At 45.0% G+C, this 72,089-nt stretch overlaps 2 protein-coding genes across 5 annotated transcripts; both read left to right on the forward strand.

Annotated features, from left to right (window-relative positions):
* Nucleotides 1–15,952: 15,952 nt before the first annotated feature.
* LOC149343773 (uncharacterized) lies at nucleotides 15,953–18,666 on the forward strand. 4 transcript variants are annotated; one of them, XM_089546045.1, is made up of 5 exons: nucleotides 15,953–16,060; nucleotides 16,553–16,651; nucleotides 17,079–17,091; nucleotides 17,180–17,220; nucleotides 18,268–18,666. In XM_089546045.1, the coding sequence occupies exons 1-5, from the start codon at nucleotides 15,994–15,996 to the stop codon at nucleotides 18,504–18,506; spliced, it is 459 nt and encodes a 152-aa protein (XP_089402171.1). In that variant the 5' UTR covers nucleotides 15,953–15,993; the 3' UTR covers nucleotides 18,507–18,666. The 4 variants fall into 4 exon arrangements, with proteins under 4 accessions (XP_089402171.1, XP_089402173.1, XP_089402172.1 ...); XM_089546048.1 differs by having other exon boundaries at nucleotides 16,050–16,064; XM_089546047.1 differs by lacking the exon at nucleotides 17,079–17,091.
* Nucleotides 18,667–27,298: 8,632 nt separating this feature from the next.
* On the forward strand, nucleotides 27,299–30,354 carry LOC149343774 (uncharacterized). The gene is made up of 2 exons (XM_089542475.1): nucleotides 27,299–27,458; nucleotides 29,980–30,354. Exons 1-2 carry the CDS (start codon nucleotides 27,374–27,376, stop codon nucleotides 30,228–30,230), a joined length of 336 nt encoding a protein of 111 aa, XP_089398601.1. The 5' UTR covers nucleotides 27,299–27,373; the 3' UTR covers nucleotides 30,231–30,354.
* The last annotated feature ends 41,735 nt before the right edge of the window (nucleotides 30,355–72,089 follow it).

The following is a 72,089-nucleotide window of genomic DNA, read 5'->3' on the forward strand; positions in this document are numbered from 1 at the left end:
GCCTTTTGCCTCGTCGACCTTGGCAGTGCCCTATACCCACGTGTGATAATGGGTCGTGTATTATACACCCATTTCTGTCAAAATAAAATGAACAAACAAACAAACAATAGGGAGTGAAGTAGTTACCCCAGGAAATCCTCATGAGGGATTGGTAGGCGTAGACGTTTGTCACTCGGTGTATTCATTATGCCAACAGACAAAGCAAAATAAAATTTAAATTCTTTGAAGAAATTATGAATCTGCACACTCTTGAGCGTAGAACTAAGGTCTGAGGCCTTCTTTATCAACTTTTCATTTTATTTTCATTTTATCGTCTGTCATCAGCACGTGATTTGGGTGACGTATGCTGTGGGAGATGACGTCAAGCTTCTCGTAAATGAAACCGGGCTGTTATGCCACTTATTTGCGTAAACTGGTTCCACGACCATGACACATCAGCGGACAGCGCCGACGCTGAGGAATGCCGCGTATGACAATGCACTTGAGATCCGAGAAGAGTTTTTACAATGTTACTTCTGTCTTGAGAAGGAAACTCTGCTCTGCCTGCGCGCTGAATTGTTTGGGCATGGTCTCCGTCAGGCGGCCGACTTTTACGGGGTGGCGATACGGTGGGACTACAGCGCTGCTGTGCAGTGGACTTACCTGTAACTGGCCGTTCGATCCCTTACTCCCACTGCTTTCGTCAGGACTGACGTCACGTTTAAATCAAACGGAATGAAATTGCACACAATATCACCTCTGGCTACGAGAGCTGCCCAGTGTGACTTTTCTGCAGACAGCACCATCGAACCAGGATTTTGTTAACATACCTTGACGGTTTTACGACGCACCTATAAGGGGAGCCTGGGCAGAGCGAAATTCGCCTTGTCGGTACTTTTTATCTAAATTCTTTGACTATAAGTTACATTCTATGGAAAGAAAAAATCGTTTGTCAATGTTTTCTAATATCCTCCTCAAATCGTTCTTGTGTTTTATGTGGGAGATGAATGGTTTAATTTTCTTTATTCCGTTATTCAAATAAAGCAGCACAGAAGCTTAAGAAACAAATGAGTTTGCAATACTTATTTCCAAACAAGCTTACTCCAGAAATCGATTGTGACTCATGGCCTTTCTTGAGCGTGATGTTTTGGGCCTGAAGCTGGGCAATTAAGCTCAGCTTCAGTTGCTAGCGTCCGTTGCAGATGCAGGTACTTTGTCTTGAAAAAGTGCCATCTATTGTTGCTAACACCCAGAAGACTGAGTAGCTAAAGATAACTTGTTATGTTAAATAAGCATAAGAGGGCTGGACGCCAGTTTCATGCGTTTTCCGCAACAGCGATCGGCTAAACAAAGGCTATTCTGTCTTTGTACTTGGTTGTGGAAACCTATACATGCCAGTCCAGTGAACAACTTTCGCTACTCGCCCGTAGTTCACGATAACAAATAAAGAAACCATGGTAAGCAGCTGACGTATTGGAACAATACCTCCGAAAACTATGCCGCTCCGGATGGAAATATCTGCACACGTAAGCTAGATGGAAAAACCAGCGGGAGATTTTTTGCACGCTTTTTCTTTTCCTTCAATTTGCTCATTTATTATTGGTAGCCCCTGCCTGGGACGTCACGACACATTGTCGGCATGAAACGCCCCTTATTGGCTGCGTTATCCAAATCGCGGCTGGCCAAAGGCAGAAAAAAAATGAAAGAAATAAAAAATATCGCAGGAAAGATTACCATATGTGCGTTCTGTTTCATGAACGTGAACAATATTTACACTAAACGGTTACATCGGCAGGCGGCAATGAACGCCTATTTTTATGAAATCACCACAAAACTCAGCTAAGTAGAATGAAGTGACGTGCTAGAATTTGGAATCAGCTAATTTTTCCTCAGTTCAGTAACAAGTAACAACAAAAGCCGAGCAGTTACTGCTTCGGCATGCTGTACTTTGGTATGGAGAAGAGATTATCCCATTTCTCCTACTATTCGAGCATAGATGCAGTACATCAGGGCCACTGTCGCTGCTCCACTTTGCAGATATAGTTACCCCCGAAGAATTTGATCTCGCTAATTCTTTGTATTCTGTGTAGAATAACCAGCCATGCGATAATGAATCTCTACTTCTCACATAAAGGAAGTGGCTTTTTAAGAAAATGAGCCGTCAATATACTCTTAAAATTACCTCGGTAGCATCGGTTGAGAGTAAATCTGAGCAACTGAAATAGAGCGTTCGGTCCTGCAGGGTTATCATAATGATGACGATGACTCCGCATGAGCTGGACTCGGAAAACGGCCCGAAGTGGCCTTTCACTGACCCGTCAATGACTCGTCTACGCAACGGTTTCCTGGAAGACCCCTTTTCCACGCATTTCATCTCCTAAAAGCTGAGCACCAGGCAGGAAGAAATCTACCCATCAGAAAATTAGTGGGTATGAGGCGTAATTGCGTATCAAACCAGTCACCTTCCAAATGCGACGTGGTTGCTCTACTAGAAAGCCGCTCCATCGGACTTGTTAATGATCGCCTATGTTATTAAAGAGATAAACTTCAGCCATACACACAGTTCAGCGGGTGTAATAGAAGGACGCCTGCTTTTGAGAAAACTCACTATCATCGAAACGGCGAGTTGGTACATCTTGAGGAAAACAGCGAAGGAACAGGGACAAGAGAAAAGAAGACGACGGACCAGGCGCTGTACTAGCAGCTGAAGGTTTATTGCACGGAACACAGAACATATACTCTCTAAACAACCAGGAGCACGCATGATCTACGCCAACAACACTGATATGATGTCATAATCAGTCATGATGTTCAAGAAACGATATCTCACAGTCATGAATGAGGACGGATGGGGTGTTTTACGCATGTGTCGCGGTTTTTCTGTGTATGAAATGCTTCGCTGATTTCCCTAGTTAATCTATCTTTGTGATTGTACACGACCGTTGTGTCGTTAAAAAGTGGAATACATGGTTGGGCAGCAGGCGCGGAGGTGTTACTACCACATTATTTGTAGTGCAAGGCTAGGTTCAAGGAAGGGGCCCCTTTTAAAGAGGTGTTGTGTTCACGCAGGCGGGAATTCATGCATCTTCTCGTCTGGCCTATATAGTTCTTGCCGCACGTGAAGGGAACCTTATGTACCACACCCTTGGCACAAGGGAGGAACTTTAATTAATGATTTACTTCACACTCTTTTTTTGTTTTTGTTTTTTGTCTTTTTTGTTTTTCTTCTCTGCTTTCCCTATAAACCCTGGCGCAATTTTTCCCCAGATTATTAGGTGCTGAAAAAAGCACATCTAAGACGTCTGTTCCGTCGTCTTATTTTCTCTTGTCCCTGTTCCGGCGCTGTTTTCCTCACTATCATTGCACAGCTCCTTCCTGCTCAATCTACCGCATACGAGAAGTTCCAACAAACAGTTATCTTCGGGTGTACAAGGGGCAAGCGCTGCTGACTGTTGTAACGTAATTTAACAGTAGCCTGTACCAATGTGCATGGTGCATTTCTGAAACTTCATGATCAGTAGGTAATTAATAAAAAAAAGTTGAATACCACACAGTGGAATACCACTGTGTCTGTTTTATTCACGTATTTTATAGCAATGTGCCTTAACCGGTTAATAAGACTTAACTTATGCACATGCGTGACGTTACAATAGATGTAGAATCTTTATGGTTCTTGGGAATTCAACGTACCAATGCGACTCAGGCTATCAGGATCGCCGTATTGAAGTGTTCCGGAAATTTCTACCCCCTGGCATTCTTTAACGTGCATTTACATTGCACAGTACATGGGCCTTTAGCATTTCGCTTCCATCTAAATGTGACCTCCGCGGCCGGAATCGATCCGGCGTCTTACGGATCAGCGGCCGAGCGCCATAACGACTGAGCCACCGCGGCGGCAGTCGAATCTTTTTCTGGCCATTGTACAGAACGTATTAACATTGCACTTCCATGGATTTTGAGAAAACGATACAGGACGCACTTGAACGCGTAAGGTACTGCTTGGCTGATGTAAGAGTGAACGAAGGCTTGTATACCTCAGGTGCGGTGGCATAGCGAACGGGGAAAGAAGCATTGTTTTTTTTTTTTGGACGAAATGCGAAATTATTTCTCGTCTTGCATGCCCAGCTATCTAAACACACACACATAATAATGGACCTTTTAAAGTCGTATTAATTTCAGTGACCACGAACTGCAGTGAAATGTACAACAAAGAACACTACTACATAGAGCATTATGGAGAATGCGAAAACTGTTTTTTATGGCCGGAATGTTTTATGAAAGAAAGCAGAAACGAATCTGCTAGCATCAGTTAAGATTCTGAGGTGAGTTTGAGTGCCCTGCAAACGTAATAGGTTTCCAGATGTGTTATCTAACCCTTTGGTTTTTTATGTGGCTTACAAGTACTGCACGTTCAAGTTCGCTCACTGCACTTATAAATCTTACTGCTTAAACAAATGTTCCGTCATGCAGCTCGCTGTGTTCTGTAATTATGGGCTTACGCTACAAATTTATGCTATAAAATCTGAATAAAATAAAGGCGGTATTGAGAACCTGACTAGAAGAGCACACAATTTTCTGCTACTCATTGGTGGAGCGCGACAAGTAGCAATGAAAGAAAAAGAAACAAAGTTAATATAGCGATGAATACGCCCACAGAAGATTAAAGAAATTTCAAAGCTGTATGCTGGCCGCATGGGCAACCCTGATGATGTGCGCGAACATAATCGTTCGCGAGCGTTGATTCCAGGTTAAGGGAACGCCTCTCGGAAGTGTACAAAGTAAAGTCGCCGATTGTTAGCTATCGTCTTTTACTAGGGTCAACACTCTCGGCCCCATCGTTTTTTACGAATGATGAGCTTTCACGGCAGCTAATTCCTGTTTTGCGATAAGTGCCACAAATGCGCCCATTGAGCCAAACACGGGAGCAGGTAGAAGCTACCGCAATGCTTTCAGCAGGAGAGCCATGTGTGCTCCAGAACGTTGTCCTTCTAGTCCCGCACATAACTGCACTGTAACTTGCATCTTTTGATCCCTATCATAACAGCTCTCGTTGAAGTGCTGATAATGCAGAAATAGCTATAAAATGTAATCGAGCTGTCAATACAAAGGTATTAATGTTCCTTGAGATTTTGGTTCGTGTAGAAAACTAAAAGGATTTTTAGTTTAGTAGATAACGCTTCTGAGTTCAGGGCTAGCCATTCGCACTTCACGGTAGCGCTGGCATTAGTGAAAAATAGATACTCTTGGTTCCGGTGCAGTGTGTCGCATAAGATGGCTGTATTCAATGCAAAGGGTTGCATGGAGCACTGTGGGGTGTGTTTCTTATGGCAAGCTGGTGAGATATTAAGATCAAACCAAAAAATGGCGTCATACGTACATATTTTTGGCTTCAACTGCAATATGCGCTGAGTCAGAATGATCTTCAGCGATGCAACTAGTGTCTTTGGATGCTGCAAGAACTGAAATTTTCGAATAGGCTGCAAGGCCGTTAATTCTCGAAGAATTGTTTGGCACGTGTTAGTGGTCACTAATTAACCTTGTTTCAGGAAGAACAGAAAGAACACCTTATATTACCGCTGTAATGAATGCATCCGCGTACGACGAGATATTGCCATACAAATAGAATTACCTGATGAATAATTAATGTAAGCAATCTTTATTTTCACTATAAGCAATCTTCATTTTCACGCATGGCACATAACGTTTAAAGGGAAGGAATATGAGTTAGGTGCAGCCATTAAAGATCAATGTATTTTTGTGCCATTAGAAGTGTTTTAGAGGCCAGTAACAGGCTTTCACTGGGAAGTGAAGTTTTACTAAGATCTATCTTGAATAGGTGAGCATACTCAATATAACGACAAAAGTAATAAAAAAGACGAATAAATTGAAAGTGAGCTCGTATTCTCTATGCCTTTTATTTTCGGAACGACCGTCTTGTGCTACCTTCATAAATCAATAGGAACTCCCCGAACTTCCGACGCTTTTATTCTCCTGGAATTTAAATGAGCACGGGTTTTAGTTTTCTCGGCGGCATCCGAGATATAAGCGCACGGTGAAAGTTTTTGATCTCTGGGTTTCCTCGTGATCACGCATCAATAGCATATTTCTAGCAATGCTAATTGCGAAAGGTTCGTTTTGCTCTAGAGCAAATATTTGACTCGGAGGTCGGGTCGGTTGCCTGCCCGTAGCGCCGATGGAAATGTTGAGCGCATGGCGACAACTGATTCTCTCGATGATGATGTAAACCAACTGGCCTGATTATCTACGCTACTGTTCTAGATTTACTTGTACTTAGCTTCAACGATCTTGCAGAAACACGATGCATTACACAGGCTCTTAGTATTCGCAGCCTAGCGACCTGTTTTCCTTTTCAGTGGGCTACTAATACCGCCAAAGCAGGGACCATTGGTGGCCTTCAACCCTGGTGTTGTGAAATATAAAGACCTTTTTTCTACAGCAGAGAAGCGGAGGTCGTCATTGTAAAGAAAGCTGGCAAATCTCTATAGCAATGCGCCAAATCTGGGAAGGCAAGGCTGTGAATTCTACTAAAGAAGAACAGCAAGAAGTCACTGAAGTGCTCAATGATAAGTGCTGCTCGAGAGGAGGCGGAGAGTGATGATACCTCCTATTATATATGGCCTATCATCGCTCGCTGTGTTGTGCAGGGCGGCGCTGCCCATGGAGTTCACAGGTGGCTGGACTGAAGAGTCTAGATGGAGGCCGTGATTATGAAAAGTAAAATCTCGGTCCCGGAGTGGCTTTCTGTATTCCAACACCGAAGAGTGCAGCGTTTGTTCTGAAAGAGCAACAGTAATATTGACCTTTCGATTCTACTAAAAGATTAAGCTTCAAGCTTTTCCAAACACTTCAGCATGCATTCTCTACATATAGCATATTTATTTCCATTTCAACCATTGCAAGTACAAGAACTTCGCACAATATTATTCACTTCAAAAAGACACGATATAGGACCGGAGCTCAAAGAGAAAATTTTTCAGGTGTGAAGTGTTACGAGGCGAACTTTCACGAGACAAGCGATGTCCAATAAATGCTTCTTACTACACGAATCTTTTTGAACTTCTGCTCACGTTGCGTTAATCTGAAACTGCCGTAGAGGAAACCAGAGTTTGTTGTGTGTGGATTAGGTTGATATATATTTATTATTTTTCAATTACTGGCCTATTACAGCCGCTGGAGAGTGGACGCTGTGTATGGAGGACAGGATGGTAAGGAGGAGTGTGCAAAACGCTTTTCGCAATACGAGGAAAACGCTAACATGAGCGCGTGAATCTCTTCCAACTGTCTACGTAAGTGACGCACAACCAGCCCCATCTTAATGATCTAGGTGTTTGGAATCCAGGAAAACTTGTTCGAGTTCGTGTTTCCTTTCACCTGTGTCCTTTTACTCTTTGAAATTCATTCAATAACAAACTCTAGAATTTTCTGTCATGGATTGCTGCAAAGAGGCTTGCATCCGTAAACCGCAGGAAACCTACTAACGGATGCGCTTGGCCGCACGTATTACGGACGCACTAAAGTGAATACACGCACAAGGAGGGTTCAGCTTAAGTTAAGAACAACGCAGCGAGCTATGGAAAGGAAAATGATAGGTGTAACGTTAAGAGATCGGAAGAGGGCGGATTGGGTGAGGGAACAAACGCGGGTTAATGACATCTTAGTTGAAATCAAGAGGAAGAAATGGGCGCATGTAATGCGAAGGCAAGATAACCGCTGGTCCTTAAGGGTAACGGAGTGGATTACAAGAGAAAGCAAACGTAGCAGGGGACGGCAGAAAGTTAAGTGGGCGGAGGAGGTTAAGAAGTTTGCGGGGATACAGTGGCGACAACTGATAAAGGACAGGGTTAATTGGAGAGACATGGGAGAGGCCTCTGCCCTGCAGTGGGTGTAGTCAGGCTGATGATGATGAAGAAAGTCAATAGTTATAAATGATTTTGCTTTAGACTATAGAATACAAAAAAGTCTAGCTCTTCTGTCATGCCTAAGCTTGTAATTTCTTCGAAAAGGGCAAAAAGCAGACTTGCAAGAGCGTAATGCTAGGCTTGGCATTTTCGACTTCACCGCAGTTCACCGCTTCTGACTTTGGACTCTGATAGATCAACTTCAACATTCCCAGCAATGCCGGCTTCATGATGATGATCATTGTTGAGGTTTATAAGAATTACTCTGGTATAGTAAGGATTGTGAAGAATAAGATCATTATAAATGGATAGTTATGGTCTAATTGGTCTCAGGAACTACGCAGCTGTCTTATCGCAACCAGAAGGCGTCGCTAGAAAGAGCAGAAAAAAAGTACAACAGCTGCTTCACAAATAATACGTGTTTAGGGTAGCCACAGCCAACAAGAACGGACATTACTGAGAACCCTTGGTTTGGTACAATCCTGGAAGAGGCAGGAACTTCAATAAGAAAGCGGAGGCTTACTAGAGATGGAATCAATGGTTACCGTGTGATGAAAAGTAGTGCTCTCCTCCAAACTGTTGGGAGAGCATTCCTGCTGGGCAGGTTCCTATTAAAGGCGCAAGCCTATGTGGCAGCACTTCCCAATACACAGGACAGAACAGCCCAAAAGTTAAGCATCCTGTGGGCACCAAGACACGCCTATGTCGTCAGCAGTTACTCGGTCATGCATCGTGGTGACATCACCAGGTCATCCTCACCGCACCAAGCTTTCTTTAGTATAGATGCTTCATAAAAAAATAAACTCTCAATAAGCACGAAATATCGCTTTCAATAAAGGAGACAGCTTAACTTCGGATCGAAATGGCCATGTTCGCTAGCTGAAGCGAGAACTACCGAATTAAGACGCAGCACAGGTAACCGCTGAGGAGCGGGTGCTGGGGGGTACGTGATTTAAATGAAGCAAATTCTTACAGAGAGTTGTGAACACGTGCTGGAAGTAGATGTAAAGCGATGGAAGGAACTCTGTTGCATTTTTACCCGACAGATAAGCAGAAGTGCTTTCACAAACATCTTCGATCGGCGGTGTTTCTTTCTTGGACACCTTTTCTTTCTCCTCGGAGGATACGCGGCGCTTTTCGCCTTGTGTTCGCTCGATGCAAACACAATTTCGCGCCTCCGCGAGTTTTTCTGCCGGGACAACTTCGTCGAAGAAATCCTCCCATGTACTTTGTGGCGACAGCCAGTGGGGATGGCCCTGGACTGAGCGTTGCCCACAAGAAACAAGCAATAAACTTTTATAAAAAATATATGTTTGTCATCAATCTCTTTCTCAAATTTTCGCTGGTTGTCTGTGTGAGGTGCTCCGTTGGCGCCCGATACGAGGCTATCACCCACAGTGCGCAAATGGCCTTTGCGCAAAATGCTCTAAATACTTCGGGGCATTCATCTGTACATTAAGCGCCTCATAAAGGATAATAAGATTTAATTTTCATTCGGAGTAAAATTAATTTGGCCGCCATTGGTTATTGGTTATTTGGTTATTGTGCTCGGCTGCTGGCCCGAAAGACACGGTTAGATCGCGACCATAGCGGTCACATTATGATGGAGGTGAAATGCTTAAAACCAGTCTACAGTACGATGTCAATGCGCTTAAAAAACTCTAGGTGGTTCAAATTACCCCAGCTCTTCACTACACTGTCCCTCATAGCCTTTGTCTTTCTGGGATGTTAGGTACCATCCACAAGACCTAACCCAAGCTAATAGACTCATTCTGGCTATTTGCATGCTTCTGCGGCCGCAAAAACACATCTAGTGTACCTGATTGAAAATATTTTTCCTCGCCACTCGAATTTGACTCCTGCCGTCAACATAGAAAAAGACTTCACAGTTGTGGACCGGATGTCATTGGTAGTGTAGACTGGTTTCAGGGATCACATCTCAGGTAACATTCTTAGCGTTCTTGCTTTTTTGCGGCAGTGGCCAAAGACGGGGAAGATTGTACGTCATTTCTGTGTTTTCTCTGCTATGAAATCCCTGTTTTTTTTTTGTTGTTGAAAGTAATTTCTTTTTCGTACGAACGCGGTGATGAGTTCATACACTCCAAAATCATCATCATCATCATCATCATCATCATCAGCCTGACTGCACCCACTGCAGGGCAAAGGCCTCTCCCATGTCTCTCCAATTAACCCTGGCCTTTGTCAGTTGCCGCCACTGTATCCCTGCAAACTTATTAATCTCATCCGCCCACCTAACTTTCTGCCGTCCCCTGCTACGTTTGCTTTCTTTTGGAATCCATTCCGTTACCCTTAAGGACCAGCGGTTTTCTTGCCTTCGCATTACATGCCCTGCCCAAGCCCATTTCTTCCTCTTGATTTCAACTAAGATGTCATTAACCCGCGTTTGTTCCCTCATCCACTCCGCCCTCTTCCGATCTATTAACGTTACACCTATAATTTTCATTTCCATAGCTCGCTGCGTTGTTCTTAACTTAAGCTGAACCCTCTTAGCCTCCACGTTTCTGCCCCGTAGGTGAGTACCGGTAGGATACACCTGTTGCATAGTTTTCTCTTCAGGGATATTGGTAAGCTACCTTTCATGATCTGAGAGAACCTGCCATATGCGCTCCACACCATTCTTATTCTTCTAGTTATTTCCCTCTCATGATCCGGATCTGCGGTCACTACCTGCCCTAAGTAGAAATATTCTCTTACTACTTCCAGCACCTCGCTACCAATTGCGAACTGCTGTTCCCTTGCTAGGCTGTTGAACATTACTTTGGTTTTCTGCATGTTAATGCTTAGCCCCTCCGTTCTGCTCCGCCTGTCTAACTGATTGATCATGCTTTACAGTTCTTGTCCTGAGTGCCTTAGCAAGACAATGTCATCAGCGAATCGCAAATTACTCAGGTATTCTCCATTAACTCTTATCCCCAACTGTTCCCCTTCCAGTCCCCGGAATACCTCCTCTAAGCAAGCAGTGAGGAGCATTGGCGAGATCGTGTCTCCCTGCCTGACACCTTTCCGTATTGGAATTTTATTGGTGACTTTATAGGAGAACTATAGTAGCTGTGCAATCGTTATAAATATCTTCCAATATTTTCACATAACACTCTTCTACACCCTGATTCCGCAACGCCTGCATGACAGCTGAGGTTTCCACGGAGCCAAATTCTTTCTCGTAATCAATGAAGGCTATATATAGGGGTTGGTTATATTCTGCTCATTTCTCTATCACCTGATTGATAATGTGAATGTGATCTATTGTCCAGTATCATCTACGAAAGCCTGACTGATCATTTGGTTGACTAAAGTCCAAGGTTGTCCTGACTGCATTAGCGATTACCTGAGTAAATACCTTGTAGGCAACGGACCATAAGCTGATTGGCCTGTAATTCTTCAAGTCCTTGACGTCTCCTTTCTTATAAATGAAGATAATGTTAGCGTTCTTCCAAGCTTCTGGTACTCTCGCGGTCACAAGGCATTGCGTATACAGGGTGGCTAGTTTTTGTAGCACAATCTCTCCTCCGTCCTTCAACAAATCTGCTGTTACCTGATCCTAAATTCCTCCTAATCGTCCATTTAAATTATTGTGTTTTTGAAGCGCACCTCTATGCCTGATGTAGAGGAAACATTCTACGGGTTCACAAATGAAACAGGAAAAGGTGCCACAGAGAGCTTTAGGATTCGTTGTGGTTTGCGTTAACGTGCTGCGCATTGAATATGGATGGATGGATGGAAACAACTTTATTACAGTAAACAAAAATCTTCCAGGGTGGTCCCCTACTGATCCAGGAGTCCACGGGCTTGTGCTTCACGTAAAGCCCGATCCACCAGCCATTTCTGGACGTTGGGCTGAGCGGTCTGTAAAGCAGCCTCCCAGGAAGAATGAGTGGGATTGGGGAGGGGGTACTGCCTTTGGGGAAGGACATTCCCAAAGGTAGTGCAAAAGCGTGGATCTTGGCACGCCACAGGTGTGAGGAAAGGTGGGGTGGAAGCATAAGAGACGGTGGGGTGAAATAAAGCAGCCTGTCTGTAATTGTCTCCACGTGGCGCTGGATAAGGGCGACAGGGTACTGTGCGGTGGTGGCAGTTTCATGCGGCTGAATTTGTAATATGTGGTGATTTGGTGATATGTAGAGAGGGTCGATGGGGCTTCTTGTGCAGGGTTGGGTGCCTGATCATCCGGGGTCCGGGAGGAGAGGTCTCGGGCCAGCGCATGAACGCGCTCATTACCGGGCATCGGGGCATGCCCAGGGACCCGCGACAGAGTAATCGTTCGGTCGAGAGAGGTGGCCGTAGTAAGAATACGGTGTGTTGCCGGCGTCGCCACGCCCTTTAGATAGTGGCGGTACGCAGCCTGGGAATCTGTGCAAATTTCGGTTATGTTTTTTTTCAATGGTGGAATGGGCCACAGCAAGTGCGATGGCGGCTCCTTCCGTCTCTGCAGGCGAATTAGTTCGGATAGTGGCGGCGGCCCCCACTGTGCCGTCTTCATAGGCTGCAACTGCCGTGAAATATCCTCCTTTAGAATTTTATGCTGCGTCGACATAAAGGATATCGGAGCGGTTGCTGTATGCTTTGGTTTAATAGCTCGCTCGTGCCTGCCGCCTACAGTGGTGGAGACTAGCACTCATATTACGCGGTAGGCGCTTCTGATATATGTGATCCTGCGTGCGCAGAGAAATCACGTAAGGCGTAGGGCTTGTTTGGGTGGGAATTGGTGGATTGAGACGTAGCTGTCGCAGTAGGCACTGTCCTGTTTCCGTGCTGCTCAGGCGGACTAATTGGTTGGTGCGTTGAGCCTCTATTAATTCGATCACTGTATTGTGGGTACCAGTGGCTAGGAGACGTTTCATGCTAACCGTCCGTGGAAGACGTAGGGCGAAGGTGACAGCCGTGCGTATTAGGATGTCTGCCTGTTGTCTTTGCCGCTGAGAGAGTATGTGGTATGGAAGTTGCATGTAATGCGGCTAATGATTAGTGCATTTGTCATATTGAGGGTCTCGCGTTCAGACAGCCCATGATTGCGTGCTGCCACCCGCCTGATAAGTGCAGCGACCTGTTTGGTCTGTCTCTGCAAGAGCTGAAGGGTGGCGGTTGCATCGAGTGTGTTGTTAATGAGAAGGCCGAGAATCTTCACCTGAGGAACAATGGGTACTGGATTCCCGTACATGTGCAGTTCAATCGGGGGGTGACTGGGAAGAGGTTTCAGCTGCAGGAGTTCCGATTTATTATGAGAGCAACGGAGGCCTGTGTTTGCTAAATGAGCGGTGGTGATATGTATGGCAGATTGCAGGATATCCTGGGCTGTTCCATGGGATCCTCCCGTGGTCCAGAGGGTTATATCATCTGCGTATATGGCTGTATGGAGCCCTGGGATAGCAGCAAGGGCCTTTGCCAGTGGCGCTAGGGCAATGTTAAAGAGTAAAGGGGATTATAATGGTACGCGAAACAACGTCCAAGTTCTTTCCTTCTTATTTTTCGGAACTCTCTTCATTTCACGCAGGACGTGTAGCGACAACCTCTTCATGATAACGATGAATGAACGAGAAAGAGAGAACAAGGGAATGTCGATATTAAGCACAAACATAAGCTACCGTACAGAAAGCACGTGCACAGCAGTCGGTAGTCGAACGCTCAGAAACTCTGGGACGGAAGATGACCGAAGACATGACTTTGTCGCAATGATTTCGCTTTCTCCTGGGCTCGCCTCTTCTTCTTGAAGAAACATCACTGAAGCAGTATAGCTACACCAAACCTTCATTTCTACAGGTGCGCGGCTGTGTTCGTAGTGCCCGCATTAATGCGCTCCTTCGCAAAGCTCTGAAGGTCGCCGTCTTTACTGTGATACGGAAGGACTCCTCTACAACGTAGACCACAACAGGCCTAGTCACCAGAAAACCAATTATTTTGAAGTGGAAGGTGCGCTCCCTAGAAGTGCGGCAGGCTGAACTTTGCTCGCTAGCCGCAATTGACCAGCCGGACGAAATCACGCAGTAGGAGGCTTGCTGCGGGACCGGTTTCCAGAAATGCAGATGCCCGCTTACAAAAGCTTCCTCTTGATTAGGAATTGTGAGGAGGCAGCTTGCGCCGCTGTTCCGTGCGGTGGCACCCCTCATCTGCCCGGGAGATTGTGGGATTCCATAAAGAGAAGGCGCGACGTCTCTCACAATGGAGCTGACAAATGTAGTTCTGGAGTGGGTGCTGTTGACACTGCGTGTCGCTTGTGCAAGCACATCGAATGTGCACGTGCTTCCAGCTGTGCTGTCGGCACGCTGTCAGCCTGCACAGTGCTGTCGTGTTGTGCTCCGGGCCAGCACTAATTGGGTGATTTTAACGACCCCCACTGGGCCTTGCGCAGTGGGGGGGGGGGGGGGGGGGGGGCTTGCAGCGCCTGCAGCAAGCCCCGTTTTGACAACCTGTACGGCGCATCTAGTCGACTAGGACTCACACCACTCAACAATGGTGACGCACACTTTTGAGGAGGCGGATCGACCGGCCTATGCGTCCATTTTCCTTTCGCATCCAGTTTCATCGACGCGACTGGCCTCGATCACTGCATTTCTGGGGTTCTGACCACTTCTCCATCACAATCGAGTCCACTACTATAAGGTGCACCATGCAGGCCTACTCCGTCGCGCCTTCCGCAGAGAAGGGGATGCCGCAGACAGAGCTCTCGCCTATTTCTTTACAAGCCTAGTTGGGAGCGCTCTCCCAGCCGCACAGCGAGGGTAGGGTGCATGGGGCAAGCAGGCCAAAGCAGTGGACTAGACTGGTCTGGAGAATTGACTGGATTCGGCCGTACGCTGTCCTTCGTAGCAAATGTGTCCCTTCAAGACGTTAAATCATAGAATTTAAAACTTGCAGCTTTACAGTGATCAAGTTACCTTGAATTACAGAGTAATGTGTATTTTAGGCATTTGTTGTGAACTAAAGCCTTAGGTGTGCGCCGCCGCCGTGCTCGACTAGTGACCTGAAAGTCGTGAGTTCGATCCCGGACGCAACGGTCGCATTTCGATGGAGGCGAAATGCTACAGGCCCGTGTACTGTGCGCTTTGAGTTCACGTTAAAAACTCCACGGGGTCGAAATTACTACAAGCCCTCTACTATGGCGTCCTTCATAGCCTGAGTCGCTTTGTGACAATAAACGGCATAAACAAGAGAAAAAAAACAATCCTTAGCTGCACCTATTCGTGCAAAGCTGCCACAAAAAGATGTAACATTTGGTTTGAGGTGCGGAGTTCATCCCCATCCTGGTCCTGGAGCTCAGGCGCGTGCGTCAGCCATGGTCATCGGGCGTGAGTTCTTAGCCTGTGTCGCCCGGCTCTTCCCCAGCCTTCGAGACTTGAACTGAGAGCCGTTGTTCACCCGCCCCGTCCACCGCCCAGACCACTCGACACGACGAACTGAGCCTGACGCATGTTCCGGTCCAGCCGACTCCATCGACCCGAGACGCAGCCCACACTTGACGACACCGTTCCCTCTGCCCATGCCGTTCGGCGCGTCCTGGGGCCTCGGCCGTCGGCTCCTGGTGACATGCGGCCCGGAAGCGGCGGGCTAAAAATCGTTGAGCCTTTTCCTTCATTGCGTTGGCCAGCACCTCACCACTTTATCTTTGATGTCCCACCATCCTCTGAAGTCCATACCCACTTTCCGCGTCTGTTCGTCACCTATCGGGACGATCACTCGGTGGCCCCGGGTAGTGTGACGAAGACGTCGAAGCTGGCAGTAGCGCGAGACGGAGCTCTCGCGCTAAGCCAGCGGCCAATAAATAATCTCTTGTCCATCGTTCATCGCGCTTCATTCTAAGCTGGCCGCCACGTAACAATATCATGTTCATTTCTTAAAGGTTCGTTTTGCACTCATGTCTCCATTCTAAGTTGCCCATTCAGTAAGCCATAGCAATTCTCCACCAGGTTGAATGTATTTCTTTCGTTGAGGCAATTTGTTTCATGAATCAATGGAAAGAGGGTGCGTCTGTCTTAGGTCAACAAGCGCTGATAAATATTTCTTCTCCGAGTATCACTGCGCGAGATAGGAAAAACCCCGTCGATTGTCTGATGATACCTTCCCAACTCGCAACCAAGCTAGGATGTATAAAAGAAGCACAGAATGTCCCAACGCATTCATAGCTCGTGGACACAAGAAGCCTACGAAAAGTAAGTACGTCTCTATGTTTACTGTGAAGAATCCTGCACTTTTCACACATACTATAGGGTGCACAGAACTTACAAAAGCTGGCTGAGCAAGCTGCTTTTAGCTATTGCTATGCGTGTTTTAAGAGTTTTCTCAATCCTTTGCACTCTTGACTTCTCTCAATACTCTTGCAGTGACGTAGATCGTTGCTAAGCTTAAGGTCGTTGGAGTAATAGCTTCTAATCGACTTAAGAGAACATCCAGATTGACCAAGTATGAACGCGGACCTTCGCTTTGCGCCGTTACACTTTTCTAAAAAAAATGTCTTAGTTTCCACATCACTCAGCGCTAATTATTGAATATTTATAATCTGTTTCCGCTAGTCTGATAAAAATAATCGGGGGATTATATTGGACTTTCAATGCACGGCTTAGTTTCACAACCTTCCTGGCGCAGTCAACATGAGTGCCCCATGGAAACGCACAGAACTTGACATGCTTTTCTATTCTCTATAGAGCATACGCTACCAAGACATTCCCGAATCTGGCGAGCCAGTCGACGAAGCATGAAGTCGAGCCTGTTACTCACCCTTTCTGCTCTCATCGCCGTCGCCTGTAAGTGTAACCTCACAGCGCTGGTACTTCTTCAAGTTATGTGAAAACACCTGCTTCTGAAAAAAAAAAGAATACATCGTCATGAATCCGGGTTCAGCTGCATGAATGAAAGACCAGGTGGCATATACAGAGTAATTTTTACGTTCTTGGATGCATTCAGGGCATATAAGGAAATATCATACTAGTTTTCTTCATTCCTGATTGCAAAATTGTTTCCGTTAGGTCCCAAAGCAACTTCGAATGATGATGTACAAAGTAGTATGATCCCTGAGGAATTGATGCATACATTTCATTGCCAAGATAACGGTCCATACAAAATGTCAACCATTTTCTTGAGGATATTATTGCTCAGAAAAGAAGCTCAATAACAAGTGCCGTACATGTGTAACGAGGCATTTCTTTTATTTTCTTTCCATGTGCGAGCAAGACGGAGGCATAGTGTAAGTATATATTTAACTACTCTTGTATTGCCACATATATTTATACGAAAGACATCGCTGACTCTATTTTTGGTGCCTTTATGCACAGAGCTCCTGCAACGCCGGTTCAAGAACCTGTCCTGTCGAAAGGTGAGAGCAGATTCTGTCTCCAGCCAAGCGCCCCTAAGCACTGTACTTCGTGACACTGGCCTCTGAGCTAGGGCCATTACACTTCAGTAGTCATTTCTTAAAAACGCATGTTTATGTAGCCATATCTGCAGGTAAACAAGCTTGCGTACATAAATACAAAACAGGGCAGGAGCTCCAAATATACTTTTTGCACATGTCAATTAATCCTTGTTCATGTATATTAATAGATCGCTAAAATAAATGCGCATCCGCACTCTGACTGCTTAGATATGTGCAACACGCTTAGTACTGGAACATTTAAAAAGAAGAAAAAGTGTTTTTGTCTTTTTTGAAAGTACCATAAATTAGGGTGCACAGCCCACGGACAATTTTTTTAGAGGGATAAATTTTCATATCTAATAATTTTCTAACTAAATGTGGCACCGTACAGAATTTTCGTTTTCAAGATCACTCAATTTAGAATGAGTAGGGACAGGGAGTAGGGACATCGTCCTGAGTAGGGACAATGTACTATAAGATTTTTTTCACTCCGTATTGTACCGCGTGGTGTATATATCTGATGAGGATTGGATGCCGTAAATTGCGGCTTCAACCGCTGAGTAAATGCCCGTTGTGCTTTTTTGGAGGGTGGAGGTTAAAGTACCACGCTGTGGCTTAGAGTACTGCGCGGCTGTCCTGCAAGCGCGTGAGAACAGCACGTTTACAAAAGGGGTGGACTCGTGCTCGTTGCTTCCCCTCCATAAAGATTAGTGTTGTTCTTGTTGACCTGGCGCTGGTGAGAAACTTTTTCGCGCATGTTGAGCTCTAATTATCTGACTGCAGCAAGCAATTAAAAATGCTGTGAGTTGTTTTATTTTGCAGTTCTTATATCTCATTCTAATTAAGTTTTCACAAAATTGTGACAAAACATATTCTACAATGGGGCTTAGATTAGTAGCAAAGCTCATCTATCAGGTCATCAGAGCTTGGGCAGAAGCCTTAGAGATAATCACTGTCATCTGTAAATCCTGCACTTTCAAGTACTAAACAACCTCGTTTCTTTAATAGAGTCAGAGGCTGAGGTTCTCGATAGAGCTGGCAAGACTCTAGAGACGGTGGGGCGGATCCTACAAGGCAAGGATGCTGATTCAACAAAGGAGCAGCAGCAAGACATTCTTGAAGTTCTGCAAGCCCTGACTGCTGGAGAAAGAACTGTGGCTGACGACGACGCCGAGTACTTCTGGCCCATCATCGTCCGCGGTGCAGTCGCTCATGGAGTTAAAAAGTGGCTGGATAAAAGGGGATAGACGATGGCCGCTTTCAAGTAAAATTGAAGTCTGAACAGTCGTTTTTCGATAACAGACAAGAAGCAGGTCCGATATTTCAGTTATACAAGAGCTCTTCAAATGTCCACACGTGTTCTGGCGACACATTTGCTTGAATAAACGATCACTTTTACATCTGGTCGATTATTTGCTTCTTTATACGTAGCTTGCATGTATGTGTCCCAAATATTTCATTTCATTTAAATATCTTACAGTGAAGGCCCCAATAAGGGGTGTTACATGAGAAGTAGCAAGAGTAAGAAAACGTAGTTATAATTGAGAAATTTCAGTCACATTTTCAACAAACTCTTACGGGAAGGTGATGAGAGCAAGTTGTTATAAAGGCTGTGCGAGGAATAGAGTTTGAAAACGGCACGGTGCGAAATCGATGACGTGCAACTTGTACCCTTTGCGGCGTTGGAAAGTTGGAAACACACTAGAAGTTATAAGGGCTACTTGGGCCAGTTGATATAAATTCATTGCTACGAGACAGCGCGCAGGGACGGCAGGTAAGAAAAAAACACAGAGCAAGGCACACAGTGCTTTGCTATGTGTCTTCTTTTCTTGTTCGTCGTCTCTGCGCTCTTCTTCGTAGCAAGGAACATTGGAAGCTTATAATCGTAGCGAAAAAAGCAAGTTTCGTCTAGTGGAGGCGCTCTCATTATAGATGCGAGATTTGTAGCGAAAAAGAAAAATAAGGCCATGAGCAGACATCCATCAGACTGCGTCCTGCAACAAAGACATCCAGCGACTGCTCACAATTCTTAAGCATGCTCAAGAGCACTACAATTGCAGACAAAGATCCTCTAGCGCTTTTCTATTTTCTTTTGAGCGGAAGAATTATTGCGCAATTTTTTTTTCGTGTATAGCGTAACCAAACACCGCAATAGACTTTACTGCTCTTGTTTGGAAAAAAAAGCTGACAATTTACGTATATAATGCGACTTTTCAGAAATACCACGATATCTATGTTTTCCTAGCCGACGCAGCGAACCCAAGTATTTTTACCTTACTTCTTTAAAGTCGGTTGAACTTTCAGCATAGCATAGTAGCCAGGTCACAAGCACTTCATAAACCGAATGAGTGAATCAACTGCCTCTAGCAATAAAACATGCATATATTCTGAAGGTATTTCGCCAAATGATGCAAAGCAATTTGCTCTCCGAAAAAACAAACAAAAAATAGAAACTGAAACTGCTTCTGCGGATAAAATTGCCTGAAATGGTTGGGAGCAGAGAAAATTCTCATAGAAAAAAAATAGGAAGTAGCCAGCGCACACTTGCTGTTGTTGTTACCCCGAATCGTACTGAATCTGCGAGAAGAAAGGCCATTCTAAAAATTTCAGGCTTCGCTGGTCGGGGAACCCTGAGGTACCTGAAGAAAAATCTGAAAAACAAAGCCTGCTAGGGATGCGATTTAATAGAGAAGACAAGCCACACAGTGATGCTTCTTCAAGGAGCATTACATTATAGCAAAGAAAACTGCAGAATCGTGCATTAAGTTTCCACAGCAAAATCACGAAACTGAACAACACTTTTGAGTGTATGGAATGCTACCGAACTTTTGTTAACCTCAGTAAACAGAAAAACTACAGCCGCACAACACATTCCAGTGCAGTAGACAAGCTGCAGAACTGCGTGTGGGCGATACGCATATCAGGTATAAAAGGCAATCGGCACTCAGCTGTGCGGTGACCGAGACTATTGTAATAAACAAAGTATCCGCTGCACGTTTCATCCTCTGACCATTCCGGTATTCAGGGAAAATCTGCACATCACTTTATTTAAATTTTCCTTGAGAAACTTCAACGTTTGTTTTCATTTTGGCTGCTCATTTTATTGTTGGAAATTATTCAGGCTGCCACCTTTGTACCATAAAGGGCTCCTCTACGACAATACGAGCGCGCCGCAGTCAATACAGATAATACGTCATGTGCTCACTTATTTGCCCAAGGGTTGTCTGGTGGCGGCGTTTGCTCACACTGCAAAGTAGATTAAAGCGATAAAAGGGGGTTAACGGCCCTCGCTTGTGTTGTCTCTAACCACGTGCGTTAAAACGATTTGCTTCTTTATGTTGGGTTGCACGAGATTACAATATAAGGTGCACAAAAATCTCTCTACCGTTCTGAGTAGATGGGAGTTTTCTCGGTAAAAGTATGAATGAACCTCCTTTGCACGCAAAAAAAAAACGTCTAGCTTAACGGGAAAACTTTGCCGGACGATCAGAAATATTCCACAGTGTTTGATTGTTAAATGTAAGCGTCGGTTATTTAATCGGATGTAGAAGAGTTGCGGCCTCAGCAAGAACAGGGTGCCTGAAAAGATTAAACACCACATCTGTAAAGGTTCTCGCTTCGAAGCTAGAGACACTTCAATGAAACTTAAGATTTATTATACTGCACGTCTCCTATGCAATGAAACTTTAGCGAGAAGAACAAATCTAGCAAAATATTTTACGCGATACTTAGGGGCCCTGTCTGAAGAAGAGTCGACGCTTTCGTTGCCATCGGCGTCGGCGTTCCTTTTGTAACTGCAAAGTTCGAATTGGTCTAAAACATAGCTGTTAGAAGAGGACCCCAAATATCGCGCCATCCACACCAGCGACGCATCGGATCTCCAGTGATCAGAGCAACTGAGAGTAAAGACATTTACGATTGAAGGCATCACAGAGAAATATCTTATCTGCAGAAAAATTGTTACAAAGTTTATTTTTATGGCAAATTTTTCAATTAATTGCCATCGACGATGCAGTGCCGAGTATCTTACTCGGAATGTATTGGTATCGGAAATACTATTATTGCAGGCATCGGTATCCGAGGTGCTTTTTTGAAGTATCGTGCATATCCCTGCTGGACACGCACCGCTGTTTCATATGGTCGGTGCTTTGTCTGTGGAAGAGAGATGTGAAAAGAGCTGAACATAGCCTGTTGCGGCACCACCGTCACGATGATTACCATTGCAGCACGCTGCTAGAAATGCATACCACTTTCGCGATCTCTGAAAAACCAGTAACCACTATTCACACTCCTTTTTTTTACTGTCACCAATTATAACTACTATGTCTGCACGAAGCCGACAACTCTACTGCGAGCTCTGCCTCTATTTGGAAAGGAATCTCTACCAGATTAAGACCTAATCAAAATTTAGTGCTTGTCTTCACTGACTAACAGGTTATGTAATTCTAGCGCTTCATACACTTGTATTAGCTTCGATGTCTTAATAATGAACCAATAATAACCGATGCGTGTTCACTCTGTGTGCGCGCTTAAACCACTTTACTGCTCTAATGAAGCTCTTATTTTTTAAAGTTCTACCCGCATATGAGGCCAAGGACAGAGCCACAGGAGGTGTACACGAATAAATTAACTTTTTTTCTTTTACTTGGCAGCTGGAGGCAGCGAAAGTTACACGAGTATCCTTGCGATTGGCAGGGTGCATGGCCTCCACCGACAGGAAGTACGTCTTCTACTGAGCGATTGATAACACGTACTTTTATCTGGCTCTTAGGGGCAGTTTTGAAATGTTTCTTTTTTTCGGATTGGGAATTCCCAGATAACCGCACTTACAACGCTTTTCTTTATCTTCATGCGAGCCCATACAGTTTCATTAAACTTTCTTTGTTCTAGATGAAACTCGTTAGCCTCATTCTGGCTCTTCACGGACGGCCGGCTTACTTAACTGAGCAAGGGGAAATTAAATCTTGAACAAGCAAAACTCTACTTTCGTATGTCAGAGTTCTGTACAAATGGACGATGCGCGTAACTGCAGGACCACTTGACAACAGCAGCAATGTTTCGAACACGGTGAGAAACAGTTCTTTTATTGAGCCTTTTACCTGGAGATTAAAGTTACATTTCAAATGAATCGTTTACGTTCAGGGGCAGATTAAAAAGGAGGAAGCAGGTGATTGGGTGAACTAGGGAGGACCACGCCTCTCACGAAAAAAATTCTGGAGCAGAAAATCACACTGCGTTCTTTCTTCTCAACTAAGAAATTTCAAAAACACACCGCTTAATTCTAAAATCAACAAGCAAGCAGGGAGACCCTGGTGTGACTTGCCTAAGGGCATCGATGTGATACTCCCTCCCAACCCTTGTTCATTTTGCTCTCTGTTGTATAGAACGCAGTCCTCCTGTATTCCGTCCACTATGATGCAAATACAACTACCCACAAACAATACTCTAAAAGAGCAAGCATGTTTACAAACACCGGATTGTTGTGAGCTAAAACCTATAACAATATTACTTCCAACATTTCTTCAGGCTTTTTTTGCCTCCTGTGGATAAGGATGTGAGGGTGGTAAACGAAGAAACCCAATTAGGGATTGGGAGAGAAACGGTACTCAATAGCTCCTAAAGAAGTAGTGCTAGACTGAATGGTCAAGAAACGTACAGCAAGGCAGCTTAAAACATAAAAAGACGTAAATGTCCTGAGAGCCCACCGTCATGCACGCAGTCGAACTACTACTTAGGTATAACGTGCTCTTTGACTGACGTCACAGGCATCAGAAATCCGTGATATAGATCCCAAGAACCTATATAACTTCCAAGGCAAGACATTTGAAAGTGGAACTAGCGTCCGTACTGTCAGTCAGAGATATTTTCTATACTGTTCAATCTCTATCCTCTACTGAAACCTGCTTGCCAGTTTTACGGAGAGATGGGCCAGAAATTCAGCGAGCTCTTTGGTGCATTTATAGGACTTCCTCTTATGCCTGTTATGACAGAGATGGTTGGCTGAGCGTACTAATGTCGGAATACTGGCTCTTTAAGCATTTTTTCTATTTTATAAAGCTATTTTATAAAATATATATTTTATAAAATATATATTTTATATATTTTATATTATATTCTATTTTATAAAAAAAATATAATAGAATAACTTTCTCTTCATTGCATAATTTCGTTCATGATGAGACACAAACCTCAGTTTTGTATAAAAAAAGATACCTTTAGTCAGTACAATGTAGCTTCCTACCATGAAATATAAACATTACAAAGCCTTCGAGAGGCGCTTGCGGTGCATCTCTATTATCAGGAACCCTGACACCTTACGTTTAATTCGTTTTTTTATTGCGCGCCGTCGCTTTCGTCGCCAGTGTTGGTGTGCCCACCGACACCTGCTTACTGCCACCTACTCGGTTGGTAGGTGGCTCACTAAGCCTTTCTCAATTCACGGTAACCTTCCTCCTACTTCTTGGGTGGTTACCACCCGAGTGGCTCACGTAGCAACCACGCACCGATTACGCCTTCTTATGCTTTTTCTATATCCGCCCCCTTTCACGGTAATCTTCCTCTGGTTGGGGATTCCCTCGTTCCCGCCACGCCCTCCTCCTTCGACGGACAACACCTTTCGGCCGGTTGCCGTGGGAACCACACAGAAGTTACACCTCCCTATGCTCTTGCCTTCCTCTCCTTCCATTGTGACTCTTCTCCTCAGCCCAGCGTGAATACCCCCCGGTTGGCTCCTGTGGCAACTACCCGCAGATTCCGTCTTCTTAAAATGTCACCATTCCGTCCAGTGACTTTTCAAAGGAATAACGCCTCAGTATTCGGAAAGCCCCCGGTACATTTGAGGCTAGTGGATCTTTAGGTTCTTGTTTTAAAAAGCAATTATGAAGACATGAAGCTTCCCATTAAATTTTAGCTGTAGCAGGCCACAATTTCAGATAAGAAAATTGACCTTCTACAATATATTTTAGGTAGCTAAAGCAGTAATTGAACAATCAGTAACGACAAAACCACCTTCGAACGAAGTTTTTTTTCATAAATATAGAACTACATGCTGCGCGAACTGTATGTATGTAAAAGAGCCTTGTAAGTGTCTAATCAGCGTTTCATGCCACCCATGAGGCTTACCCGTGTGACTTGCCTCCACCCATAATATTGTTTCGCGTTGTCTGCAAGTAAGGCGGCCGTGGAATGTCCGATATCGTCACAAGTAAGGTTCGCTGCTGATGGCGGTAAAGCATTATGATTACATATGCGATATTTAGACAGACCGGCCGAAAGCAACACGTTCTATTTGTCATACGCGGCTAAGGCAAGATAAAGCCCAATTGTATTGTAATTGTACTGTAGATAAAGCCTAATTGTATTGTTTTATTGCAAGCAATAAAAGAACAAAGAACTATAATAAGGAAGTAATTACTCATTGACGTCCACCCGAGCGCAGCCATAGTTTTTTGGTCAACAAAAAACTATGTGCCCTTTTGCTCTGTATATAAAGAGTCGAGCACTGGGGCAATTCATCGATCCGTCTAAGGAACGCCGGTTAGTATCACGTTTCATTCTAAGTCTGACGTGCCAGCTTAGTGCGTATGAATTACTTACTACCCCTCGTAGAAGGCTTTAATAAGAGTGCTGCCGATCTCGTGCTTAATTCGTATTTTTTACTTTCTCACTTTTTAGTTTTCTGTGTCTCAGAATTCCTACTTGTTTACTCTGCGTGATGTGCCTTGCTGGTATTTCAAAGTAGTGAAGCGCGAACCTCTTGAATATACACATTCTGACTTATTCTGCGACATTTTGTGGGTTCTTTATTCTCGCGCTGAGCTAGCGAAAAAACAGTGCTTTCATCAACTTGCGTACAAGTGCTAACGAAATATTCGGACGTAACTGGTGTTTATGGTTGCCACGAGAGTAAAGGATTATGCTACGTGTTTTCAACAACATAATACAAAAAAAGTTAAAATTTCCCTTCAAGCATATCGCCTACTGCAAATAAAATCAACTTGTATCCGTTAACTGGTTTAAGATCGCATTCTTTGAGAAATTCAGCGAAACCTATCGGGAAGCCATAGCGAATTCCAACTCAGGAGTGACATAAGTTTCCGTGCATACTCTAGTGACGGATCAGATTACTTAGAAGTTGTCGGAAGGTTCAATACAGGCATTAGTAGATGCTCAAATATATGCACCACACTTGCTAGAGATTCAGGGCTGAGACTGTTTGGAATGGAATAGCCATCCACTACTTTACAATAGACTTTCCGATCATTGTTTCTCGCGGCGGTGACAACATGTGGCGGAGCTTTAGCAGCGCATGTAGGGAGCTTTAACCACGCTTGTAGTGAGTGACGACATAACCATTGCCATCTTCATCGGTCCCGTTTTGTTGTGGCACAGTCATGCTGTACTTCCACGTCCTAGGCGGTAGCCGTGCTCCACAAGATGAAGGGTCTTGATGATTCCAGTGTGTGCTGGAGCAATAACACTGGCTCTGAACATGGTTTTTGACACCTAGGTACTTCAGTGCTCCCCTGTTCGGGAAAGGGTGCTTTTACGATCCCATGCGAAGACGCGAAAGCAGTCGAATGTTTTGCGGTCTGCACAGAAAAAGCCGACTAGCCCCGCGCTAAGAACCTATCAAACTGGTTGGTACGAATAGCAACAGTGGGGCAAGCAGCACTAAATGATTGACTTAGAATGCGATATGATCGCCTGCAAAGCAACTTATGGGGGCACCTCATTCCATTGGCAATAGAGAGGGCGCAAATTTTCCGGTCACTGATACAGAGCACTTACTGCAGGGCTCGTGGGCAGGGCTGTGAATCCAAGACCTCACAAAGAAATCATGCAGCAAGGATGTTTGTCGAGACCGGCTTTGAAAGATAATTTTATGTTGTGGTGGGATAAAAAGAAACAAGTAAATAATTTAGTAAAAACGTATTGTAGATTTTAAGGTTATGGCGCTTTAGTTCCTCTGATAATCAAGCATATATTGATTGAATTTATCAGGTTCTTTTTGTAGGCTGGTGCACAGAATCAGTAAGGTGGCCTCACTAATGTCTGAGGATAAAGTTTTACAGTTATAAAGGCTTAACGTCTACAGGAGCAATAACCTGCAGCCAGGTACTGGTACTAGCACATTAATTTCAGTACTTCTGTGTGCCCAGATATGCCCTTTACCATGGAGACCTCTCTTTGGCTAACACTCCTTTCTCTCATCGCCGTTGCTTGTGAGTATTATGAGACATGCATTGGTACTGCTTGCGAGATTTCAGTTCTATATTACCTTAATTTTTAAATTACCCCCGTCGATGATATGCGGGCAGGTTTATACTAGATATTCTTTCCAATGGGGTAATCTCTGATTTTGGCCCTTTTTGTAGGTGAGAGTAAAATAAAAGCACGAAAAATAGTGCATAATGCCAGATCACACTTTTGTCATTGTGAAGCATATAAATTTATTGTAGAAAGCAGAATGATCGGCTTATGTGTTTATTATTTGAGGTACTGAAGGACTCGAAGCACTAAGATATATATTCGCCTGATTATTACATGCTGTCTTAGTAAGAACTTTACACATGTGGTGCCGGTTATTCAGTTAAAATCATTACGCATATTGTTTTGTAACCAAGCATGCCTAAAGTCAATGCAGGAAAGCTTTGCACAAACTCCGCTTGAAAAGTTGTTTTGTATTGATATGACGCTCGAAAAATTTCGTCAGGAACATGTGTGGGTGCTTTTGCTTCTTTGTGAGGCACATAATACGAGAAAGCTTTGTAGATAAGCTGCTTAATGCTGAAAACCATGAAGTCGAAGCTTTAAATAAGCGGCTTCAGTTTCTTTCAGCAGCTTATTTTTCACTTCTTACCCTGTAATTAATAACCTTGATCTTATGCCTCACTCTTTACTGTATGCAGAACACCGCTGTTTTCAACATAAATGTAATCATAGCGTCCTCAAAAAGCTATGAGTCATTTGTAAATTACGTGGTTTCTAATGTTATTGTCTTTTCTTCCTTTTTTTTCATTTCTTATAAAGATAGAGCAATCATGTGAGTACAACATTTACAATTCTGAAACTATAACCTTGCAGTCTAATTACAGACTTCGTGACTATATTTATGAAGGACGCTACAACGAATGTTCTTCACTCTTCATTTAACAGCACTGCACCAGTGGCACATCAGAAACCAGTTCTCTCGAAAGGTAAGAGGACTAGCGTCTGTGAATAAAAACAAAAGCGTTTTGCCGTCATGCTTGCAGTCATATAATAGCCACACCAATGAACGAGCGGAGAGGGCGTTAAAAACATTTCTCTATTTTGGTGCACTTCAAACCAACCTCTGAACGCGCAATGCACGAAAGGAACATCATATATTCTGAAATTATTTATTGGAGTCGTGCGAGGAGAGCATATAAAATGAAAATCCACAAAAAGTTTGGGAAACAGCTGCCACATCAAACGAACGCAACAGCTTAGCAAGGTGCTATTGCAGATCGGAAAGCCAACGTAGGCGTCCTGTATATTTCAGGCAAAACACATATACTTCTTATAAATTTTCCTATGTTATACGCTCGAATATTTTTGGAAGTACATATGCACGCAGTTTTACTGCTTTTTGTTCTGATGCTAGCAGCATTGCAGTTCTACCTTTCGATTCACACTCTCACTCACGCTAATGAACCTCTTGTCTCAAGCTCTCGGCATCTTACTTTAAAACGCGCTCAAAAGTATAGCGCCTTAGTAACTACCAATTAGCCTGCACTTCTCCGAACTATCTGGTGAGCATCTGGGTGGACACCGGCCATTACTTGAGCCAGAAAGGGGCTCCAAGTGTTGTTGAGCTTATCCACACCGCACGCTCGTTTGACGTATACGTGGACTTCTTGACCCCGTGAGGGAAGCTGTCGTGCATGTGGGCGCAGGAATGTGTGCAAGACCTTCTGATCCAAACTGAATTTTTGATCGGAGTACCACTGCCTAGCTTCACCTGAAAAGCACTTGCTGTCGGGCTAGTTGGTCTTGGCTCATATTTAAATATTTGCCGCCGCGGTGGCTCAGCGGTTATGGTGCTCGGCTGCTGACCCAAAAGACGCGGGTTCGATCCCGGCCGCGGCAGCTAGAATTTCTTTGGAGGAGAAATTCTGGAGGCCCGTGTACTGTGCGATGTCAGTGCACGTTAAAGAACCCCAGGTGGTCGAAATTTCCGGAGCCCTCCACTACGGCGTCTCTCATAACCTTAGTCACTTTGGGACGTTAAACCCCATAAACCAAACCAAACCAAGCCATATTTAAATATTTAACGACGCAAAAAAAAACACACATATATGTGCATGAGAAGACTAAGCGCTTCGTCTTGCCATAACCTTCTGTGTTTCGTCTATATTTTTTTTGCGCCGTTAAATATTTTAATCTTAAACCTGAGTTTTTTGTCCTAGCTTAACTTTTATCCAGAACGTGAATTAGTAGACAAGAGGAACGTTCCTGCGGCAAACTTTTCAACGTTATTTCCTAATAAAACCTCGGTCTATTTCCATTTGAAATTGGACAATAGCTAACTAATTTCAGTAGTTATCGGTAGTTTTGTACACTCATCGCTAGAACTTTTTTACCGACAGAATAAACTTTATTGATTCGAAATGTTTTGCAGAAAAAAAACGCGCAGGTGCCCATATCTGAACACCCTTTTTTTACACAGCGAAGCAGTGAAGTCGTAGAAGCCACGGGATAGACGTAATTGTGCTGCTATAACATGTACAGCTGCAACGGAAAAAGATTAGCACAAGTTACTCATGACCGGAGCGGAAAAATTGCGAGACGCGGCGCTATTGTAGCCGTACGCGCAGATAGCGAGAGTGCCTGGCACATTCCACTTTTCAAAGTGGGGGTGGCCGACAAAAAGCAGCCCATCCGAAAGCAGGCACTGCCACACATTACTTTTGACAATGCATCGCCACTTTTTACAGTGCATCCCCAGCACATTTTTAAAGGAAAATGGTGATAAAGATAAAAATGATCGCCACGCCAGCGTAAAAAAAATAAATAAAACGAGATTATGTGCTCAGCCAACTTAGCACATGGTTTGGCTGATAAGAGATCTACAGGCGTTCGTTTAAGATGTTACATTTCAGATGGGCGAATGTCTAGATGGATTGCTTTCTGCCGGCCACCCTCGCTTTAGGAAATGGAATGTTCCTGGCACTCTCGCTATCGGTGTACTGGGCAACAATAGCGCCGCGTGTCGCGATTTTTTCGCACTGGTCATGATTCACTTGTGCCATTCTTTTTTCGTTGCAGCTGTACCTCCCCGTAACTGAAATATGAACGATTTTTGAACCCAACGTAGCATACCTTGCCATACCATACCATACCATACCATACCATACCATACCATACCATACCATACCATACCATACCATACCATACCATACCATACCATACCATACCATACCATACCATACCATACCATACCATACCATACCATACCATACCATACCATACCATACCATACCATACCATGGAGACGAAATTCTAAAGGCCCGTGTACTGTACGATGTCAGTGCGCCGTTAAAGAACTGCAGGTGGTCGGAATTTTCGGAGTCCTTCACTACGGCGTCCCTCATAGCCTGAGTCGTTTTGGGACGTTAAACCCCAATAAACCAAACCAAACCATACCATGGCATACTATAGTATACAATAGCATACAGTTGTTTCATTCATTTCCAGAGGACGAAGCTGCAGTGCTTCTGAAGGTTGGAAAAAGCCTTGAGAGTGTCGGACGCCTCCTGCAGGGCGATGCAGCTTTGACCAAAGAGGACCAGGAGCAGGCACTTGAAGTCTTGACTGCACTGACAACTGGAGAAAATTCCCTCAGCGATGAAGACGCTGAGCACATCTTGCCGATAATCGTCCGAGGCGTTGTCCATGGAGCCATCGCCCACGGAGTCCACAAGTGGCTTAACAAGCGGGCTCCTTAGCAAACAGTTCCGTACCTGTTGACTCGCGTTGTCTTAAGCAAAAAAAAAAAAAAAATTAAGCGCGCATCAGCGCACAGTTCAAGACACCGGCGAAATCTTCTGCGTTTACTGAAGCTAAAACGTATTCCGAAATTCAACTAAACTTTTGTGTCTCTTGCTGACGCTTTTACAGTGTTAGCGCCCTTATATCGGGTATACAGCGCAAAAATGTTTGAATAAAATAAAGTGTACTAAAATTTCGTTTGTTAGTATTGTTTCAAGTCCTCTAGACAAGATTCATAATAGGGACACGCATCGCATGGACCTTTCAACCGCACCAAATATATCACAACTGCGGGCAGTCACAGACAACGCAACACTTTATTGTGCATTGTTTGCAAGACTGATGGCGCTAAACGTGCGCATAACACACTTTTCCCTCTGAACAGACTGGCATTCAGCTCCCAAATAAAGTACTTCCACAATTAAACGGATTACCTCAATGCTGCAAGCCAGTGTGACTAATATTTAGCTACGCGGTCTGCGTTTTAAGCGATTGCCGCTTTACCGCTTTAAGGAATAGGAATGCCGACCGAAGGTTGCTAAAACGTTTGACATTTCGGCTTCCGCACGAAAGCCTTGTTTACAAGGCTGGACAAGGTACACAATGCTCTAGTGTGGAAGCCGCAAAGTCTAACATTTTGACTACCTTTGGTCGTGTTCCTTTTTCTTTCGACATTAACCTACAAGCTCACCGGAGGAGATTTTGTCAAACCTTGAATTTCGTCTCAAGTGCTATGAGTTCTTTCTTTTTCAACTGACTAATCCGCTCGATACGAGGCCAGAACTCGTTGCGATCTAATGAGGTAAGAAGAAAAAATTTTGTAATGATGGTGAACTCGTGGTTTCCTCCTAAACAAGACGAGCAGCTCTTGATGTGTTAAAGATTTTGTGGCACTGCATTCTTTTTTGGTCGAAATGAAGGTTATACCGGATGCACAGCACAGGTCACCTGACTCTTCATTTGAAGACTATTATTTTCCGCATTTATTATTTTCAGTTCCTTGGTCATCATATAGATACCAATCCACATTTAGTTAAAAGCAGGCGATGAACTTTTTAACGAAGCTAGAAAATTAGTTTCACAAAAAGCAGCCGCGCTGTCCGTTGTCCACTTTTTTACATTAATTTTAATCTTGTGCACATTTGCAGACTACCGTGTCTGTGCATTGTTATTCTTTGGAACGAAAATATGAAAGCCCGAACGCGAGAATACCGTACTCTTTGTTGGATGAAGGCAAACTATGAGCAGAGTATTCTCCTTGTTTAAATATTTCCAGTATTGCAAAAGCTGCTTCGCAGCATTTAAGTGGGTGTGACCGTCTGTAGCATAGTGCTTGATGTTTATGTCCTCTCAATAGATTGCTGAAGCATGTAGACGCGCCAATTTCGAAATTTCCCAGTAACATAAAGCCGTTTCGTAAACCTCGAAATAATGAGGACGTGGGTTTCACGCAAAAATAAATCAAGCAATCGTAATAATTAACTAAGTTCACCAAAGCATTTTAAATTTCCGAAGCCAGCCAGAAACGTTGCGGCGGTTCTCTTTTAATTATTTTAAGCCATTGTATAGTAAAGGGATACCTCTGTTATGCGGTAAGAGAAAACTAGAGAGTAATCCATATTTATTCGGTTGTGAAACTTGAAACACGTTAGAGAAAACCGCTGTTTTTATTCTACTAAAAGTGCACGTTAGCAAGTTAGACGTGCTCTTTAAAGCCGCTTTTTACTATCTCAGGCCCTCTACCCCAAGTGGTCAAACCTTCGTCTACAGTAGGATGAAAGTCTCTTGTGTCCGCTAAAATTGTTCCAATACTTAGTGGAAGAATTCTCGCGCCGACTTCACTCTTATTCTTCTTAGTGTCCGCCACTGCACGAATGTGCTGAGAAACTGGAGCGCCTGCCGCAAGCTCTTCTTTCTCTCTTTTTTTTGTTCACCAGCTGCAGCTCGCGGCGATTCACTGAATTCATTTACTAGCTGCGTAGTTAACTAGCGCCGTATCGTTTTGGGAGCGTTCTGTGTGATCGGAACATTAACAGCAAGAAGAAAAGTGAAAATGCTTAAAATTCTCTCGCCCATGAGTAATGAGCTAATATTTCGCTATGAAAGAGTCTCGCGGGTGTGAGCGCTCACTTGTTACCTATGTATTATTTATCTTCGCTAACGTGAGGTTTCCTCAGAAAGATAGTGCAAGATGGGCTGATAATATGGCTTGGGCGCGCTGAAAAGTTCGGAGAGGTTCTGACAAGAGAAGGACAAAACTGTACTCGGAATAAAGATTCCGTGGTTCCAGTCATCTGGAATCCGGCATGTAACATAATAGCCTATAATGTGAAATTTCCCCACTAGCCTGCGAATAAACGTCGCTGTAAGCGCATCAATTATTCAAGTAGCCGTGCCATCTAAATTCTGGCTGACCAAGGTAGATGGAATGCGCCTGGTGACCCAAATTTTTTATACAGCTAGGAATACACCAAAGCGCAACAAGGGTAAAAAAAAATTCCATTGCGCTGACTTCTACTGAGCAGAAACCAGCGCGGTGGCGTTCCATCTTTTCCTCGCCCTTGTATAAAGTTGCGCTGTGTTCTTTCTATTCTTGGCTGTCGTGAATTACCATCTAGCGCAATCAGCCACGCACCGAAGTTTCTGCAAAAAAATTTCATTTTAAGTATGTTCGAATTATGAACCAAAAAGATTTTTGAGGTGAACAGGTCGACGAAGGTGCGGAGCAGGGATCACTATGATAATACCCTAAAGGTTACCAGCTCTTTCTTGCAGGTAGGGCTGTCACTGAATAAGGTTGGCATGAGGGTTATATTTCTGTAATTGTTTTTCTCTGTACAGAATTTCGAACACGTATTCTCCAAATTAAAGCCTGCACATCAGGACGAAAAGAGATAAATCCACAGAAAACAGACAGAACAATATGAGGCACAAGGCTAAATATGCATAAGACGTCCTGTACGTAAAAATTGCCCCCTATCTAACTGCAAAACGTTCTCATCTATTGAGGTATGCAATGCTTAAAGAATAAATCGCATCGCAAGGGAAGACAAGGTCGAAAATTCAGAGGCAACCATGAATGGATGCTTCAGACTCAAGCGCTAGCGGTTTTAGTTGCCCTTGGTGAAGGCTATGACACTATATTGTCACGTTGTAGTGACAGCAGTCCAGCAGTCAGGAAGACACCAACCAGTCTTGGAAACGAAGCTCTTTATTTGGGCTGACTTGCGCCCGCAAAAGAACTGAATCACTCGGCGGCGGCGTAAGCAACAAGCGTGCTCGTCGGTCGTTGAACTACGAATGTCCGCCGCTCGCGGCATCGCTCAATTTAAAGCCGGCAAGGAAACTTCCAGATAACAGGTCAAGATCATCTACGGTAATCTGGAAAAACCTAGATGCAGCCTTTCATGGCTGCGAACAATCGAGATTAGTCTGGCCGCTTCTCGCGCCACGAACAAAAGTGATAACGGCCCTTTCCTGCTGCCTTGAGCGTGAACGAACACACACTGCAATGATACGTGGCAATATACACGCTATCATTCAATCGACGAGGAAACGTCGAGTGTTGAATGAGGCGAGTGTTCTTTTGTCTTAGACTACTTTCTGACCGAAATTAAAATGCACGCACAGACGGCGATAGGAACGCCTTTTCTTCCAAGCCTGGAAGCTTCGGTACCTCCACCATGAAACCAAGGCTTGTTTTCGCTGTTTTCTTAGTTTCTCAGGCAGATCAGGGTCTTGTATTCGCAATGTTTTGTCGAGCTTCCGTAGATGCTCAGTTTGGGATCTTGACGAATTTTTATAGCCGCGTTGCTTACCATCGTGAGGACTCGTTGATAGATATAACACATCATATTTTCGGATTTTTTTTAACAGAGTAATCTGACAGGTCAAGCACATTTCCCACTCGTCGAGGGACATGGTATTTTTAAATCTCAGCAGTGAAGCTTCATTGCCTTGATTTGGCTACATGCGACCTGCGTTTCTTTTAAGTGGCGACAACTGTGAATAGTACACTAAGCGGGTCAACGTCCCGATGCGACACATGCGCCACCAGTTTGATGCCGCCAGCAAGGCTCCATTGGAGGGCTCCGGATTAATTTAGATCCACTGGGTTTGTTTGCCTTTCGCTGAGAATGCGCAGCATGTGAATTTTCTTTGTATTTCCCCTTCGTAGAAATACGGCCACCGCGTCCAGCATCGAACTCGCGACTGTGAGATCACAATCCGAATACCAGAGTTACTGTGCCTCAGTAGCGGACGGAGGAAATGAGAACAGGCGAATAGATGCTCGTAGGTCCCCAAAGGAGCGCCTTGCGAAAGGATGCGGGGAAAAGTTCGAACCAGGAGGGCATTAGGAGGGTAAATGCGCTCTGAAGAACAGAATAGAATGAGTACGAAGTCAGAAAAAATGGTAAATTGTTGAAACGGGTTTTGAGGGAAGGAAATGGCGCAGTATCTGTTCTCACATACCTCGGTGGACACCTTAACTGCGCCGTAAGACCAGAGAGGAAAGTGGGAGTGAAACAGGAAAGAAAGAAGGAAGTGCTGTAGTGGAGGTCTCCGGGGTAATTTCAACCACTTGGGGATTTTTGACGTACACTGACATCACACAGCACACGGCCGCGTTTTGCGTTTCGCCTCCATTGAAACGCGGCCGCCGCGGTCGGATTCGAACCCGGGTACTTCGGCTCAGTTAGGCCAGCGCCTTGACCACTGAGCCACAGCGGCGGGTAAACAGGCAAAAGGACGTTTTTTGGTCTTCTGTGGGCTCGCTGCCTAAAACTTTTAGGAGGAAAGGTGATAGCAGGAGGGCATAGAGAGAGGAGGAGGCCGAAAGCGCGATGTTGATCGCGTTGGCATCTTGATTGAGAGAATAAAGGGGAATTATCAGTGAAGGTGGCGTTTCGACACTGAAAGTGCTCCGAAAACTAAACAGTGGGGTTTTTTGTTCTTCCCCTCCAGACTTTATCGCGGAATTCTCAACGTAAACCGTCTGTCAAGCACAATGCTTGAGAAATAACTGTTCACATGGCCAGGATTCTGGTTCATGCGCCCGTAGTTCACAAATCTGCCACCACGCGCCGCATGAAGTTGAGCTCCTCCTTCTGCTCTTACATTCCTCCTTCCTGGGTTGGGGGAGAGATGCCTTCACCTTCCCGCATTATCCACTTTGTGTGCGCTCCCCTCACGTGAGCCCAGCTTTTCGGGGTCCCGGCAGAGATTCTCTTTCTTCTTTTGTCAACCAGCGTATTCAAGGCGCGCTGATTGTGTCGCTCCCCTACTCGCTCCCTTCTTTGCTGGGGTGAAAGAAAAGCAGCCGGACCGTGGCTAGTGCGGTGTAGGCATGCCAACTTCGTCAAAAAATTTGGGGGCGGTTTAGCCCTGCTAACTACGAAATATTTTTCGAAAGCAAGTTTTTTATGTGGTCCCGACGCGCTCGCTCGTGGGCGAGCGCGTCGAGACCGGCCGTGCTATGCTTTGGTTGTTTGCTTTGAGAGGTTGAGTCGTGCCACATGAATGCGTACTTTAATCAAAAGTGCTCCCATCGCAGTGAGGCTATACCATGGGCTGCTGCATAAAGTGCGACAAGAAAGCGCGCCCGGGGTGGATAGAGGAGATTACAAGGACTATTTTGCGTGATAGGTACATTTTTTATTAAGCGCGTACAACTAGTTACCACATATGCCGGTTGGTTGGTTTATGGGGTTTAACGTCCCAAAGCGACTAAGGCTATGAGAGACGCCGTAGTGGAGGGCTCCGGAAATTTCGACCACCTGGGGCTCTTTAACGTGCACTGACATCGCACAGTACACGGGCCTCTAGAATTTCTCCTCCAAAGAAATTCTAGCCGCCGCGGCCGGGATCGAACCCGCGTCTTTTGGGTCAGCAGCCAAGCACCATAACCGCTGAGCCACCGCGGCGGCAGTGACCACATATGCATAAGTGACACTGATATTGCGTACGCATTAACAATACAAAAGCAATGAAACTTCCAGGGACACTCGTTCAAGCAGTGAAATGCGTAATTACCGACGCTCATACTTAGAGCTCACACACGAATACTTGTATGTGGCTCTTACTCTGTGAATTAAACATATTAATATCGTGTATATTAGCCGCCGCGGTGGCTAAGCGGTTATGGTGCTCGGCTGCTAACCCGAAAGACGCGGGTTCGATCCCGGCCGCGGCGGCTAGAATTTCTTTGGAGGAGAAATTCTAGAGGCCCGTGTACTGTGCGTTGTCAGTGCACGTTAAAGAACCCCAGGTGGTCGAAATTTCCGGAGCCCTCCACTACGGCGTCTCTCATAGCCTTAGTTGCTTTGGGACGTTAAACCCCATAAACCAAACCAACCACACCTAATATCGTGTATTAATCACTGCATTTCAACACTCATGTTATTGGCCTCGATAGCAGTCAGCTCTTCGAAACTTCTGTCGATGTGCTGAAAATGCAGTACGAATGCGTTGAGTGAGCAAGTGCTGCAGTATAATAAGCGGCAACACCTGATGCTGCGCTTCATGCTTGTTTCACTGACTCATTGTGCGCGGTACGTGATTTATTCAATGTAACAATTAGTAGTGTGGTAGTTCACATTTTTTCTAGGTTGGTAAAGTGCCTCCGATGATTATTCGTTCACGTCCGATAAGGGCTTTACCACTGCTGCAAGCGATGCTAGTTTTGGAAAATATTCCAGTGGTGTACGCAAAAAACTATGAAGAGCTAAAGAAGACTTCATAGAACGGCATGCTGGGAACTATTCCGAAGCGTTTCCCGTCTGTTCGGCAAGAAACTACGCCTTTACCCAGAGCAGCACTCAAGAGTCAAACCTTAGTTAAATGTTGTTGATTATGATTTAAATTTCTTGAGAAATGAAGAGAAGTTATTTTTAGATAACACGACGTTTAAAAGCTGACTGGGTTTCTCAAGCGCGGCGGCTTGGCGCTCCACCCCGCCCGCTTGTGCAGTGGGCCGCTGGCGCGATTCATTAGCGAGAGGACGCTACGTGCGCGCGGCCCTGAATATGCAGTGAATTTACCCGTCACGGATGCGAATACGTGCAACAATACCTAGGCGCGCGCACGCGAGTGGCGCAAACATATATATATTTTTTTTTCATTTTGCATATGTTGTGCAAAGCTACCCCTGCCTTTTTTCTCTGTCGCTTCGCTACGTACTTCTCGCTATTCTCTCCCTTTGCCTTTAATTCCACCGGCGCAGCTCCAATGTTTGAGGTCATCATCATCATCATCAGCCTGACTACACCCACTGCAGGGCAAAGGTATTAGATAGCAATCACCGCGGCCGGCAACATTTTTTAATTTCGTTTTTGTATTTTTGTCAGTTGTTGTTGCCTCTGGCAAACCACCACTACGACTACTACTACTTTTTCAAGGAGGGACTGCAGGGGAGTTGCCGGTTCTTTTTAAGCCCACAAACGCGGGTTAAGAAGAGGGAGCCATTTCCAGGGAACGATTAACATTCCCCCGCGACTTTTAAATCAGCCATGGCAGCAGGTTGGGCATGTTGGTTACTCATTTGCATTTGTGATGGAACAGCGCAAAAACCGGTGTCCCGGTGTTTTACTGTGTTCCATCACACACACACACACACAAAAATTAACTGTGCCATGACTTAGGGCCGTTTCACATGCATGCGATTCTCGCCTGCGACGCTGTGACTGGGGAGGGCCGTCGGTGCAGCCGCAGACGGCCTGCGACCAAGTTCCGTCCGGTTGGAATTCAGTCGCAGCGTCGGTGTGTTCGCTCTGCGACTGACCAATGGGCAGCGCCGACACGGCGCGTGTCACGTGCTAGCTGTTGCCGCGGCCACGGCCGGTCTCGAGGCGCGCGTGTCGAGACCGCCGCGGTAACGTTGGCCGCGGCAACAGCTCCCACGTGACATCACGTCACGCGCCGTCTCGGCATGGGGTCACGTGGGAGCTGTTCCCGCGGCGTAATCAAAACTGTTTATTCTAATCACAACATACGAAATATTGTTTTTTTCCCGCTAGAGGGCCAACTGAGGCGCATGTGCTTCGTATGGGCTCCGCTTTCGAACACCTTCTGCAAGGAAAAAAGCCAGGATACTTCGACTCCGACACACGGACAAGAAGCGTGAGTCCTTTCAAGACCTCCTTTAAGCAAATCGGAGCTCGGGCGACCGAGCTCCAACTGTCTAAAGCCAGCGTCGCTCCGGCGCCCTAGCTTACCCGAACGCCAGGCCTGGCGCGGCGCGAACGCCACGGCGCGAACGCCACGGCGGCAGTCATGGAGTACGCCGTAGCTGGGACGAACGCCTCCCCAGACGAATTCGAGACGCCCGACTGGAAAACGATTGTGTCTTACCGGAATCAGGACCCCAAAGTTGTATCATTAACAGCTCAGAAGCCAAATAATCAAACCGAAAAGTCGAAGGCGCAACCTCTCCCTCCACTCCATCCTAAGAAACCGCTTCCACGACTACCGGAGGAAGACTATAAGATAATCTACAGACCAACGGGTGGCGTAGACATCACGCGCTACACCGAGAAATCTATCAGGCAAGCTATTGCATCAGCTAGCGGCATTACCGCGACCGAGGCTGACAAAGACCAATCCAGAACGAACTGTACGAAGAATGTGTTCACCATATCGACGCCGGTGCAGGCAAACGCACTACGTTACGTCGCAGTCAAACAAATCAAGCTGGAAGGCAAAGACATCATCATGACGTCGTACATCGCTCCTCCGGACAAGGCCTTGCAGGGCATCATCTACAGGGCTTACGATGGCGAAACGCAGCAAGAAATGATGAAAGAACTTCGCAAAAGAAACCCTGAAATCGTCCAAGCACGAACCATGGGAAGAACATCAAAGTCCCTCCTGCTCCACTTCAACGCGGACGAATTGCCAGATAGCATCATATACTTCGGCGTCCTGTATCCGGTCTACCCCTTCATCCCAAAAGTAGAGGCGTGCACGAACTGCAGAAGAGTCGGACACAGAAGAGACGTATGTCCAGAGCCACCGCAACAACGGTGCCCGTACTGCGGAAACCAGCACCTCAAAGAAGAAATCTGCGACCCAGTCTGCATTGTCTGTGGAGAAGGGCACCGCACAGGCGATAACAGCTGCAAAAAAAGATTTCTACGACCCCACACTAAAACGTCGGAGCACCAATCAAGATCAAAATCCCGGAACAGCGACGACTCAACATCCACCCAAAGAAAGGACCGCTCGAGCTCCTTCCCGCCCTTGGACAGCGGACGCAGCAACAGCCGCAGTGGACGCAGCAGCAGCCGCAGCGGACGCAGCAGCAGCCGCAGTGGAGGTGACAGCGGCACCGGCAGCCGGACGCAGAGCCCCGGACCGAAACAGGTGAGCTGGGCGGGAGTGGCCTCTCACGGAAAGGGGACGGAGCTGCAGTTATTACAGTCTAAACTCGATCAGGCACTCCACCACATTCAAATACTTACGGACCGCATCAAACACTTAGAACAGGAAAACAGTCAACTAAAAGCACCCACCAAATCTAAGGACCCTCCTCCAAAACCACTTGCCATGCAGGAAGTTACAGAAATGGAAACTACTGTGTCCGCAACAGTCGAAACCCCAGTAAGCGTAGTAAGCAAGGAAGAAACACCTCGCAAAAAACGAGCAGTAGCTGATGTTAGAAATCCCTCATTGGAGGATAGAGTCCCAAAACTCGAACAAAAAGTGGAAGAGCACAGTCAGAAACTCGATAACGTATCACAAACAGTTGACAATTTATCACAAAGACTCGAACAACACATACAGGATGTAAATCACAAGTTCGGGGTAATCGACACCATTTTACAGGAAATTTTACGTCGGCTTCCCCCATCAGCTCAAGGGGCGCCAATCGATCTATCCCAGCAAAATGGCCAATCCTAAAAGCATAACAATTTGGCAGTGGAACTGCAGATCTATGCGCAACAAAAAAGCAGATCTGCAGTTACATATTCAATCGCAATCCGAAAAACCTGACGTAATAGCGATCCAAGAACCCAGAATATCTCGACTAAAACTGCCAGGGTACCGGGCAGTTCTGCCATGTCACATCACAGAACAACCTTTAACCACTACGATGGTACATAGAAACCTTACCGTGGTTAACCACGAAATTGAAAACGTAGAGCTCGACTGTATATTAATCGAAATTTTACCCAGCAAAAGAAACTCCTCTTCTCTGTTCATACTGAACGCATACAGCCACCCCAGGGCGCAGGCTGGACCAGCAAAAGCCGCTATACTGAAAGCCCTACAAATTGCAGGCCAAAACCCAACCCTAATTGTGGGCGACTTCAACGCTCAACACGTGCAATGGGGACACGCAACTATATCTAAGAAAGGCACGGCCCTAATTGATTTTATCCAGCAAAGAGGGCTAACCCAATACACGGATCCCATGCAACCTACCAGGATAGGTAACAGCGTGAGCCGGGACACGTGCCCGGACCTCACGATAGGCAAAAATCTCCCAGACTTAAGCTGGAGCAACACCAGACAAAATCTGGGAAGTGACCATTATATCATAGCATCTAAAATCACCATCGCCAAACTGAAACCCCAACCCAGAAAAAACAAGATCACCGACTGGGACAAACTTAGGACGATCCGCGACCAAAATCAGGAACCGATCACAGACCTAGAACAGTGGACACAAACCCTCCTATCAGATGTGAGAAAGGCCACTAAAGAACTAGCACATGACCTAGACGTAAATGCGATTGACAGCAGACTTACACACATGTGGGAGGCAAGGCAAAGCCTAGAAAAAAGATGGCTTAAACAAAAATACAACAAAAAGCTTAGAAACAAGATACTCACACTCACAAAAGAAATTCAACACCACTCCGCAGAAATCGCAAGGCAGCAATGGGACCATATCTGCGAAAATGTAAATGGCAATCTAGGCACGAGAGAGACGTGGAATCTTCTGCGGCATCTCCTTGATCCGGAATCAAATAAAGCTACGACTCAAAGGGAAATCACCAAAATTTTAAACATGGACCCAGGCACGGATCAAGACATTATCAACACGCTACAGCAGAAATACTTCTGCACAACCCGAGAGATGCAGTCACTACCAGATTATAAAGGACAACCTAACCCCCTCCTGGACGCTGACATAACAATAGCGGAAATAAGAGCAGCCCTCCATAAGATACGCACGACATCCGCCCCGGGAGAAGATGGCATTAACAATAAGACACTCAGAAACCTAGACGACGCTTCCATCACAGCCCTCACGGATTTTGCGAACGAGTGTTGGAGGGAGGGAAAACTCCCAGCGGCTTGGAAACATGCCATCGTTAAATTCATCCCAAAACCGGGCAAAAAGCTCGCGCTCGAAAACCTCAGACCTATTTCGCTTACATCTTGCATAGGAAAGCTGATAGAGCACGTCATACTAGACAGACTGCAGACTCACATGCACAAAGACAATTTATATCCACACACTATGATTGGCTTTAGACCACATTTATCAACACAGGACACGATGCTCAGACTAGCAAACGAAGTCCTCTCTCAGGAGCAAGAAAGGAGCACCAGGGCAATCCTAGCTCTAGATTTAACAAAAGCTTTTGATAACGTCAAACACAAAGCAATCCTAGAATCTCTTTCACCGTTGAATGTGGGCGAAAGAGCGTTTAACTACATCAAGGACTTTCTCTCCGATAGAACGGCTAAAATTCAAATTGGCGCAATTAAATCCGACACCTTCAGCTTAGGAGACAGAGGAACGCCGCAAGGATCGGTCCTCTCCCCCTTCTTATTCAATATAACCCTCATCAAAATGGCACACGCACTCGCAAAAATCCCAGACCTAGAACACTCTTTGTACGCGGACGATATCACTCTTTGGACCACCAAGGGGAGTATTGCCACAATACAAGATACACTACAACAAGCGGCAGATGTAGTAGTAGAGGAGGCACAAGCCGCGGGACTCGCGTGTTCCCCCCAAAAATCTGAAGTCCTCATCCTACACCCAAAGCGTCAAAGGAAAAATAAAGCACCTGAGATCAAAATCTACGCGGAAGGGGCAGCCATCCCAGAAGTGGAAACACTAAGAATATTAGGAATGCTGATACAGTCTAACCAACAAAACGACACGTTAATTAAGAAACTGAGAAACACTGTCAACCAAATCTCCTTCCTCATCAGACGCATCGCGAATCGGCGAGGAGGAGTTAAAGAAGCCGAGACCAGGAGACTAACACAAGCCTTCGTTCTTAGCAGAGTCAACTACACTACACCATACGTCACCCTCACAGTAAGAGAAAGAGACGACCTGGATTCTCTAATTAGACAGTCCTACAAAATTGCGCTCAACCTCCCACGTCATACTCCAAATGAAAAACTATTACAGTTAGGAATTCATAACACCTTAGCGGAAATGATAGAAGCACACCTCATTGCACAATATGAAAGACTATCAGGCACTGAAACGGGACGTTTCATCCTAAAGAAAGCAGGAATACAATATGAAGGAATACGTACACACACCTTGCCAATTCCAAGACACGTGCACGAACACTTAACAGTCCCTCTTCTGCCCAAAAACATGCATCCACACTACGATACGGACAGAAGAAAGGCTAGGGCACAAAAACTTCACGAAAGATTTTCAGTTCAGAAAGACACGGCGCACGTGGACGTGGCAGAACATGCGGACAGAGACGCCTTTTCTCTGGCAGTTGTCGATCATCGAGGTTCTCCCCTTGCATCGGCGACAATAGATAAAACAAAATTTCCGGAGGAGGCCGAAGAAGCTGCCATAGCTTTAGCCATTACCTCCACCACTGCCAAATGCATCATAAGTGACTCCAAAACAGCAATTCGAAATTTTGCAAAAGGAAGGGCCCACTCAGCAGCCATCAAAATCTTACAAAAAATCTCCAATACCCGTCAGATAACATTGATCTGGGTCCCCGCCCATTCGGACCATCCTGGAAACGAGGCGGCGCACCAATTTGCCCGAGGATTCGTGGTTAACCGGGAGGTGCGCTACCCCGAGCTCAGGTCGGCCAAGGAGCGAATGACAACCTACAAAGAAATTACTACCCACTTCAAGAAAGAAAGACAGATCTTCCCAGAACCACATACATCCCTCAGTAAAACACAACAAGTCAGTTGGCGGCAGCTCCAAACAGACACTTTCTTTAATCCATACATGTACTCCATATGGTTCCCGGAGCAGTACAGCCCCGTCTGTTCTCTCTGTGGGCACCAAAAGGCAGACACACCGCACATCCTATACTCATGTACTCAAGACAAGCCATCGCACAGTCTGCAGCTCTCTACCCAATCTCAGTGGGAGGCCGCGCTGCTCAGCTCGGACCCGGAGGTTCAACTTCGAGCCACAGAGCGAGCCGAAGAGGTCGCCGAACGACATCGTCGGTCGGCCACCTGGCGTCCGGCCTAGAAGAGGAGCCCACCGCGGGGAGGGGAACATGACCCCAATCCGCGCCTAAGACCTCTTCTTTAATAAAGTTTACCACCACCACCATACGAAATATTGCCTTGCATTTAAAACACGCTGGCCATAACATCGTTAACACATTCCGTGCAGCCTTTCTGTCGAGTTTAATCGTGGGTTGCCTATGCAAACATCGACCTTGCGTGTCCCTCCGACCAAATTCGCTGGGTGCCCGTTGCATGTGAAAGCACTGTGCGAAAATCGCACTGCGGCGTCACCGGCAAGGCCGACTATTTTCGTTCTGCGCAAGTCTGGCTCGGACTCGAGCACAATGGTTCTGTTGAAGTCAGTCCAGTTGACAGACGCCTCGAAGGGCTAGGCCACCGCGCTTCGCTCTACGTTCATTTGTTTGACGTAAGCATTGTGCTGCTTCACCTTACCCCCATATTTCACAGCCTACGACACCAAGCACTTGAAGCAAGGTATTACATACCACGCCTTAGGCCTTTTCTTTAGGATGACTGTCTTTGGGACGGTGGAGGAGGCGTCCGATAATGATGGCCGGCTTGTGTGTAGTTTACATCCCTTCCTTTTTGAGAATACTGGCCAAGGTTTCGCTGACTTCGTCTTAATCAAAACTTGCTTGCATTTCACTGTACCCTTCGGACATGACTTTTTGGCAGTGTTCTTCCCACAAAGGCTACAAGAACAAGACGCACTGTTCGCAACATCAAACCCGACTGAAAGAAAGGTCTATGATGCAATAACCTCATAGAGGCTTCATCATTGAATATCGTGCAATTTTTATGACATATCATACAATTTGTATGATATTCTGTGACATCTCTATGATGACTGTGTGATTTTACAGAAATGTATGACATTTCTATGATAATTTTCTATGATTTGTATGATAAGTATATGATATTTGTATGACAAACTGTATGAGTTTATTGCATCATACAACTTTTTCCAGCAGGGAACTGATGAAGAAGGGGGAGGTGTAGTATCATTAAAGGTGCCCTGCGACGTAGATAAAGCATGGGGTCTTTATTCTTTGTATGCAGAGTAAGGGACATTGTGAGTCTTGAACGCGCAATGAGATCACCGAAATCATAATATTTGATATTTTAATCTTCGCTAGAAATGCTTGTTTCGAGCCGATGGTGTCGCAACGCGGCGGCCATTTGCGGCAGCGGAAATCAGGTGGCATCCAGATAGGGCGCTGCATTTCTCATTGGTTGGGCGTCCAGTTTGCATATTGTTCCTTCATACTTGTGAAATGGATCCAAAATATTATGTCTCTGAGTACTGAAAGCTTTTCGAATACCACAAAAACTGGAAAAAAGCAGGAAAAGCGAACGAAAACTAACAAGAATACAGCTAGGGGCGACACTTTCCATTCCGCTTCAAACCTTCGTGGCGGCCAGCGCTGTTCAAAAAACGTTGGCTCAAACCAGAAAGCGCGCGCGTCGAGACCGGCCGTGACCTTACCAGGACGGCAGCGAAAAAAAAAGCCACTCGACACACCTTGCCCAAAATTGTGAAGAGAAAGGCCGGACAGGAGGGAGTCGAGTTTGGGGAGGACGGGGGCTACTGCCGACAGCCTTCCAGTCCGACTAAAAAAGAAACTTCGGGGAGCTTCCTTTGTTATTAGTCACCCCTGCCCTGACTACTGCGCCGCGTACACGGGGGGAAGACGCCGCCAAAATGCGCGGCTGTCTACAGCCCCGACAAAGCAACAACTGCATGCACGCTTCCGCTGCGTGTGCGCTAGGCGGGGTTCTGATTGGTAGCGCCCAATCTCAGTACTGGGTGAGTGAAATGGGCGAGTGAAATGCGTTTTCGTCTGAGCTTTTCATTTTGAATTTTCAGAGTGGAATAACTTTCGCTTGCGTGCTCCGATTTCAATAATTCTTTTTGCTCTGGTCTCTGGAAAGCATGGCGAATCTATTTAATGATATTAACTGGTACCGAGGAAATCATCGCGGTGCCCCTTTAAGGGCGAAGGATGATGTGACTCATGTGAGCTGTTGCATAGGTAGGGAGAAATTGGTGTTATTTTTTAAGAGCGGTTATTTTGCAACGGGGGATCGGTCGTGGGTGGTAAGGGGGCGGGAGAGAAAATGACAGTAGGGGGGTCTCCTGTTGTGCCTTTGCTTCCTCTCTTTTTTCCCCCTTTTACTTTTCCTCTAGTCGTAGAGCGCAGACCGTGGTTGCTTCTGGAGTGCGCTGTTTTTCTGCTCCCTACAGTGAAACAGGACGGAGTCAGCGCCTCTGCGAAAACGGCCCGGAAAGGTCTCATACATGAACGCACTCTTGTCTCTAGGCTGTCATAAAAAAAAAAAAAACTTACAACCCGTAATTTGTCAGTCCTGGCGAAGGGGCACTCCATGCGCGAAAGAAATCTCCCAAAAATGACATCAGAGCTTTTGCAGAGGATCAGTTACATTCTTTAATGCCTTCCACCAGCTTAAGGACTTCCACCAGCTTTGTTAAAAGCAGAGCGCGTGGTCATGGCGTGGTACGAAGAGTTGCACAAAAATAAATTTCGGACGATTTAGCGCGGTTACTCCACATGCGCAGGTGCGCCCGCACTTCGGTTTTCACTGAGGTTGCGGTGTTCGGATCCATTGCGCACGGATGCTGTTGAAGAAATGATATCCAAAACACAGCGCAAGAGACTGGCAGTTTAGGATGCGGGATGCTCGGTTGCGGCGATGTAGTTGTCTAAAATTGATCTGTTCGCGCTGGCCCGGGTTCGAAACCCACTCGCGGCCGTAAAACATTTTCGATTATTTTATTTCAGGTGAAGCAGGCTTCAGACATACAGACAGACCACGTCGAAATCGAGAATTCAAGCCTTAGTGGCGCACCAAAAAATGCGACCCCGTCAGCTGGCTGTTGTTTTACCAGTTTGTGGAAGTGGCGGTTGATAAAAAAACGGCCGCTCGATGGAACCGCATCACCGAGTGGCCGTGGTTCTCGTCTGCTCACTTACTGAAAAATGCGGCACGCTGAAAGGCTTTTCCTAGAGCCTTTGCTTCGTTCCTTCTCATGAAACGTGCGTGCACTGTGTTATTATGGCTTGTGTGCAGTATCAAATAAAACAAACCATTGTGAACGGACGAGACCTTTCAGCGGCCATGTAATTGGTGAAAGCTTCAAAAACCGCGTGTTCTCGCCTAGTGTGGCTAGAAACCAGTCGAATGTAGCAAACTTTCCGTTTCTCCAGAGATCATCTGGCGACGACAAAGCGTCGAGGCTCCAATGTCACTATATCAAAAACAAAAAGAAAACGCTCAGAGTAGAACACAAAAATCACAGGACGTGATTACCACTGTAGAACGCGAGATTTCAGGTGATGAAATTCGTATTTCTTATTGGCATTTATTTTCATATTCCTTTCAATACGCATGGCCTCACTATTCTTTCACTCATGATGTAACTGTGCTCGTACCTCTCAGACGTCAACGCCAACACCGACGATGCACAACCAAGAAACATGCACTCAACAGCTGTCGATGTTAATACGTCGCAGAGCGTGCACTGAGAATGCAGACAACGAAGGCAGCTCCGTGGAAGATACCCGCTTTCACTGTGGGTCGCTTGGCGGCCTTGATATCCGCTGACGCACCCTAGCATACTCTCGACGTGCCGGCATTCATTGTGTCTGAAGTAAATGGACAACTTGTAGAATTGCAGGAAAGCTTATTTACATGAAGGTCTCTTCAAACCAAGAACCCTCGTTCACAGACCGCGTTTCCACTTCCTGCTCGGCTGGCTCAAGGGGTTAGCGCGAAGGGGGATGAGTCAGTAGCCCTCCATTGTATCGTTCTTGGAAGAACGTGAGGGGGGCTGCTCCCTAATATGCCGGAACCTGAAGCCTCGACGCACGCCTCCAGCCATCGAGATAGTGTAAAAAGAAGTTGCCGAAAGGTTACCATGATGCGTTCTCTTGACAAGTACCTGTCCCGACCCGCTCCTCACATCCTTTCCACAACTTCTGTCTTATATTGAAAAAGGGACATCTCCCCCCCCCCCCTCATTTTTCGAACGAGAATGTTCGGTTGAAAAATTGTTGAGGGCACTCGATATGCTGAAAGTGTGCTCCAAGGGACCTTCTTTGGCGTACGCGCTCAAGGTGGGCGCTCTTGGAATGCCACAGAACCGGTATAAGCATGCGCACTATAGGAGACGTCACCGGACAACCACCGGAACGCACGGGCGCTCGCGCACGCGTAGGAAGCGGGGTCCGGTTTACGACATTCGGAGGACAGCGGGGCTCTCGGCGACTCTTTTCTTTATGGCTTGAAGCTCTATCAGGTTCCCAGAACTTTTCGCGGTTCGAGTTGCCCTTCAGAACACCCAACCTCTTTTCTTCACGGCTCGAAATTACTTCCGTCGGCTTCAGAGGGGGAGCCAGCCAGCACCAAGAACATGGAGGTGCATGCCCTTTTTCGGCGCCCGTTCGGCGTACGCCGTCGCTGTACTGCTTGCAGCATCGGTTCTTGTTTGGTAAACTTCGGTATGCCAGGCACTCGGGCAAGTGGTTTGTCAGCGGAACGTTTTATAATATCCGTTCTAGAAGCCGCGCAGCAGCTGCGTGAAAGTGTGGAAGTTAAGCTGAAAACGATCTGGCTCCCGTGAGAAAGTCGGAAAGAGGAAAACATATTGCGTTAGAGCTGCGCTGGCTGGACTGTACAGAACAAAGACCCACACGTACTGGTAGTACACGAATGCGTGTAGGCCGGTTTATTGAAGTGAGCGTAGTTCTAACATTGCAATCGCACCAACTAACCCTGTTACAAGTAGAGATGCCGTGTTTTCGGTATCCGTTAAACTCCGTTAAACTCCGAAAAATGATCCCCGCGGCATTTTGATACCTGGAAAACCAATAAACACTGATTTTCAGCCGTCCTTGAAGAAAAGAATGCCAGTTTCAAGTGAAGAAATGTACTCTACTTTTTTTTCTCTAGTTCACCCGGAATACAGCCGCACTGAACTGTCCTTGGCACCATTCCTTTCAATCGAAACCAAATTCTGTTGTCGCGTTCCTTTGTCTTCTCTTTACCAGCGTGACGGTTTTCAAGTGTGTAGGTCAGGCATAAGTTTCCTGTAACGAGGAACGCAACAGGACACGAGAGTACCCAGGACAAGCTCCCCACCCGACAAAATCTTCTGCTCTTTCCGCTCAGCAGTGCTTACAGGCTCCAGGGGAATACGGCGGGATTTTCACATTGCCTGCACGTCTCTCTCATTGCCAGTTTGGCAACTTGCCACTGTGGTTCCCCTGAGAGCTGGTACTTTTTTTTAGCGTTCATTCATGTTGTTGGTTTCTGGAGAGCAATCAAACAAGAGGTGAAAAGCTCGAGAGCCTGCTAGCAGTACTCGCTATCCCCGAAGACATGACTGTATATATAGTTTTTGTGAAGTGTAATCACGTGGTATAGAACATCGAAGCAATAAACACAGCAATAAAATCATTGAAATCAGAGGAGGCACTTGTCTGCCGCGTGTACTCAATCCTGGTTCATCTAGCCTGCACCTTCACTGGTCAATACCTTCCTGAATGGTCAGCGTTTGGTGCGAAGACCGATATATTCGCTACTCGAGAAGCTATGAAGTCCGCGAGAAATATATGCGCAGCTTCCGCGAAAACTCACTTGATAGCGATGACTTCTGGCATCAAGTGCAAGTTGTGGACCCGTTCATAGAGCAGGAATTGATGACAAAGAAGTCTTTAATGGATTATTTTAGCCTGTTGTGAGCTCTGCAGACCACCCGTTTTTGAAAGAAGGATCTCAGAATAATCGCTGTTCAAAATTACATCTGCTGACGTTTGCTTTCACAGCTTATGGAGAGCGCGCTGTAGAGAATGGCCGGTCTTGTTAAAACCATCTCTTGATTTTCTTGCCATCCCCCCATCAAGCGCAAATGTAAAACGTGTGCTTTCTGACCGCATTCCTCCGATGGCTGACAAATCTCTCAATGTACGTGTCCATTTTTTTTTCACTACGTGTAAATATAACATTTTATACTCTTTAAAGCCTTATAGTTCCATTACGAGAAAATCCGGCGCCGTGCGTTCGTCGTTCCAAGTATTTGCGTGTGTATGTACTACATACAGTACAGACAATCCAAGTGATGCCATCACTGGCAAAGGCTCAATGCGGTGGCAATATTCCCAACTACATTCGCGCCAAAATTTTGAATAACCTTACGTCGTACAGCGTTCCGTTGCTGTCATAGCATTTCTCTTTTATTTTTACTCGTTTGGGCATTAATTCATTGGGTAGGGTGCTTGGTATGTGTTTAATAAAAAAATGCAGGTGCGTTATATTTTCTCCAGTAACTATACAGCCGCTTTACAACACCTATCCCGATAAACGCCGGTTTCTCTCCGGCATTAAAAGTAGAAAGCGAAAATCATCGAACCAAAGAGAAAAAATAAACACCATATAACCCCCAAATGGAAAAAAAAAGAAATACTGAAAACACGGAACCCTAGGTTTTTTAGTGAAACGCCTTAGCAACGAAATAAAGCACCCAAGCGCTTTCCAAGAGGCGCCATATGGTGCGTGTGTCATTATTCCAGAGGACGAGGCAAGCACAAGGGCCCCTGCCTCATTCCAGATAGACGCAATTGCAGGCCAAATCTATTCAGGGTGTTTCACGGAACTTGAACCAAAGATTAAAAAAAAGGGGGTTGCTGCGTAGCTAGGTGAAACCAACGACATGTTTTTTGCTCACTGTGTGGCGCTCCTCAGAGTATCTCTTATTTTCGCTTAATTAGTTACTTATTTAAGATCAATTATACATAATTTTAACGTTTACTGTAAGGGAACATGCATTTTGTAAAGTTGTACAGGGGCGTTACGAAAGAACCGATCCAGTTTTTTGTAGCAACGTACGTGGCCCTTTTTTCGAGTTTTCATGGAATGCTCGCTAAATATGAAAAAGAAAAAACACTTCATTGCGCTCTTGCGCTACTGCATTGTAGCGCTGCCAAGCGCTTTCTGAATGAAGCGTGCGCGCTCACCTTCTGGAAGTGAGCAGTCGACGCCGCTCTTAGCATAATCTTGAAAGTGCGATCAGCACATTCTTCCAGCATGGAAAGCGCACGGCGTGATCTGCCAATTGCGATAGGGCTTTTATGAGACATCGCGCAGGCAAACCAAAAAATGAAGTAAGCTCGTAAGTATACTGCATGATGGCTATAGGCCCTAAGCAAAACTCTGTGCGTCAGCTTATCTTCAGAGCAAAAGCCCCTTTACCATGGCAAGGCGGACCGTCCCAGGGGGAGAAGCTGGGTGCAGCGCTAAAGTCTCCTATTCCACGCTTTATGCTCATGTACACTAGGCTTGTGTCTTAAGGTGTTCGTGCTGTAACTGAGATTGAAGCTTATGACACATGTTTCTTGTTAGCCGATATGACAATGCCCCGGCTGATTCTGAAACCGTTTCTGGCGTGCAGAAATTAGTTTCAGACAAAAAAATTTAAGCTAAAAATTTACTTTCGTAAACACAAAAAACAATTAGCGTTATGTAGGACGTTTACTAAACGCAATAACGAAGCTACCTCACTTTCTGGCTCCTCAACGCAAATGTATTTTTTCGTGGCTGTCAAACTTCTTAAGTTCCATTATTTGTTCAGTTCACTCTCCATCTAACCACTGTCCAGGCTCGTGAGCTTATCTCGTCCTATCTATGCCCATTTACCTCATCCTTCACAGTTTAGATACCTTCCCGACCATGTTGTTAATGATAGCAACTGTCAGGCTTTTAGGGCTCCGCTCTCTGATTATCGCAGCAAAATCTTGTCCCGTTGTCTCGAAAAAGTTCTGTGCCGCTTATGGGACGTTTAGTCATGTCTTATGTGATGTGTATACTTTCAGTAATTTTTGACAAATCATCGCTCGAAGTGGCACGAATAAGGCACAGAGCCCTGTTAGCCGCGACCCGACTTTTCCTTTTCTTGCACGCCAACAAAGGGAGCACGGAGGGCAGCCGCACAGCCAGCCCGCCTTGAACACGCTGGGTGAGAAAAGAAAAGATAAACGCAATACGGCTGGTCTCTTGACACACAGGCTGAGGACACGTGGTTTTCGAAGCTTCCACCAATTACGTGGCCGCAGAAAGGTCTTGCTCCACATGGCAGTGGAACAACAGCGACCTGATGCGATCAAAGTTTTTTTTTTTTTACCCGGTGGTGAGGCTTCTTAGTGTTCGCCTAGGTCCGTCTGTATGTCTGGAGTTTTCTTGACCTTAAATAAAATTAACTAAAAGAAAATACCTTACGGACTGAGTGGGTTGCGAATCCGGACGGCGCGACTAGATTAGTTTTGCTAGCCATTGCATCAGACCACTACATGACCGCCTTTTGTTCTATGTACATGAACCATGTTCAAACCATATGGAAAACAGTAGCAGATCGACATGACACGTAATACGACACACCTCAGCAGCACAGCACTCGCTCTTACATCACCGCAGCCGAACATCCCGTGTCCTAAACTACCCGTCTCTCGCGCTGTGCTTTGGGTATCTTCTGCATCAACTTGCAGCCGTGATCAGTGGATTCGAATATCGAAACCGCAGTGCTAACACACCTAATTCGCATTTGCCGTAGCCACGACAAATGGACCAAAATTTATTTTTGTGCCACTCTTTGTGCCTTGCACTGCTCTCTTCACAAAGCTGGTGGCAGTCCTGCGTAACCAGGACGTCAGAGAATGCAACTGATTCTCTCCAAAAACTGATGGGATTTTTGGGAAATGTTTGACCGCTTCAGTCAGGAGTGCCACATTAGCAGCTGTAAGGTTTTTTTTTTTTTTTTTACGTGAGCCGGCAAGGATGCGTTCATGCATGAGACCTTTCAGGACCGGTTTGGCAGACGCGCCAGCTTTGTCGTTCTTCAGCGTTGGAAGTAAAAAAAAACAGCGCACTTTAGAAGAAAGCTCGGCCTGCGGTCCACGGCTCGAGGAAAAGTAAAAGGGGAAAATAAGAAAGGCGCACGGAAAGGTACAGCAGGAGACAGCACCCTCTCCCTACTGCCCTTTGCTCTCTCCTCCCCCTTACCCCCGCAACCGGTCACCTACGTACCTCTTGAAAATAACGCCCTTTTCTCCCTGTGTTCGTCATCCATTTAATTCTGCGAATCTTGTGTCGCGTTGTCATAGCCTTTCTGAGAGGAACATATTGTCAAAGAGTTGTGTCGGAAGGGTAGCGTGAAATTCAAGCAAGTTTAGGTTGAAAGCGATGCCCAATTCTTCCTTATTTATTTTAAAATCAGCGATAGCAGTGCTTTGAGCATGCGGTTCGCGGGCGGTTCGGTTGTTCGATTCCCAGTGCCCCCCGGGTACCTATAGCTTTCCAATACATACAAATTTTTTCGTGGTTTCTCTGAGGTGAATTGACTCGAAAAATGTCTTTCACCTAACCTTATGTAGAAGAAAACACTGTTCCATGGCGCTCTTTGGTGCAAGGCGGCCCTTGCACCATTAAAACTTGTCAACAAAAGAAAACATCCTTATGGGAAAAAACGCAACGAAAACAATTCTACGCGTAGGATAAGTACACGCCAGGAGCAAAAACGCGTATGCAATCCGTACGTAAAAGGCGTCAGCAAAACCTTGGCCAGCATTCGCGGAAAGGAAGCGGTGGAAACTGGGTACCAGCCGGACATCATTATCAGGAGCCTCCTCCCCTGTCCCGAAGACCCGTCGTCCTACAGAAAAGATGCAAGGCGTGGTACGCAAAAACCCTGCTCGAGTGCATGGTGTCTAGAGCGGCGTTTACTTGAAGGGGTTTAGTTGAGGAATTCAGTTGAAAACCGGTTACTGGTTTCATGTAAACACCGCACAGTCGGTTCCGGGAGTCGAGGAAGTGAGTCCAGTCAACTCCGCTGCAGGGGGGGTACTCGCTCAATCCCAACGGAAGATAGCACGTAAACCGGATGGAAACGAAGAGTCGGGTTAGCGGGAGTGGAGAGCATAAATTACGATCCTGTTTTTACGCTTGCGCCATCGCGCCTGCGAGACAGCGGTGCCGTGCCGCAATCTTGGAGGCTGTCACTGCCCTCACCCGCTGCGCTGCTCGACGCTTGGTGTCGCTGCAGTTGAACCGGTCTCGACTCGCTAAAATCTAGTTCGTGTAAACACGCAATCGTCGAGTCGAGCTGACCTTACACAACTTGACCCCCCGATTCGATCTACCGCAGTCCGGTTCATGTAAACGAGGCTTAGGCTGGGGACACCAACAATATGACGGAAAGAGTGAAGCAGCACAAAGCTTATGTCAAGCAAATGAACAGAATCGCGTGGCCGTACTTCCCAGCCATGCCACCACAGGGGTGACTTTGACGGCACTATTGTGGTGGAAACCGAACCAAACTGCGCAGAAGCCTTCTTCTTGAGTCATGACGGAGGAGAATGTTGAATGTTTTCTGGGAACCACTCCTTTTTCCTACATCCACGGTTTAAGCTCCGTGACCCTGCGGTCGACCTTATGTGGGCTTAAAAAAGGCTCCGCAACGCGCCCGCAGTCGCACCTTCAAGAAGTACTAGTAATCGTTTACTCACAAAAAATACAAAAAGGAAGCACGAGAGCTACAACCGGAGGAATTCACGCAATTCAGAGCCGGGGAAGTCACAGGGAGAGGATAGCGAGGAAAAGTACGGAGGAAAGCGACCGGCAGAAAAGACGGGGAAGCTTTGTACACAATTCACAAAATGCAAAAAAGTATCAAGTTCGCGCCGCTCGCAAGCTAGTGCCTAAGCATTGTTGTACACATTTACAACGCGCGTAAATTGACTGCATATTCTAGGCCGCGTGCACGTAGCGTCCTGTCGCTACTGGACAGCGCGAGCGGCGCATTGCGCAAGTGGCCCGGATGGAGCGCCCAGCTGCCGCCTTAAAGCAGAAACAGAGCCGGCTTTGAAACGTCGTGTTATCCTACAAGAACTTGTTTGGCTGGCGTTTACTTCTCAAATAAATGCAAATTATAGTCATAAAATTTTAATTGGATTTGCCTCTGGGTTGCAGCTTTGGGAAAAGGCGTAGCTTCCTGCACAGCAAATGGCAGATTTGTCAGAATAGCTCACAACATGCCGTTCTATGAACTCTTCGTTATCGCTTCATAGTTTGCACACACTTTTGACATGAACGCGGAAATTAGCAGCAATTACGGCAATGGCAAAGCACTTAGCGACGGTGAATGATCGAATAACTGGAGGCACTTTAACAACCTAAAAGAAATGCTGTGAATTACCACACTACGAATTGTTACATTGGACAAATTGCCTAATGCGCACAATCAGTTAGTGAAACAGGCACGAAACGGAGCACCAGGTTTCTTGCATAGAATCCTGCAGTACTTGCAACGTACAAGCTTATGGGCATCTATATATGTACAGATGACAGGAGTACAGCAAGAAGCCAAACGAATTCGGCTTGATTGGGCTTGTACCCTTACAGAAATAGCTTTATATTCAATAAAGAGACTACAGAGGTACACTGATTTCAACGCATCCCTGCTGCATTTTGACCGCATCGCCTAAACTTTCGAAGAGCTGAACGCTATTGAGCTTTAAGATGTAGCGATTAATGCGCTAATACCTAAGTTTCGTGGCTTTGTATAGTTAATGCGCACGCATTTCCACTATCACTCATCCTCAAGTAGCCACTGTATGCGTTTGCAATAGTAAATGTGTCTGTAAAGCTCCGGAGTTTGCTTATAATCCTCTATGATACCCATACATGGCGAGCACTTTCTTGTAGCGGCCCATGTTTGTGTGCCTACATCCGATGGGGACACTTTTAATAAAAGCGCGCATTCACAAGGCATGACTTGATCTCCTTAAAGCAAGCAAAAAAAGCGTAGACGTGCGCCTAACCAAACGCACCAAGAGAGGGCGCCACACGTTTCTTGCCGATGCTGAGGATGCATGATGAATAGAAAAATAGCCAGGGAAAAATTCAGCCTCTTTCAAATGTAAAATACTTTACATCTATTAAAAGATGGGACATTTCGCTACCTAAAGCTCCTAGAGCAGTCCAATATATTGTAAATCATGGCAGCGGTGAGTGATCAAGTGAGGACAAGTGGGGTTTTTTTCGCGACCTCGTCATAGGCATCATGCGACCATATCTCATCGCGCAGGGTAAACGCAATATTTAAGCCACAGTGATGAAACTTTACTAAAAGAAACTTTATGAGGTATTTAACCCCTCAGGGTCAGAGCTCGCTTGTAACTGTTATGCGTGATGAGATATTGATTTTTTATTTTTCATCGCCATTCAGTTACGCGCCGCCGCGCCGCCGGCTGTCGCGAGATGGCGCGACCGGTTTTCCGAGGCGCATGGGCCGGAATCCTGGGGATGGCTTTTCTAAACGCCCGTAGCTTGTAGCGTCTGCCACACGGCAAATGGAAGCTGGTAAATATTCCAGTAGCGAAAGAGAATAACCAAAAAAGTTTAATTTCATTCACAGGTAGTCAAGTGGCACACATCGGTTTGCATGGCGAACATTCTTTCAAAAAGAGGGTTCGGCTATGTTTCTTATAAAACTGACCCCATCATTGTTTTGTCTATAAGGTCACTATTCTTAAGCACATTGGCGCCCTAATGCACCTGAAAATTACTAGTAAACTCCAAGTCTTCAGGAGTGTTTTTCAACACAAGGACCTATAGTTCGACCAGTGCCGAAAAGAGCAATGGCTTTTTGAATATGGCGGTTTTATTCCTTCGAAAAAATTACACCCCGGTTACGAGTCTGTATCGCGAATGTTGAGCGTTAGCTGGGGTGCGAGAGCAAAGAAATGTTCACAAACTTGTTCTATTTTACAGCGACCGCTGTTAAGCGCCCATTCCTTGGTTCCGTGCCGTAGTAGTAGTAGTAGTAGTAGTCGGCACAACCGGTGGGTGCGTTGCCAAGGGAACTACTGGAGGGTGATTACCGTTGTATGGAATTGGTATGAGAAGAACGAAGGAAAGCGTAACCGATCAGTGGTTGCCATCGGAACCATCCGAACCCTGTTTCGGTGCGAGGCCTCGTGGGAACATTTTTCGACGAGCTCGTCCCAACCGACCTCGGCTCTCCACTACGGCGTCTCTCATAGCCCTAGTTGCTTTGGGACGTTAAACCCCATAAACCAAACCAAACCATTATTTACACCCCACAAACAAAGAAAGTGTCTGGAAAGCGGACGAATGCTTTACCAGAGTATGCTTGCCGTGAGAAGGAGAAGGGCATGGCAGAGCGTGAGCATGGGTGCGACAGGAACCACCTGGAGTGTAGTTACCCTAGAAAAGAGAGGGTATGGTGACAGCATGGGAAGACGAAACCACTGGGTGGTTACCACATAAAACCGTCCGCCAGGCGGTTGAAGTTGAAATAGTAGTGTGTGACGACAGCGAATGAATCTCTAATCGGGGGAGGTTACCGTGAAAGGAGGATGATATGGCGGCAACGTAAGACGGCGCTACCGATAAGTGGTTGCCACGGGAATCGCCTGTAATGTAATTATCGTAAAAGTATGTGGAGACTTACCATGAAATGAGGAATGATTGGAGAGCCACCTGCTAACCGAGGCAGGTGGCGAGAAACGCATACTAGTATACATAAAGTAAACTATCTAGTTTTCTGACAGCGCGGATTTACCGCATATGCCTCTAGAAGGCTGTGTACTGCAAATATTAAGACGACAGACTTAAGGTGCTCGTCTGGCAGAAACGCTTGCGTCGGTGTCGTTGGCCATGAGTGAAAAATTTATGAAAAATTCCCAGGCAAGCAAACCACCGTGACAGGTGACAGTTAAACTAAGGATTGAGCGCCAGATGCTCCTCGGAATGAGCAACCTGGGTCGCACAAATCATATCGGTGGAAGCAGCTGCCATCGCAGGGAATAGTGCATCGCTTAACCACTCTGTCACTATGTGAGGAGTGGTTTGAGGACGACCAGGGATCTATGAATGCAAAGTCGAGGATGACGAATTCCGCACACATGAGTAATAATACATTACCGACATCGGGCCATACCTTCAAGGCGGAGCTTAAGTGCGTCCTTCAATTTTTTTAAGGTACGTAGCTCCATCTTACTGTCTAAATGAAGCGTTTTACAGAAAACACAGGTAGGTGTCTCGGAGTGTACAAAATAATGTAAACAAGAAGTTATTGCAATATATTTTGTCACGAAATATAAACCATGCCGAAGCAGCCTCTCCTTCGGATATTGTAAGCCCAATAAAACCAATACCGTTTCAAAATGCGCAAAACGAATCACATGAGCTCGGCCAAAGCTCGTTGAATTTCGGGCACACATTTTGGTAAACCTGTCTGACATGCTTAGACGGTGGCTGAACATTTAAACGGTATAGACCGAAAGTTTCTCAGTCCAGTGCGTATGCTGGCACTACTCGCATAGGTGCCGTGCCTCGGAAGTTATATAGGGCTCGGCACGTATATCATGCATGAGGGTTCGTTCTCTAAAAGTGAATAATTGCCTGTCTTTCCAAATTAGTCGGAAGACTACCTTTGTTTCGCGACCTCATTTCTTTACCCAACAAATATAAAATGCACCTGAAGTGTTGTACGGAACGTTAACATCGGTTTTAGAGCTACGACATGGCAGTTCTTCTCAATAACTGAGGACTTCTAAAATTTTTTTTCGGTCAGCAGTCATATTTCCTACGTAGCAGTAAGATAGGAAAATGGAGTCCTGAGAAATGCCTACAAAATGAAGAATGATCATAGAAGTGCCTTAGTGCACAAGTTTCGGGCTGAGAATTATGCTTGTAGCTTTAATTCATAATTTTTATTATTGAGAAAAGAAGGACAGTCAATTTCTCATGATGAATTTTTCGCTCGAAAGGGTTGGTCCTCTCTCAGTCCTGCTGTTTCTTGATTTCGTTTATTAAATCCACCACTGAACGCAATGGAATATATCTGGAAGTTTCAAGAAAAAAATCAACCGACAGTGCTAATGACATCTCTCTTCCTTTGAAAGTACATAACATGGTCACAGTAAACAAGGTTAAGGAATATTGTTGGTACGCTCGAATGCCTTGCTATTTCAAAAGCTACTTGGAGATCTAGTCACCAGGCTGAATGCGACGTCTATTTCTCAACATTCTTGGTTATGCTTGCCGTTAATATGTGTTTGTTTAGCCACGCATCGCCCGATTGTACAGAATTCCAACGTGCCAAAGAAGAATTTTTCTCGACTGAGATTTCACCTTCTCGAGATCAACTGAGCTAGGCTGACGCCCGCAAACACCAGATGTGAGTCTGGTCAGCTAGACGTCCAACAAAAAAAAAAAATAAGATGATACTGCTTCCCCGAAGATGAAGATACTGAGAAGTGTTGTACACGTGGTTATCTGAGAATTCCCAGTCTAGAAAAAAACATTTCGAAACTACCGCTTGAGAGGAGACATCACAGGCTTGGTATATGACCTGCTTCTGGGCGATTGACAACGTTTCCATGCACTATCGCAAAAACACCCGTGGAATTTTCCGCTCTTTATGTCACAAAATAGAAAACAAAAGTTAAAAATGTGGCACGCAGTTGCATGGAGGAATTCTTCTAGGGATGTTTCCAATTTCATTTTTCAACCTAAGAGAAATACAGGCTGCGTGTCTGAATACTTGACTTGTACAAAAAAAATCGCAATAGCATTTTTTGTAGACTTGTATATGAAAGACTACACCTTTGAAAGTACTGCATAGGCAAACAATGTTACACTTCAATGCCTTATATTCCTGCCTCAATTTCTAATTTGTGTGCAATTTTTCAAGAGGTTAACTGCGCCGTTAGCAGACAGATGAAGTCAGCAAGTGAGGTTCGCTTTCTATTTCTGGTTTTGACAAGAGCCGACAGAAACTGCATTATATAGAGAAAAATAAATACGGTGGCATATATATATTAACCCCTTTTCTGTGACACAGCGGAGTATTTAGTTTATCATATCGCAAGTCTAAATATACCAGTGCCGATAAAATTTTCTTTTTCCTGACTGAATTATGAGGGATTTGGTACTTTAGAATGCTTTCCTCTCGTTACTCTACGTAAAAAGAGCGTAAATTACCTCTTCCCGAGGTTACACGATGATATCTCATCCACGTCTGTCTTCCACTCGTGGTGGTGGCGTTGCGTTTTTTGTGAAAGCAGGTCAACATTTCTCTCTTTTGCATGATGTCACATGTAGCACTCCTGTTATTGAAGCCCTCTTTATTCATTCGGAACACTCGCTCATAGTTGGTGTCCTTTATCGGCCTCCCAATTCTTGCCAATCTTCTTTTCTTGATAAATTTGAAGCAATTTTATCCTTCCTGACAAGAAAGCAAAAGCAACGAATTCTTATTGTGGGCGATATAAACATTAATTTGAACAATGCAATGCACAGCGAATACGCGTATTCATTCAAGTCTTTTTCCTTTCAAAATATTATCAATACACCTATTCGTGTTACGAGCACATCAACAAGGTTAATTGATCATGCATTCGTTAGTTTCACCACAAGCATTACTGCTGATGTTTTCGATGACCCTTTGTCTGACCACCTTCCCATATTTGTCATCATAGATAATTTGCCAAAAGCAGAGAACTATTTTTCTCACCGCCAAAGCAAAATAAACTACCAACTATTGCTTGACAATCTTTTATCAGTTAATTTTTATTATATTTATCACGATGATGTTGACTTGAATTTTCAAACTTTATTATTATTCTTACAGGTGCGATATCAAAGAGTAAAAGATCAAAGCTCGCTCTCGCAGCATATCAATTTGCCCCTGAATAAATAAGCCCATTCTTGAATTTTTAAACACATATGACTACGGGTATAATCAATGGAAGCCTAAGAAAGAGAACGGTTTTTACCTGCGTTAATTTAAGGCTTTGCATAAGAAGTCGGTATCGATGATGAGGGCTCGTAAAATGGAATTTTGCAGAGAACATATAGAGAGAGCAAATGGAAACCCAAAAATATTCTTGGACATTTTCAAAGACATTGAGGGTAGCAAACAGGCATCGCATATGGTCCCTGAAACAGTAGACATGGGTACGGTGGAAAACTTCACTCAACTTTCGCCTCTATTGGCCCACTTTAAGCGCACAGCCTACAGGACCTAAATGTAATGGACCTTGAGCCTAAGATCCCTAATAGTTTTGTTTTGTTCCGAATTGAACTAGAAGATATACAGTCTGTTGTTTTAACGATGCCGACGAATAAAGCGACAGGTTTGGACGGCATAAGCAACAGGGCTGTGATAGGAAATTTTGACATCCTTAGTCTCGTCTTGTGATCGCTTTTTAACCATTCTGTTAATACTTCCAAGTATTCCTCTTCATTGAAAATAGCGAAGGTAGTACCAGTATATAAGGACGGTAACCGGAACGACGCATATTCGTACAGGCCAATTTCTCTTCTTAGCACAATTAATCATGATTCAACAAGTTTTTAGATAAATACGGTACCTTCAGTACGCAGCAAAATGGTTTCAGGTCACACTATTCAACTTCCACAGAAGTTCTGTCACTTACCCAGAAAATTAACACGGCTTTGTACAATAGCATGTTAGTTAGTTGGAGTAATATTTTTGAATTTAAAAAAGGCATTCGACACAGTTGATCATTCTGTACTGCTAACAAAACTAAAACACTACGGCTTTCGCCATAATATTTCTGACCTACTCACTAGGTATATCACTGACCGCCAACAAGTTGTGGTGATGAATTCCTGTACATCCTCACCGCACAAGCTTTACACTGGAGTTCCGTAGGAATCCGTTCTTGGTCCATTGTTGTTTTCCGTATACGTTAATGACTTACCTTCATTTATCGGCTGTTCAAAGCTTCTGATGTACGCTGATGATACATGTTTAATAATACCGGCAGATACAATGAAAGAGCTAGAAGAACAACTGAATCAAGAAGTCCATAAAATTTCGCAATGGTTCTCAGCTAATAAGCTGACAATAAACACGAAAAAAACTCAATCCCTGATATTTCATTCAAGAAGAAAAGTAATAGACCCAACTGAAGTCAGAATCCTAGTAAATAATGCACTAATATAACATACGTTTTCATTTAAAAATCTAGGTTTCACATTTGACAGCCACTTACACTGGCAAGACCAAATTGACGCAGTCTGTGGTAAGTTGGCGTCTGGATATCATGCTCTTCATCAGGTTAAGGAATTATTTGACATGTCTACATTACGAATGCTTTATTTTGCCTTCATTGAAAGTCATCCATCATACTGTGTCGAAGCATAGGGTAGAACTTACGATACGTATTTAAATCCTATTATCCGCCTCCAAGGACGTGCATTAAGAATAATAAACAAGTCTGACCGTTTTGAGCACAGCAAACCGTTATTCTGCAAGTCATTGATTCTTCCATTTGATTTATTGTACCGATTAAAAATCTCTGTATGTATTAAGAACATAGTAAGACACAACCACCCTTTTCATGCATCATTACTTCATCCCCCGCTTCGGTCAACTAGAAACATCTCCTTCGGCAACTTCAACCTCCCTCCCATGTGAGCGTTTAGTGCAGTCTGGTGGGGTAAAAATTTGGAACCCGATACCCATTTCTCTAAATAACTCACACAGTTTTGCAGGTGTGTTTAAAGAACAATGAATTTAAATAATTGATTTCACCTGAAATTCTTTTTTCGTCATAGTTTTCTTCGTCATGTACTTTGTAGGTACAACGATAGTTTTTACTAACACTCGATGTCCGAAAGCTCTTTTGGCATGTCATGTTTTCAAAGCTACTTTCTTTTGCCTCGCTGAATGTTATCTACTAGTATTATTTAGACTGCTTTGCTTTTAATCTTGTACTACGCTTACGCTATTCTGTATAAGTCCGTCGTTTCTTAATTTGCTTTTACATTTTTGTGTACTTGGACCCGAACTAGCCGTTGGCTATGGGTCCAAAAAGTGTTTGTATTTCCTGTACAAGAAATTCGAAATAAACTGAAATTGAAAAAAGCATGAAGAAATTACACAAAGGATTTCACAGGCATCGAATCATGAGCGGCGTCCGCATTTATATGCAGGTGAAATTCAAACACGAACCTGGACTGGGCCCTGTCGGTGCCCTTAGTGGCCCTATAGAATCTAATCTAATCCGCAGCCGTTGACTGCAAGATGAACATGTTCAGCTTTGACACTTTAAACCCAACACTCCATACCGTACCGTACTGTTACACACTGCACCAAACGATACCCTACACAATACCATACCATTCCATACCAAACCTGCATTACAAGATCATATCAATGTTTCAGTTATTTTTAGAGGCTGAAGCTGCAGTGTTCCAGAAGGCTGGGAAAAAGCTAGAGAGTGTCGGCCGGCTCCTCCAGGGCGATGCTGCCTGACCAAGGAAGACGAGGAGCAAGCACTTGAGGTCTTCAGTGCTCTTACCACTGGGAAAGGGGCCCTCAGTAATTAAGACGCCCGGTACACCCTGCCAATAATTTTCCGTGGCGTTATCCAGGGAGCCATCGCTCACGGAGTCCACTAGTGGCTGAAAAGCACGGATGCACGTACGCGTTTGTAAGAAATCTCCACGTTAAAAGACAAGGAATAAAACGCACTTCAGCATATAATTTAAGACACACGTGTGCGCTGGTGCTAAACCGTTGCTGATTTTACGGAAAAATCAAGTATAATTGCTTCATTAAAACTAAATTCTCGGGAAAATTTCTTCCCTCTGTCCTGCGTTAGCGTCGTCTACCAAGAGGCCTTATTACTTGTTCGAACCCAAAGAACACAACAAAAGTTTTTTTCTTGTCTCAGATACTTGTGAAAACTCTCATTACGGGCCCACTGATGGCATGGACTCATTTGCACTTACCTTTTAGCCGCACTTTCAGGCAATAACAGCCAACACATGAATTCGTGGCCCATTGCTTGGAGATTGAAATAAAGATAAACTGGAGTACAATCAATTTTTTTTCTTAAATATACAGGCGGCTGCTGCAACAAAACAATTTCATATATCTAAATGGCTGATTACTACAAACTCAGTGCTGCGAAAATTGAGCTGTAAGGTACTGCTGATGAGCAGCTCAAGCACACCTCTAGCACGGTGAGCAGCTTCGTTTCTAGTGTGTAATTAGCTCGGTACGAAGTCAAAAATTCATGTGATCACGCAATGAAAAGGCAAACTAGTGCGTAGCGGAGGTGTATTCGCGCTTTAGGCACTGCCTGAAAATTTTCCCACATGCTGCATTAAAAGTATGACGAGGTTTGGGCATGCGCACCTGGATCAAGGTAAACCGACTGAGGATCCCCCAAAACATTATCAAAAGTGGTTAGCTTGATGTCATTAAAAATTTTGAGCAGACACACTCAGTATTGACCAAAAGGCACGCTTTATGAACTTCCCAGCACGTACCGCCGAACTCTTGCTTGAAGAATGTTATTTTCTATTCTAAGCGTATGTCGTCCTCTCTTCTTCCACATAAAGATACCAATATGCATTGTGTGTAAGGATACATCTACTGCAGATTCAACCAAGCTCTGAAACCAGCTAGTGAAAAAATAAGTGCTGCACTGCAATATCATTTTCTTACAGTCGTTTTAGGCTCAGTGTATTTGGGTTTAACGCCCAAGGCGCCTCAGGCTATGAGCGACGCTGTAGTGAAGGGCGGCGGAAATTTCGATCACCTTGTATTCTTCTACGTGCACAGACAATACACCGTACACGGCCTCTAGAATTTGGCCTCCATCGAAATTCGGCCACCGCGTTCGACATCGAACCTTCATCTTTCGAGTCAGCAGCCGAGCGCCGTTACCACACAGCCATCGCTGCAGCCCTACATTAATTTTAGGCTCGTCTACATCGGCAAGCTTCTGTCGCTGCAGATGCCTCATCTTGGGAACAAAACATGTATATAGCAACGCCGAAGGGCCGAAAATAGCACTCTTCGCTGAATTAGGAAAATAGTGTTAGGCTAATAGTATTATTGCTCGAATTGTTGCGATGTTACAAGAGCACTGTTGAAGAAGTGAAAAGGCTGCAAATCCTGTTTGTCTGATCTGAGTAACGTGCGGAAGCTTATACACATTCCGAATTGCCCATTCATGAATAAGTTTGTCACCTCCGCAACCTAAAAAAAAGAAACGAAGTAATCAGCGTAACAGCTCACCGTGGGTTTTTAAATTTTTGATGCCTACCAAAACCGAAGTTGCAACCAGCCTCGAGTTCTCCTAAGCCATCAGATAGGGAAAGAATGCTTGTGCTGTCGCAGTACTCAAAAAAATGCTTATTTGTTCAGTTGGTGCACTTCAAGCACATGGGAGAAAATTCTGCCCTTATTTTAGAGTTATACGTAATCATGCGAGCATGATTCATGTTCCTGCATGATTTGTGTTAGGCTGTGATGTGAAACATACTTCTATCGGACTCTGATTGTGACAGTTCTTTCCACCGAAATTGCTACGGGCGATACAATTTCTATTTGAATGGATGCAATAGCCTCTGGCAACCAATTTTGTTTCATTTCTGTCCTGCGATATTTTTGAGAAACTCTTTGGCGTGTATATACCCAGAATCGTGTTAATGTTACCGCCTCCACAGACTTTCTGTAATCTGGGTAACTCTCGAGCAAGTTAAATTCTACATATCGCAATAAAATTACACCGATTATCTCTGCTTCTCATCGATCTCTTGTAGTAATAGACAAAACTATTGTGCATGTTGTAGAGCAACAGTTTCTAGGACATTACGCGACGCTTACAAAAAGATTTCCTGTTCATTGCCACACATTTAGGGTCTAGCTCTAAATAATCAACTTCTTTTCAGAATAAATGATGTACTTCAAGCGTATCCTGCAATTTAAAAACGCTACGAAATAGACAAGGCTTAAAAAGACATGATTACAACATGATTTCTTTTCTTAAACACCTACACAGGTAAGCTCATTTGTTCCAGCGGACGAAATAGCCTAGCAAGTGATCCAAGCAAATAAACATTCGAGTTGACATTCACTTTCTCATGCAAGCTCATGCTCATGCAAATTGCAGACACATTTCGCCCAAGCCAAGATAAGAGGGGAGCGGCACTGGCTGTTATCGCTTCTAGGACATCCGGTTTCTGGGAGCGTAGATATGCCTTACAGTGGCAATCCCGTTGCTTCCACGAGGTGCTTCCACGATAAGCGACTCACAATGCTGTCAATAAGTTTTGTTGACCTAAAAAGCAAGGATTTCTCCAGGCACTGTATGCGCAAACGACATTACCGGACACCATGTTGCTTACGTAGTACGTCCCTCAGGGTTTCCCCACTATTTCTCTCGAGGGCAGTAGCTGCAGAGAGCCACTGTAATATTTGAAAGCACTTAAGTATTACTCTATCGTCAGATGCCGCTCCAGCAAGAATATTTTTGAAGAGAAAACGAGAAACCATCACTAAGCGACCAAGAAGTAATTTTTTTAGCAGGCTTGAATAGCCACATTCGCATACACCAAGACGCAAAATTCATATCGTAATACCAAAGTAAAAAAGAAAAACAACATTACATCATGTTAGAACGAAGAGCAACGAGCAGCCCTGGAGCCCGAACGCGAGGCGAAATTTTCACACTAATCTTTCAGGTATGCCAGGGACTCTTTCTTCGCTGATTGAATGCTTCATGTAAAACGTTTAGACATGGCACAGATGCGAAGGTCAAGTATAAGGAAGGCGGGCAGAAGCACGTACGATTGTTGGAAGATTCAGCTGAAATAAATCTTAGCATGGATTGCTCGAACTCAGCATGGAAGGGCATCAGCTCTTCTCTGCTCAATAGGGTGAAGGTTAAAAAAAGCATACGGTGATTAGCGTAAGCGCTAAATTCATTACGCCCTGATAATCGGCCCAAGATGCGAATCTTCAGTTAGTGCGCTTCCTGTGTCTTGAACAATAAAGTGGCAGATATACACTGAATACTAGAGTCAAAACATTGCATGCTGAATTGTTGGTCTGTTCATTTGCACTCTTCGTCGTTTTCTCATTTTTATTTTATTTTACTTTTTTCTGCGTATATTTTTTTGCGTGTTCGAATTAAAAGCTTCGTCGCTAGCCGGCGCTCACGTATGTCGAATCCTGGCCTGTTCATATATGTGATGCGCTATTTTGGTTATTATCAGTTAAGACTGCCAAACTGATACATCTTCACAGACTTGAACAGATGGGCACCAGAACGCCGTTAACGTCTAGTTTTTATCTAAAGGTTCAAGCTAGGCCCTGTATTTACCTTGTCGTTTCAGGCGTTCTTATAACCGGCTTTCAAAAAAACCACTTCACATCGCTAACACAACATTATTTCAGCTGCATCATCTTTTAATTTTCTCTTGAGTGAATTAGTACTGTTTTTGAGCAAATATATACCAGTTAGTAAATTTTCTCCAGAGCCATACCTTTTTTTTTCGCTTTGTTATAACAAAGCCCTACTAGAAAAGAAGATACTACGAAGATGCTTACATAGCACTTGACAAACTTTCCATGCCTGCCCTGGGTGAACTTAAAAAAATCGCCTTTGTATATTTCGATTGCCTAATAATGGCTGAACCGTAAGAAAAAATGGCATAAGCATGATGACATCTCTGAATTGAACGCGTTTTTTTTATTTTTGCCACGTCGGTCATGCACTGAAATTCCTGTTAAGCAGCGACCAGCCCTGTGCACATTGTCATTACCACGTTTAAGGTTCTTTCCTTTTCACGTTTCCTCTATGGAGTCCTTTGAGGGCTGTTCGTCATCTCTTCGAATGGAAAATTTTCGGAGATGGTTGTATCTGGCGCGAACGTAACACTGTGCAGCAGCTCAGTGATATCTGACGAGCCCACCGACAGAGCAGGCAGTCAGGGCTTACAAACGCACTGTCAACGAATACTACGCGCAGCAAAAACTGGAATTCGCTGATTTCCCACCACCACATCCATCTTTATCGATCCGTGAAACTCGCATTCTTCGCCGAATATAGTTTAATCTCCTACATACACCAGCCAAACTTTATCTATACCGTTACACTTCCACACCTAAGTGCCCAAACTGTCCACACACATATGCAGACATATAACACTGCCTTACACAGTGCCACGCAGCCTTCCAGTCCCCCGCCTATCCTTTCCCCCCACCCCCACCGTGGCCCATCTGGCTCGCCTCCCTGGATCTGAGACTGCAACGTGCCCTCGTCGCCTTGGCCCAGGACGTACTGAACGCCTAATAGAAATGATGTTCTATTAAAAGTGTCACACCATCACGACAAAGTACCTTCAAGACTTTATCTCAGTCCACTGCACCATTACTCAGTGTGAGAGCTGCGTCTACGGTGGCAACTGGCAGATAAGCATTTTAAGAAAGAAATCCTCATGAGTTCCCGAGACAAGTGGGTAAAAAGTCTCGTTAACATTTTTTATTAGACTGCGGGGACAGCTCTGGCGAGCTCTGAAAGCACTAGTTCTCAAAAACATGATTTATGGTGTTGAGGACTCATTTGGGTGGGCATGTGTGCCCAAACGTTCGCTAAATTCTGGCTCTTGCGAACTCACCAAGTGCCAGAGCCTTTTGCACATAGCCGGTTACAGGGGACGCCGTCGGTAGCCATCATATGTAAACAGGTGGCTCCAAAACCCCTACGCCTGTTTTAGTTCATTAACTGTACAGTCAGCTTTCTGGGGAAAGGCCGTGATGTCTGTAGATGTGCGGGAGCTAGTGTGCGTACTTTTGGTGCGTTTAAGAATGCTTTGGCGTGTTTTTCCATCCACCTCCACCCTTCAGAGGATTTACGCTCCAGACGAACACGGTGAAATCAAATTCAGAGACGCAATGAGAAGATGACCAGTGTAAAAGCGAACCGTTCTGCCAATACAGTTAACGGAGAATTGTATCGCCAGATTGTTTTGATAACTTGTGCATTTTCTCTAACTTTTAATCCAGGAGCAAAGTAAAGAATCAAAAGAAACCACACACAAATAGCTAATCCTACTGCTCATGCGAGGGAAGAAGCAAATGTGCTTGCGCGAAAAAAAAACTTTCCTTTGCCTTTATATAGTTTGCCTTAGGAGAGCCTTAGGCACCGAGCTTAGCGAAATTCTAAGCATGCAACGCTGACAGACAATGGGCGAAGGAAAGACGAGACACACAGGGCGCTGAACTAACAACTTCGTCCCTCGTATGTCAGCGCTGCATGTTCAGGATGTCAAACCAACTTGCCCAGCAACATATCCTGCTCAAGTTTGGCGAAATTCCTAGTTTTTTTCGCAGGCATAATATTTTATTTCAGAAATATGTTTGACTAGAAGATAATGAAACTAGGGTGTGTCCGCCCGCCAGCTGGATTCGAAAACTTGGATCCTGCAAAAGGCGGGAAAGAACGTGCTGCAGGGTATAGCGTATAAGTGCTTTCGGCATCCGAGAAAAAAAGACCAGTGAAAATAGTTTTACCGCGAGAGCATTAGCAGTAGTAGTAGACGGGATTAGTAGCAGAGTCGTAGACGGTTTTACCGGAGAGTAGTTGCCACGGTATCATCTAGAGACACGTTACCAAGGAAAGAGGAGGCGCATAAGGCAAGAGTGGACTCCTCCGGTCTCGCCTTACCGGCTGGTTACCGTTGCACGAGGAGGGAGATTACGATTACGGAATTTGGCACTGTTCTGCAGCGGCAGCAGCTGCAACACTTGCAGCGCGAGCACAGGTTCAGCGTTGGTGGCCCCGTAGGCCAGAAGCAGCGCACCAGAGAGGAGTGCAAGTCGAAGAACGAGTGTGCGTCCGAACTGAAAACAGGACGGTATAGCAAAATATGTCAGCATGGGGCTGGTAAATTTCTCGCCACAATATATTGCATAATGAAAATACCCCAAAAACTCTCGCCTAACCTCGCGTTGCACAGTCATAGCCGCCCCGAGAGTTTTTTTGTTCATTTTGGCCTGCTCTGTGCCCTTGAGACTGCACGTGTCGGCAAGCTAATTAAAATTTAAAAGTCAGCTTTCAAGTCAACCAAACACTGCTGAATTTTCTAAAAGTTCAGAAGCCTACCCAAGTACACAGAATAAGGTTCAAACAGTCAGATCGCATAAAGAAAGGAGAGACTAATTGTGGAAAAAAAATTCACGGTTCCTCTTCTTCACTGCATGGGTCAGCACTGCAGAAAAATTGACAATCAGTCTATACTGAAAGGACAGGTGATAAAACGATCACACATGCTTATTAAGAACATCCGCAAACACTCGATTTTAATCTGAACGTTTCCTCTGCCAGTCCACACGGTATGTTTCCGCGATCTCTCGTTAACGGATCTTCCACTATTTTATTAATTGCAATATACTTGTTCTTGACTTCTGATGAAGTGATCGGCTTCTAATTTCACTCGTCTCTAATCTACATTGTTCGAAAGCCGGCCTCATTGCCGATAAATTTATCCTATGCACATCCACCTGGCGCTCGTAATGAACCCATTCTGGCTTTTTGGATACTTATCGCTTCATGCGAGACGTCGCCTGTGACCTATTGATTAGCTTTGAATTATTTATCCGCCACCAGCGTTATCAATGCCAGCCAAGCAACATCCATTGCGGCACAAATGAATCTTCCATTTACCTTCTACTACGCCATCTGGTGGCCACGGTAAGCCCGTAGACACCCTTGTGTTGTCGGTCCACCTGACTGACATTTTACAACTCGCGGCCATATAACCTTGTCTTCGAATCCACTCCGTTATCCTAAGGGAGTTTTGCTTTTTGTCATCAGCATTACATGCCCTACCCATGTTTCGTTCTTCTTAATTTTGTGAGTTTATCTTTAAATGCCATTTACTCTCTGGCTAACTCCGCCTTCTTGCTCTCTTGGCATTGCAGCAATTGCTTTTTCCATAGATCAACGTGTTATCCGACATTTCTTGGCAAACCGCTTCTTTGTCCTCTATGTTCCTGCTCTAGCATACTTATGCGAGCATTATATCGTTGTTTCTTGGGGATATTTGTGGCACTGTTTGTGAAAACTAACATGGGCAAGGAGTTTGCTTTCAGACAATGCAGTGTTGGACTTCTAATACCCTCGGAAGCTCTAAATGTTTGGGGCGATGATGAAAAAACTTTCTTTTACGTTCAAAAGATATGGAACGTGGGCGCAGCATAACAAGCCACAAAATTGCCTCGCTGGAAACCCCTTGAACGGCATATTTTTTATAAATGCTTTGCATGCCGCGTCAAGTCTGCCCCTTTTACTCTTATCCGTCATCCAGGGCCTCTTTTTTACCATCTATTCTTGACGAACTCAGATCAACATTATTCAGAAACCACAGTGATCTTGAAGACGAAAACAGAAACAAACCCTATAGAAACGTTGCGATGTATTTTCCGACTGAAATGAAACGCATCCGAAGCAGGGCCGTTTTGTTTTCAGGTGTCCCAAGCCACTTACCCATCAGTGCACCGTATCAGTCCACGTGTTGTTGGCGTTATCAGCTAACTTACATCTGTGTCTTGTTTAGTCCGTTCTGAGGTTCCAAATGCTCGACGATATAAGTTATGTGCGGATCGCCGCGTGCTGTGGCAGGAACTGTCAACAGTTAGAAAGTTTCGCCTCTGTTACCTAAAGTAGCTATGTGTATCTGCAACCGTCTCTAATTCTCTGCCAGCTGCAACCATCATATCCCTACAAATTTTCCAATGTCATCCATCCACCTGATTATTCTGCCATCCTCAGCAACGCATACATACTCTTCGAATACAGGCCGTCAACCTTAATGACCATCGGTTACCACATCTTCGATTTATATGTCCTCCCCATGCTCATTTCTTCTTGATTCCATATAAGATAATGTTCACAGCCTTTTATTAGCACATGCACATACCTTCGACGATATACACAAGGCACTGTTCATGTTCATAGTTCGAATCAGCTGTCCTTACTTCACTTAAATATGCAAAGTAGGGACACCTCACTACTTAAAATACCTCATTGCCTTATGCAAACTACTGCACCGTTTCTTAATTTGAAGAATTTCTTTAGTGTCCTTCTTATTTACACATATATACCGAAACCTCCGAAATCTGAAAAACAAATTATTTTCCACATACGTAGAACGTTTATTTAACTTCACAATTCACAGTTGTCCTTTTATTTCTGGAAATATTTCTCAACACAGACTTTTGACTTGTTCTACACAGGAGGATACTAGGCATATTCGCCACCTGTTACATGTGGTAGAGCTTCAAATATTCGACATGGACTTTAAAAACACATTTTTCGTTGCATGCGGCTGATTCCTTATGACAATGCGCAATAATTGCGTTTGTTACAGAAATTCACTGTTGAAGAAGGGGTCGAATCACAAAAAATGGCTTCCAGAGAAGTCTGGCGGATCTTTCTGAACGCAAATAA

This window comes from Amblyomma mixtum, chromosome 5 (genome assembly GCF_055824585.1).
Source record: "Amblyomma mixtum isolate Tamu chromosome 5, ASM5582458v1, whole genome shotgun sequence".
NCBI classification, from domain to species: Eukaryota; Metazoa; Arthropoda; class Arachnida; order Ixodida; family Ixodidae; genus Amblyomma; species Amblyomma mixtum.

Coding starts and splice junctions, on each gene's coding strand:
- LOC149343773 (XM_089546045.1), top strand. CDS start 15,994: ATGTATAAAAGAAGCACAGAATGTCCCAACGCATTCATAGCTCGTGGA. Junction 16,061..16,552: donor ACACAAGAAGCCTACGAAAA/GTAAGTACGTCT, acceptor TATTCTCTATAG/AGCATACGCTACCAAGACAT. Junction 17,221..18,267: donor AGAACCTGTCCTGTCGAAAG/GTGAGAGCAGAT, acceptor TTTCTTTAATAG/AGTCAGAGGCTGAGGTTCTC.
- LOC149343774 (XM_089542475.1), top strand. CDS start 27,374: ATGAAGGACGCTACAACGAATGTTCTTCACTCTTCATTTAACAGCACT. Junction 27,459..29,979: donor GAAACCAGTTCTCTCGAAAG/GTAAGAGGACTA, acceptor ATTCATTTCCAG/AGGACGAAGCTGCAGTGCTT.